At 39.9% G+C, this 72,089-nt stretch overlaps 1 protein-coding gene across 10 annotated transcripts; it reads left to right on the top strand.

Moving 5' to 3' along the window:
- The first annotated feature begins 17,100 nt into the window (after window positions 1-17,100).
- On the top strand, window positions 17,101-70,401 carry LOC143280936 (MAP/microtubule affinity-regulating kinase 3-like). Of its 10 annotated transcripts, none has more exons than XM_076585735.1 (22): window positions 17,101-17,583; window positions 17,703-17,873; window positions 22,778-22,831; window positions 23,683-23,731; window positions 24,701-24,766; window positions 25,237-25,307; window positions 26,139-26,195; window positions 27,141-27,276; window positions 27,710-27,810; window positions 28,424-28,543; window positions 31,941-32,040; window positions 37,145-37,257; window positions 39,713-39,848; window positions 42,615-42,769; window positions 44,535-44,645; window positions 48,882-49,001; window positions 53,888-54,126; window positions 54,734-54,883; window positions 56,613-56,849; window positions 58,115-58,126; window positions 63,185-63,253; window positions 65,772-70,401. In XM_076585735.1, exons 1-22 carry the CDS (start codon window positions 17,521-17,523, stop codon window positions 66,103-66,105), a joined length of 2,664 nt encoding a protein of 887 aa, XP_076441850.1. In that variant the 5' UTR covers window positions 17,101-17,520; the 3' UTR covers window positions 66,106-70,401. The 10 variants fall into 10 exon arrangements, with proteins under 10 accessions (XP_076441850.1, XP_076441848.1, XP_076441845.1 ...); XM_076585733.1 differs by having other exon boundaries at window positions 39,713-39,902; XM_076585730.1 differs by having other exon boundaries at window positions 39,713-39,914.
- The last annotated feature ends 1,688 nt before the right edge of the window (window positions 70,402-72,089 follow it).

Genomic DNA, 72,089 nt, shown 5'->3' with positions numbered 1-72,089 from the left:
GTATTGTACTGTATTGTATTGCATTGCATTGCACCTCACTGCACTGTTCTGTACTGTACTGTATTCCATTGCACTGCACTGTTCTGTACTGCACTGTACTGCACTGCACTGCACTGCACTGCTCTGTACTGTACTGTACTGTACTGTACTGTACTGTACTGTACTGCATTGCACTGCACTGTACTGCACTGCACTGTACTGCACTGTACTGTACTGTACTGTACTGTACTGCATTGCACTTCACTGCACTGCACTGCTCTATACTGCACTGTACTGCACTGCACTGCTCTGTACTGCTCTGTACTGTACTGCATTGCACTTCACTGCGCTGCACTGCACTGTTTTGTACTGTAGTATTGCAATGTACTGCACTGCGCTGTGCTGTGCTGTGCTATGCTGTGCTGTGCTGTGCTGTGCTATGCTGTGCTGTGCTGTGCTGTGCTGTGTGCTGTGCTGTGCTGTGCTGTGCTGTGCTGTGCTGTGCTGTGCTGTGCTGTGCTGTGCTGTGCTGTGTTGTGCTGTGCTGTGCTGTACTGTACTGGGCTGGGTTAGACTGGATTGCGCAGAATTATACTGTACTGTATTGTACAGATCTGGTATGCACAGGTTGTGCTGCATTGTACGGGACTGTACTGCACCGTATCATATATTACTTGAATGCACTGTACTGAATTGTTCAGAACTGGACTGTACTGTCTTGTACAGAACTGGGATGCATTTGTACTGCATCGTACAGAAGTGTAATTAATGTATTGTTTAGAATTGGAAGGCATTGCATTACGGTATTGTACAGAAATGTGTACAGTGTAAATGGAATGCACTGTGCTTATTGCCCAGAACTGGAATACACTGCATTACGGTATTGTACAGAAATGTGTACAGTGTAAATGGAATGCACTGTGCTTATTGCCCAGAACTGGAATGCACTGCATTACGGTATTGTACAGAAATGTGTATACTGTAAATGGAATGCACTGTGCTTATTGCCCAGAACTGGAATGCACTGCATTACGGTATTGTACAGAAATGTGTACAGTGTAAATGGAATGCACTGTGCTTATTGCCCAGAACTGGAATACACTGCATTACGGTATTGTACAGAAATGTGTACAGTGTAAATGGAATGCACTGTGCTTATTGCCCAGAACTGGAATGCATTGCACGGTGTTGTGCAGGACTGTACTCACTGTATTGTACAGATCTGTACTGTATTTTCTTATACAGATTTGGACTGCACTGTGCTTTACTTATTGTGCTGTACAGAACAGAGCTGCACTGTACAGTACTGGAAGTGTCTGCACTGGACTGTATTGAATGATAACATGCCACATTGAAATAGCGCCTATCCTCGGTCAGAGACTGCATAATAGTTTCAGTTTCAGTTTCAGTAGCTCAAGGAGGCGTCACTGCGTTCGGACAAATCCATATACGCTACACCACATCTGCCAAGCAGATGCCTGACCAGCAGCGTAACCCAACGCGCTTAGTCAGGCTTTGAGAAAAAAAAAAGGTGAATAAATAATAGATAAGCGTACATAAATAAGCAAATAAATAAATACAATATAAAAAGGTAGTAGTAGTAGTAGTAGTAGTAATAATAATAATAATAATAATAATAATAATAATAATAATAATAATAATAATAATAATAATAATAATAATAATAATAAATAAATAAATAAATAAATAAGACAACAATGATAATAAATAAGCAAATAAATGTAAAACATGAAGACACACATTCACACATACACCCACACATGCATAACAGATATGCACCAAGCATGCAGTTTCACAGATATGAAAGCACAGTCAAATACACATAAACGTACATGAGCCCCAACACACACGCATAATAGTACTCTATTGTACTGTGTTATGTCATGGTGTAGAGTTCACCACAGTCAGGGATCGACAGTGAGGGGACATTGAAAGTGAAGTCACGGTTGTGAGCAGGGCGTGAAAGGTTGTTGTTATTGTAGTTGTTTTTTTCTTTTTTAAGATAAGTCTCTTTGTTTTATATAAACGATGGACCAGGATGGTGATGTTGCCGATGTTGAGCTATGGTGGAGATCGTTCATGAGACACCATTACAAAGTACCGCTTACATATAGATAGATAGATAGACACACACACACACACACACACACACACACACACACACATATATATATATATATATATAGAGAGAGAGAGAGAGAGAGAGAGATGCTTCCTTTCACTACTGATAATGTTGCTCAGTTTGGGCATAGTCATCCGGCCTCGAGAGATACAGTCATCTACCGTGCTGGTCATGAATTGATGATAAATCACACTGGAAGGCACACACAGGGAGATCCGATCGATTGTGAGCTGCTCAACCTACCCCTCTCCACGTCATTCTAGCCAACACTGTACCCACCACTTAGATATACATGGTCTCTGACTGTGCTCAAAATGGGAGAGGACTACTCTCCAAACAGACCGAGAACTCTCTGCAGTGCAAATTGTCTGTTTCAATGGGGATCGAACCGATTACCTTCAAGTCGTCAGTCAGTCAGTCTGTGACATTTTAACCACTGCGCCAGAGTGGCTCATGTACCTTTTCTTCTTCTTCCTGTTTCTTTTTCTTTCTTTGAATTTCACCCCTTTTTTTTTATCACAACTGCAGTCAGTGCATTTCGAGTTGTTTACTTCAGTGATTACGGGGTAAGTGCTTGCTGCATTATGTAGCCTTCTCCTCCCACCTCTCTCTCTCTCTCTCTCTCTCTCTCTCTCTCTCTCTCTCTCTCTCTCTCTCTCTCACTCTCTGTCTGTCTGTCTGTCTCTCTCTCTCTCTGTCTGTCAGTCTGTCTGTCTCACTCTCTCTCTCACTCTCTGTCTGTCTGTCTGTCTGTCTCTCTCTCTCTCTCTCTCTCTCTCTCTCTCTCTATCTATCTATCTATCTATCTATCTCTCGTCCCTCCCCCCTCTCTCTCTCTCTCTCTCTCTCTCTCTCTGTCTCTCTCTCTCTCTCTCTCTCTGTCTGTCTGTCTGTCTGTCTGTCTGTCTCTCTCTCTCTCTCTCTCTCTCTCTCTATCTATCTATCTATCTATCTATCTATCTCTCGTCCCTCCCCCCTCTCTCTCTTTCACTCTCTCTCTCTCTCTGTCTCACTCTCTCTCTCCCTCTCTGTCTGACTGTCTGACTGTCTGTCTGTCTGTCTGTCTCTCTCTCTCTCTCTCTCTCTCTCTCTCTCTCTCTCTATCTATCTATCTATCTCTCGTCCCTCCCCCCTCTCTCTTTCACTCTCTCTCTCTCTGTCTCCCTCTCTCTCTCCCTCTCTGTCTGACTGTCTGACTGTCTGTCTGTCTGTCTCTCTCTCTCTCTCTCTCTCTCTCTCTCTCTCTCTCTCTCTATCTATCTATCTATCTATCTCTCGTCCCTCCCCCCCTCTCTCTCTCACACTCTCTCTCGCTTCTGTCTCTCAGTCTCTCCCTCCCTCTCTCACCAACCTCTCTCTCTCTTCTCTCTCTCTCTCTCACTCTCATCCTCTCTTTTCCCTCTCCACCCCCTCTCTCTCTCCCAACCTCCCTCTCTCTCTCCCTCTCCCTCTCCATCTCTCTCCCTCTCTCTCTCCCTCCTTCTCCATCTCTCTCTCTCTCACTCTCATCCTCTCTCTCTCCCTCCCTCCCTCTCTCTCTTCCTCTCCATCTCTCTCTCTCTCTCTCTCTCTCTCTCTCTCTCTCTCTCTCGCTCCCTTAATCACAACGCAATCAGTGCATTTAGGGCTGCTTGTTTATCTCGGGTGGAGCGTTTGTTGGAGGAAAGCATCGCCCCATGGTTTTCCGATACCTCACCCTCAAACATCCGCCCCACCACCACCACCACCACCAGCCACCACCAGCCCACCCTCACAAAGTTTTTTTTTTTTATCTTCTTATTCTTGTGTGTGTGTGTGTGTGTGTGTGTGTGTGTGTGTGTGTGTGTGTGTGTGTGTGACGGTTTCTGTGTGTGTCTGTGTCTGTGTGTGGGTTGGTGGGTGCGTGCGTGCGTGAGTGCGTGGATGCCTGCGTACGTGTGCGCACGTGTTCGTGTGTGTGTGTGTGTGTGTGTGTGTGTGTGTGGTGTCTGTGTGTGTCTGTGTGTGTGTCTGTGTTTAGGTGGGTGGGTGCGTGCGTGAGTGCGTGCATGCCTGCGTACGTGTGCGCACGTGCTCGTGTGTGTGTGTGTGTGTGTGTGTGTGTGTGTGTGTGTGTGTGTGTGTGTGCGTGCGTGTCCGTCTGTGTTTGTGTATGTGTCTCTGTGGTTTGTGTGTTTGTTAACATGCGAATGATCGTGCGTTCGTGCAAGTGTGTTCGTGTGTGTTCGTGTGTGTATTCATGTGTGTGTATTCGTGTGTGAGCAGGAGGGGGCGGCGTATGTGCGTGCGTGCGTGCGAGCATGTGTGTGTGTGCATGTGCTCGAGTGTGTGTGTGTGTGGGTGTGGGTGTGGGTGTGGGTGTGCAGGAGGGCGGCTTGCGTGCATGTATGTGTGGGTATGTGTGTAAGCGAGACAGACAAAAACAGACACACACACACAGAGATGGCTGTATGACTGAGCAAACCTGACATACATCAAGCTGACAAATTAATCTATCTCGTAAGGTCTACAATACAAAGGCAGACACAAATCATTGCAACGGACATCCGTTGAAGATGTAGGCAGCGAGGGTGTGGGGAGGGGGATGGAGGTGGGGTTGGGTCAGTAATGGATGGGATGTATGTAGGGTGGGATGTGGGTCACCAGGTCACACTGTCCCTTGTCCGTCAAGGTAAGACCACACGCGAAATCGCCGATCTCATTGTCGCTCGGACGCGAAGACACTGTGTGTGTGTGTGTGTGTGTGTGTGTGTGTGTGTGTGTGTGTGTGTGTGTGTGTGTGTGTTTATTGATAATTTTGGTCATCTGCTGGTTCAGCACCGCCGTCAGCAATTTTTCCCTCGAGTCTTAGGAACGTTTCTGGGACAAATTAGCACGCACGCACGCACACGCACACACACACACACACACACACACACACACACACACACACACACACACACACACACACAGAGGAAGAGAGAGACAGAGAGAAAAGGAGATAGAGAGGGAGAGAGAGAGAGGGAGAGAGGCTGTCCAAGTGTTTCTCAGTCTATGTTAATATCACAAGTAGGTCTATGAATGTTAGTTTTGTGTGTCAGAAGCCTACAAAATCACCACACATAGAATAGAGCTAACATTGAGACTCCAATGATGGTCAGTCCACAGCCACTGGTTTGACAACAGTAAAGCCCCAGTATCGATCCAGGCTATTTTCAGTAACACACCCACTCCGTTCTGTTGATGAATGCTCTCGCAGATAAGGTCACTGGCTACGTTACGGACATACCCAATCCCCTGGTCGACCTCTGAGATCAGTGATACCAGATTTCTGGACACGGGCAAACGAGCAAACCTGTGAGAAATCAAGCTGAGGTCATGAAACAGAACAAAATAATGAAAGATAACGAAACCCATAATTAGCCTATCGAACCAGTACGAACTGGTAATATTCTCAAAGTACAGAATAAAAAGTACATAACACAAATACAACACTAGTAGTAGTACTAGTCGCAGCAGCAGCAGCAGCAGCATTAGTAACAGTAGTAGTAGTGGTAGTAGTAGTATAGGATATAAATACACAACTACAACACTACTACTAGCAGTAATAGCAGCAACAGCAGCATTAATAATAGTAGTTGTATTTTATTGTATTTCTCTTTTTTGTCAACAACAGCTTTCTCTGTGTGAAATTCGGTCTGCTCTCCCCAGAGAGAGAGCGTCGCTACACTGAGAGCGCCACCCTTTTTTTCTTCTTTTTTTTTCTTTTCTTTTCTTTTTTTTTTCTTCTTTATTTTCTTTTCTTTTTTTTTTTCCAGCGAGCAGTTTTTGTTTTTCCTATCGAAGTGGATTTTTCGATTGAATTTTGCCAGGGACAACCCTTTTGTTGCCGTGGGTTCTTTTACGTGCGCTACTGAAGTGCATGCTGCACACGGGACCTCGGTTTATCGTGTCATCCGAATGACTAGCGTCCAGACCACCACTGAAGGTCTAGTGGAGGGGGGGGGGTATTGGCGACTGTACCGTGATTCGACTGAGTACAGGGTAACAACTACAACACTACTGCTTGTAGCTGCAGCAAAAGCAACAGCATTAGTAGTATTAATAGTAGTAGGTAGTTGTTGTTGTTGTTGTCTTAGTAGTAGTTGTAGCAGTAGTAGTAGTGTTCTTGTTCTTGTTGTTCTTGCTGTTGTTGAGCTTTGAACTGCGTTTGCAAAACAACTGAATCAGAGCGCTCAACAAACTGATACTGACACAACACGTACACAAGTTCACCGAGAACACACAGACGAAATAAGGTAGGCTTACATGCACGTCAGATAAAAAGAACAAGAGAACATATACTTTTGAGTAAAACTGAACAAAGATAGGGTCCATGCTTATAGGTAAAAAAAACAAACAAATATATATATATATATATATATATATATATATATATATATATATAGGGGCTATGCTTATGAGTAAAAAAAAAATATAGGGCCTATTGAAATCTTGTTTTTAGATATAAAAGGGTAAATACGATTCACAGCCATGTTAATGTACGGGACAGAGGCAGAAGATAATGATCTGCAAGCTGCTCTCTTTTAAAACTATAAACTCTTTCGATATTCGCGCATAGTGTTTTCGGCAGTATCAGTATCAGTATCAGTAGCTCAAGGAGGCGTCACTGCGTTCGGACAAATCCATATACGCTACACCACATCTGCCAAGCAGATGCCTGACCAGCAGCGTAACCCAACGCGCTTAAATTTTGCGCAAAGAAAGGTAAAGAAAATCTGTTGTTAGCCTTGGTTTTGACACAAATCAATATACTAGCTCTCAACATATCCGGCATATTTCTCGAGCTATTCATAAACACTGATTAATTGGACCAGTCTTATCTGTCTGTATCCAGTGTGGGATTAGTAACTGCAACCGCAACACCGACATTAAAATATCACCACTATCACTACCACCACCACCACCACCATCATCATCATCATCATCATCACCACCACCACCACCATCGTCAGAATCAATAATTTTCGTTGTTAAAATCAAAATCCTAAGATCATAATGATGGCGATGATGATATGAATGTTAAAGCACCACTGCGTGATAAGAGCATGTTCAACATCATCGTCACTACCACCACCACCACCACCACCATCATCATCATCATCATCGGCGTCAGGGTCATGATTATTATCACTTCTGTCTCCAGGACGTCTGCTTGTACGTGTGCCTTTCATGTCCCATGCTTCTGGCCTTTGGAAAGAGAGTAATGGACGTCGTTGTTGCTTCTTCTTGCAGAACGAAAAGGTATATCCACAATTACCATCTTGCTTTTCTGTTGAGTGTATATCCACACACACACACACACACACACACACACACACACACACACACACACACACACACACACACACACACATGCGTACGCGTCCGCTGCTTGACGCTCAAGTCATGTCCATTACCGATGTGGGCACTGATCCATTAACTGCGCTTAACCCTGCAAATTTTCATCTGTCTGTCCGTGCATCTGTCTGTCTCTGTCTCTCTTCTGCCTCTATCCCCAGATGAAAGGGAAAGAAAGAACATGAAGAAACAAACAAAGGGGGTGATAGATAGATAGATAGATAGATAGATAGATGAAATGAAATGGTTTATTGCCGCAAATGAAGGGGTGCTTTTGACCAAATGAACAGTTCAACTACAAATGATACTGGTCAACGTATCAATGTGACTTAATAATGTACTTAACACTATTAAAGAAAGACAGAGAGAGAGAGAGAGAGAGAGAGAGAGAGAGAATATAGGGAAGGGGAGAAGGAAGGGGAAGTCGATAATATAATAGACAGACAGAGGCACTGACAGATACAGGTAGTAGGACTGAGGCCGGGGAGGTGGAGGAGGTGCAGAAAGCAGAGAAGTGTGCCGGCCGGGTAGTGAGTGAGAAGAGGAGAGGAAGAAAGGAGAGTGGGCCGGAGAGGGAGGAGGAGAGGAAGAAAGGAGAGGGGGCCGGAGTGGGAGGAGGAGAGGAAGAAAGGAGAGTGGGCCGGAGTGGGAGGAGGAGAGGAAGAAAGGAGAGTGGGCCGGAGTGGGAGGAGGAGAGGAAGAAAGGAGAGTGGGAGGAGTGGGAGGAGGAGAGGAGGAGGAGAGGAAGAAAGGAGAGGAAGAAAGGAGAGTGGGCCGGAGTGGGAGGAGGAGAGGAGGAGGAGAGGAAGAAAGGAGAGGAAGAAAGGAGAGTGGGCCGGAGTGGGAGGAGGAGAAGAAGAAAGGAGAGTGGGCCGGAGTGGGAGGAGGAGAGGAAGAAAGGAGAGGAAGAAAGGAGAGTGGGCCGGAGTGGGAGGAGGAGAGGAAGAAAGGAGAGTGGGCCGGAGTGGGAAGAGGAGAGGAAGAAAGGAGAGTGGGCCGGAGTCAGTGGGAGGAGGAGAGGAAGAAAGGAGAGTGGGCCGGAGTGGGAAGAGGAGAGGAAGAAAGGAGAGTGGGCCGGAGTCAGTGGGAGGAGGAGAGGAAGAAAGGAGAGTGGGCCGGAGTGGGAAGAGGAGAGGAAGAAAGGAGAGTGGGCCGGAGTCAGTGGGAAGAGGAGAGGAAGAAAGGAGAGTGGGCCGGAGTGGGAAGAGGAGAGGAAGAAAGGAGAGTGGGCCGGAGTCAGTGGGAGGAGGAGAGGAAGAAAGGAGAGTGTGCCGGAGTCAGTGGGAGGAGGAGAGGAAGAAAGGAGAGTGGGCCGGAGTGGGAGGAGGAGAGGAAGAAAGGAGAGTGGGCCGGAGTGGGAAGAGGAGAGGAAGAAAGGAGAGTGGGCCGGAGTGGGAAGAGGAGAGGAAGAAAGGAGAGTGGGCCGGAGTGGGAGGAGGAGAGGAAGAAAGGAGAGTGGGCCGGAGTCAGTGGGAGGAGGAGAGGAAGAAAGGAGAGTGGGAGGAGTGGGATCCGGAGGAGGAGAGGAAGAAAGGAGAGTGGGAGGAGGAGAGGAAGAAAGGAGAGTGGGAGGAGTGGGAGGAGGAGAGGAAGAAAGGAGAATGGGCCGGAGTGGGAGGAGGAGAGGAAGAAAGGAGAGTGGGAGGAGGAGAGGAAGAAAGGAGAGGAAGAAAGGAGAGTGGGCCGGAGTGGGAGGAGGAGAGGAATGGGTGGGGCGACAAATTTGATAAGTCTCCAGGAGGGCTTTCTCGGTTTCCGGCGCCGCCTCAATTCAATTAGTCGGTCATGAGCCAGAATCTGCGCGGGCAGAAATGTGCTCTGTGGTCAGGAACGATAATCTGTGTCGCAGCTGTTATTTTGGGAACAAAACGTTGTGGCTCACTCTGCGTTCATAACATGAGTCGCCGTGTGGTGTCTCTGTTTGCTGGACTTGGAGAATAATCAGTAGGCTATATTATGCGGCCTACTGTTTTGGTGTTTGTGACAATTTATGCATTGCAACTCAAGAAAGAAAGAAGGAAGGAAGGAAAGCAAAGGGAAAGAGAGAGACAGAAGCGAAGAGCGAGAGAGAGTAGAGACACACACACACACACACACACACACACACACACACACACACACACACACACACAGAGACAGAGACACAGAGACAGAGAGAGACAGAGACAGGGCAGACAGACAGAGATAGACAATGAGACGGACAGAGAGAGACTGGAGAGACAGAGACAGAGAGAGAGACAGAGAGAGACAGAGAGACAGAGAGAGACAGACAATGAGACGGACACAGAGAGAGAATTCGAGACAAGACAAATTTCTACATTTTCGAGGATAATAGATAAGCACTGGTGTGCTTCTTCGTCAAGTTTTTTTTTGTGTGTTTGTTTGTTTGTTTTCCTCCAGTCCTCCCCCTTATTAGGGTCTACACCACACAATTCTAAATGATACAACTGAGGCATGATTAGGATATTTATAGCATGGTATATTGTTGAGATAAGAGGGACGCACATTAAAAAGTAAGAAATTTGTTGCACTGAGAGTAACGATGCACAAGTTTACTGATAGTGACTGATACTCATAGCAATAATGGAAGAACATTACTGTACATCAATGGAAGCGTATGGGTTAGAGAGAGAGAGAGAGAGAGAGAGTTGGGGGGGGGGAGCAGACAGAGACAGAGGTGGGGCGGGGGTGGGGGAATCGAAATAGTGAACGAAGATTTTTTTCCTTGGGGTTGGAAGGGGGGCGGAGACTACGCACATAGTATAAATGCACATACTTACAAAAACGTCTATAAATATGTATTCTGCTATTAAAAACAATAAATAAATAACTGAAAAAAAGTTTCATATAATAATAATAATAATGATGATGATGATGATCTTAGCGCACGTAAAAGTGTTCCTGGCAAAATTCTGTAGAAAAATCCACTTCGATAGGAAAAACAATAAAACTGCACGCAGTAGTGTAGCGACGCGCTCTCCCTGGGGAGAGCAGCCCGAGAAATTTGTTGTGACAAAAAGAGAAATACAATACAGTATATACAATACAATACAATAATAATAATACAAGTAGTAATAGTAGTGAAATCTGTTGTGACAAAAAGAGAAATACAATATATACAATACAATAATAATAATACAAGTAGTAATAGTAGTAGCAGTATCATTATTGAAATTTTAAAAAGGACCTCACAATACAAGAACAAAGCAAATAACAGGTAAAGATATAAAGAACGGATGGTTCACAGGCAACCTGAAAATGCAAACAGTATCAATAACAACAGATGAGCAAGGTATCCAACATTGTGGCATTAGGTAGGAAACGTTTGTTCCTGTTTTGTTTTAATATAACTGGGCAGTGGTTTTGTTTGATCATCTCTGGAAGCGTGTTCCACTGACAGGAAGGCGCCTGAGTAAACCAAACTAGAATCGATCCTTGGGACTGGGATATCGACATTTTAGGAGCTTCTTGTTGGATTGATAAGGAATTTCTTTTGTAATGTTGGAGGTGCATTTCCTATCATAATCTTGTGCATTGTGATTCCTTTCTTATACTCTAATCTACGGATCAATGGGAGGGTATTTGCTTGTTTAAAGTCTGAGTCCAGAAAGGATGTCTTTTTAAGAAGTACCAGCTTGAGCCCCCGTTTATGAAGGTTCAGTAATGGATTCATTGTGTTCACACTGGGAGAGAGAGAGAGAGAGAGAGAGAGAGAGAGAGAGACAGAGAGAGAGACAGAGAGAGAGAGAGCGAGAGATTGACACTGACACTGACACTGTTTTATTGCCATTGACAATACTATCCCATTCAGTGGCAAGTGGAACAGTATAATTATGAACAGGCAAACAGTAACGACAGAAAAGAAAAATGAACACACTGCGAGAAGTAGAAATACGAACAGAAATAGCAAACCTTACCCAGAAAGTAAGAGAAGGAATCGATACTTACGAAAAGCCACCGTTAATATCTTTCTGAATCTGAATCGGACTCTGGATTGATACACCGAGCCATTAACTCTGATAATGATACAGTGCCGCAAGCGCGCTTGTGAGGAAACAAAATAAATTAAATTAAATTCAAACTGGTCAGTAGAAACACAGGAAAAAAGAAAGAGATCGCCTTTTTTCACGTCTCCAGTTGAGCCAATACAGCTATTGCAGCAGTGCCTGGGACAAACCTCAACCGGCACGGCCACAACTCTCATAGACCCTACTTGTGAGGAGAGGACAGTTGATCGAAAAAAAAAATAGAAAAAAAGATAGCTTGTGGAGCTCCTGCTTGAGGATGCCAAACAAGAAGCCTCGGCAAATGTGTCTGGAAGGGAGTTTCATAGAGGAACTGTCCTGGAAAGAAGTTTTGTTTAAATCATTAGAAGAAAGAGAAACACCCGTAGGTGCTGGGGAGGACCCAGAAGAAGGGCACCCGCCCTTGGAACAATCCTGCACCACCCCTGGAGGCCTGCACTGTGTTCACGATGGGTGCAGGCACGCACAGGACATTCCATTAAGAATTCAAGGGACATAACTGCTCCCGAACAAAGACAAAAGAGACCACAGGATGCAACTCGCGACAGCCTTAAAAGAAGCCCGCGGTATCTCCATGGGTGTACCAGCCAGTATTTCATGACTGCAGAGCCCACCGGCAAAAGACGCCACCCTCCAGCTGCTGAGCACACCCCACAGACCAAACCGCCCCTGCCCGCAGACAGATGAAGACAGTGCCACTCCAGACACAGCCATACGGTCTTACGTGCCCTGAAGAGAGAATCCCAAGTTGTAGTCTTTCCCACTGTCAACAGGACTTTCCCTGTAGTCAGTGGGTCCTTCCTCACCGTCACTGAATGGACAGGATCAGCCTAGTCCAGGCAAAGAAGAAAGAGAAACACCCGTAGGTGCTGGGGAGGACCCAGAGAAGCACTGTCTTCATCCGCCCTTGGAACAATCCTGCACCACCCTTGGAGGCCTGCGCTGTGTTCACGATGTGTGCAGACACGCACAGGACACTCCATTAAGAATTCAAGGGACATAACTCTCATAGACCCTAATTTTGAGGAGAGGACAGTTAATCGAAAAAAATAAGATAGCTTGGAGCTCCTGTTTGAGGATGCCAAACAAGAAGCCTCGGCAAATGTGTCTAGTAGGGAGTTTCATAGTGGAACTGTCCTGGAAAGAAGCTTTGTTTAAAACATGACTTAACGAGGATAATGTCTGAATTTCTACCGAGGGCTGGCCCTAATTCTTGTGCTTCCCTTATAGAGCATTGTTAGTTGAAGCTTCTGTCGTCTGGTCTCTAGAGTGTCTCACTCTGAATCTTCAAGCATAGATGTGACACTGCTTGAATTCTGGTATATGTTGGTCACATGCCTGGCAGCTATTCTCTGTGCCATTTCGATCTTCTTTGTCTGTTCCTCCTGGAATGGATTCCACACAGAGGAGCGGTATTCGAGGTGGGGACGTACCGAGGTCTTGTAGGCATTTGCCTTTGTGATGCTGGAAGACGTTTTCAGGTTCCTTCTTAGGAGTCAGAGACACTGTTCGCTTTCTTTGTTGTTCTGTACGTATGTTCTTTCCACAACAGGTCTGAGGTGATCGTAGCTCCCAGACATTTTGCTGACGTTGTTGATTCAAGGACGTGCCCTTTCATCTTGTACTCAGTGGTACTTCCTGGGCTGAAGGGTTCTGTTGACACCGGGGATGTTACATTTCTGTGGATGGAATTTCATTCTGCAGGTCGTCTCCCAGTCTTCTAATTGACAGACGTCATCTTGGAGTTGTATACAGTCAGCCTGGGATGTGATCTCTCGATACACAGTGCAGACATCTGCAGAAAGCCTGGCTCTGCATCTCAAGCGATTTGCCGCAGGTCGTTGATAAACAGCAGGAAGAGAATGGGTCCTAGCACGGTGCCCTGAGGGACTCCGCTGATGACCGGGCATGCATCCGATGAGTCTCCATCGACGACCTTTTTTTTTTGCATTCTGCCGGTCAAAAAGTCCTTGATTCAAGCCAGTGTACTTCCTCTTATTCCGTAGTGGTCTCATCAACAGAGGAGACGCCGTTGCGGAACTCTGAATAAAGCCTTGGAGAAATCCAATATTGCCGGGACTACTTGTTTCCCTTTGTCCAGGCTGTTGATTAATTAAAGGACATAGGTGAGGAGTTGAGTCTCACAGCTTCTTCGGGTTTTAAATCTATGCTTGTATGATTTCTTGAGCCTTCAGGTGTTTCACGATATTGCTCACAAGGGTGTGCTCTTGGAGCTGACTGCAGAGGCTTGTCAGAGAGACTGGTCTACAGTTAACTTGTGTTTCTGTCTCCTTTCTTTATAGACAGCCATGATGTTTACTTGCTTCCATTCCTCTGGTATTCCGAGGCTCCCCGCTGGAGAGTCTTGTTGAAGAGCTTTAATGTCAGCACTGGAGGTAGAACCTCCGGTCTGCACATTCTATCATGAATCTTGCTGGTATGCCGTCAGGACCAGCGCCTTTGTGTGGGTTGATGTTCTTTGGAAGTTTCAGTACCCCTGGTTCACTCATCATTTCATTTCATTCCCTTGACCGCTGGGGTCGTTGGGGGGACATGAGGAAGATGTCATAGCTCGCCACGCCGTTCTGTTGGCAGCTGTCGTGAGGAGATCTGACATCGTCATTTTGGTCCATTCCTTGACGTTGTCGGACCAGCTCTTTTTCTGCCGCCCCCGTCTGCGCCCTCCCTCTACAGTCCCTTGCAGGATGGTTTTGGAGAGGGTGTTATGTCGTATGACGTGACCAAACCATGCCATCTTCCGTCGTTTGACAGTCGCCAGCAGTGGTTCTTGGGGCCCAACAAGGTTGCTGACCAGGTTCCGCACATAGTCATTGGTCTTGTGCTCCTTGTAGGAGATGTGCAGTAGTCTCCTCAAGCACTTGGTTTCGAATGCTTGGATTCTTCTTTCTGTTTCTGCCACCAGTGTCCATGTCTCACATCCATATAAGAGGATGGAGACCACTAGTGACTTGTAGAGCAGGAATTTTGTGTGGAATCTGATGTTGCTCTTCCATACCCTTTTCAGTCTGGCCATCGCTGCTGTTGCAGAATTAATCCTATTTCGGATTTCTGCTGTGCAGGTGCCGTCTTTGGACAGGGTTGCTCCCAGGTACTTGAAGCTGGTCACTTCTTCCAAGGGCTCACCATTTATGGTTATGTTGGCACTGATGTTAGTTGTGCTGTTGACCATGACCTTTGACTTCTCTGTGCTGACCTCCATGCCGTAAGCACTTGTTCTTGTAGTAAGTCTGTTTGTTAGATCCTGGAGCTCGGTGTTAGTGCCCCCCATGAGGTCGATGTCGTCTGCGAATCGAAGATTGCAGACTGGCCTGCCGCCAATGGTGATGGAAGTGTGGTGGTCTTCGAGGGCCTCTTGCATGATTCTCTCCAGAAAGATGTTGAAAAGTACTGGGGATAATAGGCATCCTTGCCTGACTCCGACTGTGGTCCGAAAGAACTGTCCTTGTTGATTGTTGAGGAGCACTGCGCTGCTGGAATGTTTGTAGAGGGCCTGGATGACTTGAATGAGCCCTTCATCAATGTTGAAGCCTCTCAATACTTGCCAGAGGCCACTGTGCCACACCCGATCGAATGCCTTCTTGAAGTTGATGAAGTTGTGAAAGATGTCCTTTTGGTGTTGTAGATGTTTTTCAATGAGGACTCGACAGTTGAATATTTGTTCGACAGTGCTCCGCCCTTTTCTAAAGCCTGCTTGTTCTTCTGATAGCAGCTCCTCAGCCTTGGATTTCAATTGGTTGAGGATGATGCGGAGCATGACTTTGCTTGGGTGGCTAATCAGACTTACAGTCCTGTAGTTTTAACATTGCTTGAGGTTGCTCTTCTTGGGTAGAGGAATCACCAGCGATTGGGTCCATTCTGTTGGCCACTTCTTTTCTGTCCAGATCTTCTGACATAGCATTGTTAGTGCTTCTGTGGTCTCTTTCCCTCCGTACTTCAAAATCTCAGATGGGACGTTGTCCACTCCTGGGGATTTCTCTGGCTTCAGACTCTGTATTGCAGCCTCAACCTCCTCAACCTTCACTATCAACAGTTATCTCAGGCATTGGTGGAAAAGGGTCTTGGCTCCTTCCGATAATGGAATGTGTGGCTCACGTCTTCCTGTGTGAATACTGATTGGTACTGCCGGTTCAGTATGTTTGCCCGGGATTTTGGGTCTGGGTGTAAATGACCGCCTTCTTTCAATTGAGCCACTCCGTTGCTCTATATCCCGAGGGACTTGATGTTCCCCCAGAATCTCTTTTGTGACGAGGGCTGACAAGGGCTATCCTTCTCATCTGGTGGATCAATGGAGTTGGCGTACAGTAGTAGGTCTGTCAGTTTGGACACGCTGGGCTTTGCCTTCACTGCCTTAAGTTTCTATTGAACGGACGCTGAAGACTGATGTTGTTCTTGCCTATGCTTGGAGTGATGGCCTAGAGGTAACGCGTCCGCATAGGAAGCGAGAGAATCTGAGCGCGCTGGTTCGACTGAATCATGGCTCAGCCGCCGATATTTTCTCCCCCTCCACTAGACATTGAGTGGTGGTCTGGACGCTAGTCATTCGGATGAGACGATTTGAAACCGTGGTCCCGTGTGCAGCATGCACTTAGCGGCGCACGTAAAAGAACCCACGGCAACAAACTTACGGGGTTGTTCCTGACAAAATTATGTAGAAAAATCCACTTCGATAGGACGTCAAACAAATAAAACTGCACGCAGGAAAAAAAATACCGGCAAAAAAACACAAAAACAAAAACTGAAAAAACCGGGTGGCGCTGTAGTGTAGCGACGCGCTCTCCCTGGGGAGAGCAGCCTGAATTTCACACAGAGAAATCTGTTGTGACAAAAGAGAAATACAATAGTCTTAAGTTACGTTCTCTTTTTTCTTTTTTCTTTTTTTTTCTTTTTCTTTTTTTTTTTTTTTTTTTTTTTTTTTTTTTCCTTTCTTCTTCTTTTCTTTTTTTTTTTCTTTTTTTCGTTTTTTTTCTTCTTTTTTCTTCCTAAAATGAAAATCAGTGAAAATGAAAGAACTGATTTTTGCTGGAACTGAAATACTGAAAAACCAGTTTTTTTCTTTCTGGTCTATGCATTTCAAGTTGTGTTACAATAGTATTTTGTCGTATTTTCTTCGCCGTGAGTTTCCCTTTTCTCTTCAGGCACATATGCCCAAATTGTCTATTGCTCCTTTGTTCTATTCATAGTAACCCATTTGCCCCTCTGAGCACCTGCGGCCTGAAATGGTCGAAAACTGGAAAGTGGGCGTTTCCCTGTAGTATGGATTGAGTCTGTCGAGAAGAGAGCACCTGTTTGAATAACTTGATTTTAAATTGGTATCGTGTCAGCACAGTGAGGCAACGATATGCATTGGAGTACTTTCGTTTCTGACTGCACCACCCGTTTTTCTTTCTTTATTCAATTTTTATTTTATTTTATTTTATTTGTACACAATAAAAAGCAAACTGACCCACGAAATGTTGACGGCAAAAGCATGGTTGCCACTTTCTTACAGCTGTTTTCACCGGGATGATGTCATGCTTTCTCAAGGGAGCCAATCGCGGGCCTTCGTTCGCTTGACCTCCATGCGCAAGTCCGACACTTCTCAGCGTGGAAGGAAAAGTCAGCCATTTTGATGGGTGATTTTTCGGAAGCGGTCGAGACGTAAACATGTAATTTCTTCAAAAGTTTCACGATTGACTGGATCATGACGATGACCTACATGCAGACCGCTCTGTAAAAGATGGAGTAGTGTGTATTGTGTTGGATTATCGTGTGAGCTGTGCTTTACATTGCCAAACTGCAGCTTCCTGAAGTGGAACTTGCATCAAGTTTTAGCCCTAGCGACCCTGTTTCTGCGGTGTCGTCTGATGGATTACAGGCTTCTGCTGCATTGATGCAGCGCGGATGTGCTGTGTGGGACAACGCAGAATCTTTGTGCGTGTGTATCTGAGTTTAACTGACAGAATTGATCGTGATACATAAAACTTGCAGCCATCGCCGATCAATTATAAATTCAAAATGTCGGCCTCTACCAGAGTTCCTCTTCAGACAGTCCACGAATCTGTGCCAGTGGATAGACATGTAAGTGTGTTAACCACCTGATTTGATGCCTTGTGATTGCTATACGTTTTCCGATTCTCTTCTGGAAACTGTTTTTTTCTGATTTCCACATATTTAAGTTGATAATTTTGGTTTTGCAGCGTGCAGTGCAGGGCACCGACGACAACGTCAACGCAAACATTTTGCACCCTTCTGTGCCAAGAAATCGCTCAGACGAACCGCACATTGGAAAATACCGACTAATCAAGACCATCGGCAAAGGCAATTTTGCTAAAGTCAAACTTGCCAAACATGTGCCAACAGGAAAAGAGGTAAATTAGTTGCCTTGTTTGTTTTGTTGCAGTTGTATCAGTGTGCAGTGTTTTGTAGCAGTTCTATCAGTGTGCAGTGTCAGTGTTGTATACGTAATTAAATAATGTGTCATAGCACAATTAGCTAGAGGGTTAAAACGTGATTCAACGCAAAAGATAAATTTACGATACATATTTTTTCATTCAGTTTGTATTAAACTTGTCTGTCAAGTCCGACACTGACCGGTGGATTATCATTAGTGGCAGAATCTGGGTCATTGAGACTGGGAGTCAGAACTGTGATACTGGCACTGTTATAGTGGCAAGGATGATGGTGTGACATTCTAATTCATTTAGAAATGTCTGATAGAAATAACAGTATACTTTGTCGTGTCTAGTGTCAGTATTGATGACACGGCAGTATACAGTAGATCTACATTTCTTCCCCTCCACTCACTGTGTGACTCAGGGAGTGAACGTCCACACATTGTTGTGAACACTACTCATTCTGTCTTGAGGGGGGAAATTGTGGATATTGCCGATGACACACTACTCTAGCAATAGAGTACTGTTTCTAGTGACCTTACATTGACACTTAGTAACAGTCTTTGGTTAAAATAACAGTGTTCATTTTACTGCTCCATTTATTGACATAGAATGTTTGATTGAGAATGAGAAGATGGGGGTCAGCAGGCACATTGATTTTTCTGATGTGGGTCAGTCTGCTTTCATTTCATACAGATAAAATATATTGTCTGCTTTACCACTTTGGAGAAACTTTAAATATTAAGTAATGATTTGTTCCAGCACATACAGTTTGAGATTGGAACTGGTCCCAAACAAAGCATAGTCATTAGTAAATGATTATTGTTGTTACAGCAGACAGGATGCATTGACTTTTTCCTTTTTCCTGCACCATTTCAGAAATACAATTCAAGCAACTTTTTATCAAAACTAAGTTTTACCTGAAAAATAAAGCAGTGTTTCACTTTGTTTTGCATGTCATGATGAGATAGTCAAAACTTATATTCGAACAGTTTTCAACTTAACATCCAGTGACAAGTGACATCATGGGTATATGTGTGGCAGAACTTATGTGTGTGTGTCTGCAAATGGTGCGAATCTAGAATGACAAGGAGTATTAGCTTGGCCCATTTGTTTTGAAACCACTTTTACTCAAGGTATATTCAGTCAAAGTTAGGGGGTTTCTTTTATACACAGTATCAACTTGGGTGTGTGCATGTATCATATGTGCAGAAATCAGTAGTTAGTGGTGAATCGCAATGCATTGGATTAGCAGGAAAAACCGATGAAATTTGGAAATGGCCCTCAGAAATTTAGATAGATACCAGGATAGGTCTCAGCTTTTGTTCCAGGATAGATGCCGTAATGAATTGATCAGACATATTAAATTGTAATGGTGTATTGTTTTCCAAAATCCTCGGCAAGAGAATACATCTTGCTCTATTTGTGGTTTTTGAAATTGAAGTGGTTGTAGTGGTTGTAGCTACAGTCTAAGCAATAGTCTTGATAATTGATTTTGTAACTTAAACAAACATGAACATCATGCAGGAATTAAATCCCCAGTTACTCAGTGGGGAAATAATTGACAGCTGCCAAAAGTGTCCAAAATTATCAATGCTGAAAAATGAAACTATAATTGACCTTTGACTGTACTTCTGCAAATTCTTATCTTAAGATTATTAATATCATGTTATGTCAGTATGTGTATGTGAAAAGAGATGCCTTTTTTAAGTTGAGAAAACTGACAGTGACCATAGAGTTTGATCGCACTTTCAATATCATGTTTCATAATATTGATTATCAATATCATATGTTGTGTGAAGAGATATAAGGAAACCAATATTGCTACTGGTACTGCTGCTATTGGACACCACTGCTACTTTGCTTGGTCCTTGTTCATTCATAGGTGATATATTTTTACTGTTTTGTATGTGAATATTTCATTCTTCATTTTATTGTAAAAAGCTGTCTGCTTTGATACAGTGACTGAACAGCATTGAATGTGGGCTGTCTGTTTCATCACTTTCTTATCACCTTGGAGTTCTAATGAAGCATCAGACAAGAGAGATACATTTCCATTGTTATACTTATCTAGAATCATTTGAAAAGCCTACAAAATCATGCAAGTCTGCTAACTGGGACCACTATCTCTGCTGTCAAAGGTTCCAGCAGCACATTTACAAATAAGGCAAACCTCCTTCCATGTGCATATGTGTGTTCCAGTTAGCAAATCATTGTCAAAAGGAAAGGGATCTTCAAGTTACATCAGACTAACCATTCAGAGTCTGTTCATGATCATTGGAATTCTAGGCTTCCATTAGTTCACATATGTGCTTTTCTGACAGGAGGGGGTGGAAGGGGGTGGGGGGGGGGAGTGGTGTGTGTCTGTGTGTGCATGTCTGTCTCTCTCTCTTTCGTGGTGTTTGTGTGTGTGTGTGTGTGTCTCTCTCTCTCTCTCTCTCTCTCTCTCTCTCTCTCTCTCTGAGTGAGAGATTGTTTGTGAGTGAATGTTTGTCTAGATCTCTTTCACTCATTCAGTGTGTGTTTGTGTGTGCATGTGAACTGATTATAAGGCAATGTGTGATGTGTTTGGATGAAAGAATGGTTTATTGACCTGCGACTAGACTCGCTAGAACCACATGATGACTCCCTAAGTAAAATGCATGAGTGGGAGTCCTGTGGACTTTTAAGCAAACCAATTGTGGGAAGCCCTGGAACTTAACTCCAAAAAAGGAAAAATCAAAATAGATGTCATTGGATGTCTTTGGCAACACCTTGTGTAGGACATCAGCTGACATCTTACACAAGTTTACATCCACTGAACGGGTTAAGGGAGTTGTAGAATGAAACAGAAAAATGGGTGAGTTTGGGGGCTTCAACAGCATGGCCCCTCAAACTCTTGCACTTGTTATTAATTACTAAGTAAGATGTTGCCTGTTGCATGGGGGGCGGCTGTTTGAGGGACGTGGTGGCGGTCTTCACTCTGGGGGAGACGCTCACTCAGTCTGGCTCTGCGACAAAGCCATTATTGTCGTTAGTAGGGGGCTTAGTAGGTGGTGTCCTAAGTACGTTAAAACAGAACAGGCACCACTGAACACCACCGAAGTGACTCAGCAGCAGTGCAGGGTCTCCTCTGGTGTGTGGCCTCCAGGCGACCTAACATCGATGGTTCCCTGTGGACTGCTGACGCTGAAACTGTGACGGATGAACCCGGGTGTGGCCGTGTATTGGGGAATCTAAATGAGCGGCGTGGGAGTAATGCCACTGAAACGGCGCAGATGATGGGGCAGCAAAAAAAAAAAAAAAAAAAAAAAGATGTTGCCTGTGAACCTAACAATCACAGTTAATGGCCTTAAGTACTGGCTGTATCATAAATCAAGATGATGAGGACAGCCTTAAAACATAGATCTACTGTACATCTTTACTGATAACATGTCACATAAATAAGCACATTCAAACCATTTACACCTCTTCTTCCTTTTCCCTTTGACTCCCCCACCTTTCCTTCCCTCTCTTCCTGGCATACACAGTTGATGAACAACAGTGTACACAGATTGACAGAAGATCCGAAGTTGTTAGCAGTTTCAGAATACTTAGTTTCATTTAGCCAGTTGTCAGATGAAGAAAAAAGAAAGAAAGAAAAAAAGATTGAATATTACACAACATGAACTGAAAAAATAAATAAGGTGAAATCATGCAACAGGAATAATGTCTATAATTAGTTTTTGACAGATGTGTCAGACAAAACAAAGAGAGTCATGTAATCTTGTTTTGGTTGTGTGTGTGTTAGAGAAAGAGAATGTGTGTGTGTGATAAAATTTACTTGGATTTTCTTCGCTCCAAATGAAATTTTATTTAGTATTACATTTACAGTTATATACTTACAATATTAGTTTAATAGCAATTGACAAGGGTGCTGTTTGAAATGTGTTTTCAGAATTTGCCAGTCACAAATGTTGAACAAGGATGACACAATGCAAAAAGAGTGTTTGGGTGTGGGGTTGTTGTGTTTTTTATGTGTATGGTTATTTCTTTTGGTCTTTATAAAAAGAAAACTACTGTCTGGACATGGTTGTGGGTGTTGTGTCTGTCACTATTGACCATGAAGAATATTGACCTTTCAGATTTCAGTTAATAAAAGCAGCTGATATGGCAACAACCTGTGCTACCAGTAACTGCTGGTTGGTGACTGCATTAATAATGAGATGATGACTTGTACAGTTGAATTTGCTAACAAAGGTGGAGTGTTCTGTTCTAATGTTAGCAGTAGCGTTAGATTTTGAAGGGGTAGAGTTGAGAGTAGAATTCTCACTTCACAGTTCACTGATCTCCAGCACACTGCACATGTATACATTATAATTTATATAATATCAGTTTGTTTTATTACCTGATCGGCTGATGGTATGTAAGTTTAGTTAATTAACTTTCTTTTTCAAAATTAGTCATTTTATGCATGCACACACACACACGCATGCACGCATGCATGCACACTTTCATGATTGATGCAAGGTTTATACTGTATACAGTATACAATTTGTGCCAGTCACTGATGCCAGATAGTTCATGGAGATACAGGGAGAGGGAGCAAGCAGGTCATCTGTCCATCAGGTATCTCCATGGTAGTCATCTATGAACAAATTTTGGGAAAGACAAAAAACCTTAAGTGGTTTTTCTTTTACTTTAGAAGTATTTGAAAATTTGCAGAATGAATGATAAAATAGGAGTGAAGACTTCTTTGTTTAATGATATTGATTGACTAGTTTTCAAGCATCTTGATCGTTTGAACTTTTGTTTTCTTTTTTGGGCAAGCTGGTAGTGGTATTGATGTTTCTTTCGTTTACTTCATCATAGTTCATGATTGAAACAGTAAAAAAATATGTGTGAACATTCTTTGGTTACAGGTTGCAATCAAGATCATTGACAAAACTCAGCTCAACCCCTCAAGTCTTCAGAAGGTAATACATGGACAAGATTTGAATTTGTAACTTTTTTTTATATTATGCCAGAATGCATGTGTGCTGTAGACCTGGAATATGTTGTTGTTTTTGTTGTTGTTTATGTTGTTTTGTTTTGTTTTTTAATAAAAAAAAAAAAAATTTTAAAGAAGAAGAAAAGGAAATGACATACTTTCAAGTGATGTACAAATCAAGTGCTTTGTCAGTGTCAGTTGGGTAGAAAAGATTCAAATTAATCAGCTGCACAAATAATAAACTAAACAGTGAAGCTTTCTAAATAACTTTTGACAAAAATGTTTGACTGTTTCCAGTTCAGAGGGGCATGAATGTTATTCACTATTGGTGAGTGTGTATGTATGCTGATGCATGTCACGATGTGTGTATTCACCTATAAGTATAAAATAACTATCTGAATATAGATTGTCAGAAATGTGATTAATACATAAAATTTACATCATAATTTTTTTTCATCAGGCAAATGAAATGGGAGGTCATTCAACAAAGTTTGGGGCTTGCTTCTTGCATTCATATGCTGGAGTGTTTCTCTGCAGTTGGCATGTGGGAATCATTTAAATTAATTTATGTATTGCTGTATGCAATTTAGTTACACACACTGGTATCATGCTTAGTTATATATATACTTTATAATACTAGTTTTTACTACTTTATATTACTCTTATTAGGAGTTTTTGAAAGACTAAGAAAATTGGGTCTTTGGAGTGCTTTACATTTTTTCTTTATTGAGTTTGACTAGTTTGAGCTATCAGAATCATTGAATTGCAATTAAGATGCTTTGTATCGCTCTTATGTCAGATTGACAAGAACTTATGTCTTTGTATTCTTTATTTCAGCTGTTCCGTGAAGTCAGAATCATGAAAATGTTGGATCATCCAAACATAGGTATGTTTGAAGATCTTTTTGTTTTGTTTTTCAGATGATGATATTTGTAATGCATTGAATTTATTTGACAGGGAGTGCTATTTGTGTGAATGTGTGTGTGTGAGAGAGAGAGAGAGAGAGAGATTGTGAATGAGCACACTTACACCATGTGTACACTGCAAGATCAGGAATGCTTTCATAGTGCATGTGTGTGCGTATTCTTGATTGTTAATGTTGGTGAGTACTGGGTAGACAAGTTTGGATGGTGAATGCAGAAATTTGAATTTGAAATATTTATTGAAAAAGACCTGCTATTTTGGTTTCATTGCTGTTTGACAAAATGAAAGTCACAAGTTAATATTGTTTAGATGGACAGTTGTTCTAATAATCTATAACCCAACTGAAAAGTATTAATCTGGTTTCAACTAGCATTTTTGCTCAAAATATTGAAGGAATTGGATAAGCAATGCTGAAGGCTGAATCACTGAATGGATTTTTTTCTTTTATTTTATTTTAATGTTTTTAAGTGTTTTTCCTGTTTGATAGTTATATCCGCAGGCCTTCTTCAAAATATTTTTTCAATGTGTTAATTATCATGACCTTAAATGCTAACATTGTATTATGTTGGATGCTTTATTTGGATAATAAGGTTATGTTTTAGTTTGTTTGGCTGGGGTTTTTTTTTAATGTGAAACAGAATTATGCCAGTAGATTTATTTTTTACAATTTTGTTACTGACAGGAAATGTCAATTATATTCATGATCACATCATCTTGGGAGTGTGTACATTTTCTGATAAACCTCTTACACTAAGTGTAACTCAATCAATGAGACTAACATTTATTTTTTCCAATTAAAATTCTTCTTTGTTTACTTTGAAACTTGACATACTCTGTTTGATCATTTGATGTCTAATGTCACTCATATACTTGCACAGTATTTTTCTGGAATCATATACATCTCATGATGAAGTCGTCTTGTATGTTTCAGTGAAAATTTTTGAGGTGATAGAGACAGAAAAGACACTGTACCTGGTCATGGAGTATGCCAGTGGAGGTATGTTTGCGTATATGCGCATATTTTTTTGCTCATTAGATTTATATGATTATTACCCCTCCTCTGAAATGATTAACTTTCACTTCAAAATGTGAAAATTTTATTTGATATGCCTTGGACTATGGAGGAGACTGTTTATAAAACAATTGATAATGATGGGTTCTACTTCTGGGGTATCCTGTCGCCACTGGTCCCAGGGCACTTGCACTAGATTTATATAATGAATGGACGCACGCAAGCATGAACACTTGCATGCATACCTGCACACACACACACACACACACACACACACACACACACACACACAACACACACACACACATTCACACTTAGACACATGCATGCAAGTGATCTTGAGGCATGTATGCTTGTATGCATGTCTGCACCCACATACACACGTGCACGCAAGTGATCTTGAGGCATTAAAATACTGAGTGTCCTAACCTTATTGAATGACAATGTTCATTTAGGTGAAGTATTTGACTACCTGGTTGCCCATGGCAGAATGAAGGAGAAAGAGGCTCGAGCAAAGTTCAGACAGGTGAGAACTGATTTTGTCTGTCCTAAAAAAACATGGTAAGATTGAAAATGAAGAACATGTTTTTATAGTGAAAGTAAGTCTAATTTAAATGTAATGTAAGAACAGATTTATCCTCTTTCAAAAAAACACAAAGCAAAAATTTCCGTGATTAATTGCTATCTAAAACATTCCTGCATGTTTTGAATGTGTATGCCATATAATTTCAAGGTTTGGTAAAGGTAATGATTATGACGATGTGGTCAGCATGTTGAGAGGTCAAAGGTCAGGATCATTACCTGGCAAAAAATTTAAAAAACTCGATACCATCATGTCTTACATCCGGTTTTCATCAGAGTTGGTTTTAAGTCACTGGTCATTGATCTCTGTTGAAATTCGAGGGTCAAGGTCATGGCATGACGTTAAAATAACTTGAATGAGAATCAAAACCATACATAGTCAAAAGTCAGTAATTCGTTAAAGCATGGAAGTAAGATACTGAGCTTTTGTTGCTGCTTGTTTTGCTTTTCTCTCTCCCCAACCTCCCCCCTGCCCCCACTTTTTTTTTTTTTTTTTTACACTTTAACAGTCAGAATTTGTACTTTGATTGGATATGGCCTGAACATGAAGTGGTGAACTCTTTGGTGTTGAAGGTCAGGGACACGAACACATGACTTGAAAACTGCTGCTGCTGCTGCTGCCTCTGTTTTTTTCCTGTGTATAATTGCTAATGTAGGAACAAGGTGACATGGGGATCTTTAAGGCCTTACCTCTCTTGTTTGACTTTATTATTGTGACCTTCATACCTTTAATTTTAACCATTTTTGTTAATTACATTTTTGTTTATGTTTACAGATTGTGTCGGCAGTTCAATACTGTCATCAGAAGCACATTGTACATAGAGATTTAAAGGTGAGCTTCTTTTAGATGATTGTCAGATGAGTAAGAGTGTGTCTGTGTGTGGGGGTATAATGTTTCTTTTGGTTGAATGGCGGTTTTCACTAGGTTTTTTTTTTTAAGTACAAAAGGAGGTTCATGTTGTTTTTTTCACCTGTTCTTGAGCTTGTTTGATGCTTTATTGGTAGCACCAGTTTGTATGCTTCATTTGTAGTTTGATTAAAAAAGACAATGATATGTTTTGGCATGTTTTTTCTCTAGATTGACAAGAAATAGAAAAAATAGTAGGGGAATCCTGTCATTCGTGGGTGTGTGTGTGTGTGAGAGAGAGAGAGAAAGAGAGAGAGAGCAGGAGTTTCTTGCAAATCAGTGAACAATTGTCTTTGTGGAATGGACCAAGAATACAACATTTTACATTTCTTTTTATGTCTATTGACTATTTTCTGTCAGTTTGACTTTGATGTTGGTTGGAAGTAATTAGGAACTGTTTGTTGTTGTTGATTTTTGTGTCATTTGTGTGTGTGGTTGTTTGTTCGTTTGTTTTGGGGTTTTTTTTGTTTTGTTGGGGTTTTTTTGTTTTTTGTGTTGTTGTTTTGTTGGGGGGGGAGGGGGGGGGGGTTGTTTGTTTTTTTTCCAGATCTTGAGATTCATTAGATTGACACTGATGAAGCTTGTTGCTTTAAAAGTTCTAAAACCTCAGACTTCTGAGTAATTTTTTTACTTGAGTTCAGTGTCACAGCAGGCATATTTCTTCTTCCCAGTGTGAGTAATGCCTTCTTATTCTGCTTCAGGTTAGAATGAAAATTTAATAACTTTTAAAAAGTATTGAAAGTTTTTTTTATTCAGTTCTGTTTTGTTCTGTTTGCATTCTTTTGTGTTCCAGTTAATTAACACAATTTATATTTGTCAAACTTTTTGGGAATTACAACCTGGTTAACAGGTACATTGCTTTTATTTCAGGCTGAAAACTTGCTTCTAGATGGGGACATGAACATCAAAATAGCAGACTATGGTTTTAGCAACGAGTTTGTACCTGGCAACAAACTGGACACATTCTGTGGTAGCCCACCCTATGCTGCGCCAGAGCTCTTTCAGGGTAAGGACACAAACTGCTGCACTTGTTGGTTATGTGAAGTTTTGACCTGGTCAGGAGGAAAAAGGATCCATTCAAATGAAATTATAAATGCACATGCATGCACTCTCTCTCTCTCTTTCACACACACACACTCAACGCGCACGCACACACACACACAGAGTTGTCAGAGATAAATCATCCAGAATAAGAAAAGTTGTCAATTGTTTGTCACATCTGAAATCAGAACTGCTTTTCAACAGAACTATGTGGGCCTGAATAAACTAATACCATTTGTAGACACGTTTTTGATATGATTTGTATCTTGTAGAAATGGATGAATATTGTGAGAAATGGAGTGATACTAAGCAACTGCAAATTGAAGATTATCACATATAATGATATATGATTGATATTGATGTACTGTGATGAGTGATTCGATGCATGTTTAATTCAGGGAAGAAATATGATGGTCCAGAAGTGGATGTGTGGAGTCTGGGTGTGATTCTGTACACGCTCGTCAGTGGTTCTCTCCCGTTTGATGGACAGAATCTGAAGGTTAGTGGACAAATTCATTCATCAGTGCATCACCTTGTGTTTGGTTGAAACCTGTCTTATAATCAGTGAAATGTAAAAGGCACAAGAAAAAGAGGTCAGTAAATTAGTTTCAGTGTCTCTCGTGATTCAAACTCATTAACAAGTTTTCAGTTAATAGTTTTGACGTGCAGAAGAGATAACTGTAAAGAGCAGTAATATTAGTAATATCACTGCTAACATGTCATCTTTTCAGATGTTTCTTACCTGAAATTTGGATTCAAGCCTCATTTCAGCAGCAAGGTTGTTTTTTTGTTTTTTGTTTTTTGTGTGTGATGTGTTCTGCTTGATAAAATCCAGCAAACAAAAAACGGAAAATTTGTTTTCTTTAAGTACAGTATATTGCTTATCAGACAGTTGGTGGAGCCAAACAGGCTTTCAAAACTGTTGTCTGAATGACTTACAGAGGTGATAATATATTGGGGGCAAAACCTGTGGGATGTGGTTGTAATCTTTCTGTTATGGGATGGTAACTGCATTTTTGGTAATGTTATGTTTGACATGTTTCCTTTGATCAAAAGTGAAATGTTGAAATTGTTCACATTTCTGCAACTGGAGTCTGCATATTTTCTCACAGGAACTACGAGAGCGAGTTTTGCGGGGGAAGTACAGAATACCTTTCTACATGTCCACAGACTGTGAAAATCTTCTCAAAAAGTTCCTCGTTTTGAATCCTCAGAAGCGTTTAAGCTTGGAGGTACGTATTTTTCTTCTTACATGTAGATTAACTGTTGGCCTTTCTTTGGTGTTAGTTGTTAGTCTTACGAAGGTCACTGTAACAAAGTTTAAGTCATAGGTTTGGGTTCATAATAATTATAAGGGTTTAATTTTTTTTTAATTCATTTTAATTGTGAGGCTTTTATTTATGGAGGATGGGTAGTATTGAAAAAAATTATATTTATGCTTTTGTTTTATGCAGCTGTGTATTAAAAGATTCACAGCCAGTTTGGGAAAAGGCTACATCTTCCTTACAGCATAAAAGATTGCTGTGGTTATGTAGGCTTGTGTGAAGGACATGCTCTGACATGAAGTGGTACACAGCCAATATTTTAAACATACTCATTTTAATCTTGATCATCACATATCATTTTATTTTATTTCTTTTCTTGGACATGCTCTGACATGAAGTGGTACACAGCCAATATTTTAAACATACTCATTTTAATCTTGATCATCACATATGTTATTTTATGTCTTTTCTTTTTTTCTTTTTTTTCCTCTCTTTTTTTTTCTCTCCTTTTACAGTCAAATTATTTAGATTACTGCCTGAAAGATCCAAGCGAAAATAAAGAAGTTTGATGATTGGATTTTAGATTCTAAAAGAAATGTCAGACCAAGCCATGATGCAGCCAGCTGTGAATACTATACCATAATTGCAAAACAAGTTTGGAGAAAAAACAGAATATTGAAATTTTGGACTGTTGAAGATTCGGTGATACTTAGAAGAGTGCTCAATATTAATTAATTTATAGTTTATTCTCTCTGTCTCATTCTGTGAGGAAAAAATAGAACTTTACATGATAATTATCTTTCTTTGGAAAAGATAGGGTGTATGAGCGTGCTTTTGAATTTCTTTGAATATGTATAAATGCTATTTGAAAAGGAGATTAGGATCAGAAATTTGAACTGTAACACATGGTATTTTGAACTGTATGACATGTCAAATGCTTCTAAACATTTCCATGTCCTCTTGAGATATACTTTCTGAGTGATTGATGGGAGGTGAGAGATTAAGTATTCATGGGTGACACTTTTCCTACAAAGGAATATCCTCAAGAAAATCAAAGATTTATTTGTAAAAAAAAAACAAAAAACACAAGTCTTGATCTGGAGCTTGTGTTTTATTGTTGTAGAAAAACAAGTATTTTCAAAGAGCATGCACACACTTGTGATTACTCTGTGTTTTACTTTTACTCTGTTCTACTCTGTTGCAAGATTATGGTGGTCATCAATAAAATTTGTCCGGCTTGGATTAGGGTCAGTGTCGGGATCGCCTGAGAGGCAGTGGTTTATATTTCAAATTTTACCGATTCCCCCCTGCCCCCCACCCCACTACCTTCCTGTCTCCAGGATGACATTTCCTCCACATCAGCTTTAGTAGCCACCAAAATTTGGCTTGATTCCCCTACCCGCCCCCCTCCCCTACCCCGTTTTAGCTTTGAAAAGTGTCACTCATGAACTATGGTAAAGATTGCAAAGTCTTTCTGTGTGCAGTATTGTGTTTCACTTTCAAATGTGAAAAGTTTTGAATCATTATTTGACAACATATTGTTGTTATTAGTTTTTCAATTAAGTATTTCTGGTAGTTTCTTTTTTTTTTTTTTTTTTTTTTTTTTTTTTTTTTTCTTTTTTTTTAATGTTTTAGAATTTGAAGATCTTGTTCAATTTCTTCATGATGCAGTCTTTCTAAATATGACCCTTTATCTTGGCATGGTATTTCATTTCCTCAACGTCAGAGTAATAGTACCATTGCCTTTGAAAGTTTTAAGTGAATTAGAATGGTAAAATTCTGCAAGCATCACATTTACGGGTAAAAAGAAATCAAGCTGACAATTTCATTTGATTATGATTTTAATGTTTTTCAAAATTTCAGATGAATGTCATGTTGTGATTTTGTATTGTAATGTCCATGAAAGACTGATTCCTGATGGATGTTTTTTTATGTTTTTCTCTCAAACAGACAATAATGAAGGACAAGTGGATGAATATAGGTTATGAAGATGATGAACTTAAACCTTTTGTAGAACCTCCCCCCGACATTAATGATCCAGTAAGAATAGGTAATATTCCATATTTGCTACTTTTGTGATGTTTTGGCTTGAACAGCAATTGTGACATTTTCCCCCAAAATGTACATATACATGTATGTCAATTTTGCATGTGGAGAGAGAGGACTCCGCATGTTGCATGCCCTAAGCCAAGCACGTTTGGTAAAAACTGGCACCACATCGTCTTGAGAACAATTCCAGAACATCTGGTTGCCTTGTATTTCTGTCTCTGCAATCCCATTTTCCCACTTTGTGTTAAGTCAACATTGGAAAATCAGTTGTAATTTGCTGTTTTCTTTTTCTTTTGTTTCTTCCCCCCTCCTTCTTCTTCTTCCAGCATTATTTCCTTTTTTCACCCAGGTTCGACTGCATTTGGTATTCTCTGTAGTAGGGATGCAAATGCATGTGCATCAGTGTGTGTGTGTCTACTGTGTTCCTGTTAGTTTAAACTTTCACAAAAACTTGAAGTGTCCAAAGAGAAGAAAACATTGTTTGAAGTGATAGGATAGTGGTGGAGGTGGGTGATAGGAAATTAGATAACATCAGCCGCTACCCTCCCAGCTATTTCATTCCATGTCTATCTATTTGTGTCTCTCTCTTGTTTCATGTTGTTCCATGATGGAGGACCACCATCCAGAGTTCTGCATTAGTTTTATTTGTTTCTTATTCTCTCTTTTTTCAGTCAGTTTTTTTTAACAACAACCCTCACCCCCCCAAAAAAAACAACAAAAACAAAACGTTGGATGTTGCCAGATATGATTTGTATTTTCTCTTCTTTTTCTTCCTTTAAAGTATGATTTTGATCCTGAACATTAGCAAGACATGAAAATGTTATCAATTTTGGGTATAACTTATTCCACAATCTGCCCTTCCCTGTTGCCTGCTCTCCCTCTATCCAGCACCATTCTGAAGGCTTGTGAATGCACTCGAGGAACCTGGAATTGTCTGAAGAATGCTGTGGTGCCACTTCAGTCTTTCAGTCTTGCCCCATAACCTTTTAGAATCTTGGTTCTCAAATGCTTGCTAGCACTTTGAAAAAAAAAAAACTTTTTTTTTCTTCAGTAGGGTTTTATTTTATCTCTTCTTTTTTTTTTTTCTTTTTTTTTTTAATAAATGTTTTTACTTATGTATGCTATTGATTTCAGAGGTAGTTTGTGTGTCCCCCCTAGCCCCCTCACCCCCCTTCCCTCCACCCCCCCTTGGTATTCATTTGTTCCTGTGATTACCACAAGCAAGTCCTCTCTCTCACTTTGTGTTCATCAGGGCCTGTACGCTGCTGAATGTTGTCTGATGTGTTTTCTACAAGAATGTTTGTCTTCTGATCAGAACATTATGAAAGACCGCTGGATCAATATGGGCTATGAAGATTCAGACTTAAAGCCGTACAAAGAGCCGTCAAAAGACGTTCTTGATCAAGGGCGGATAGGTAAATGTTTCCATGCCCAGCCTACTATCTCCCCCTTCCTTTTTTTCTGTTTGTCAGCAGTTTTGCTGATGGTCTTTTGGTTTTTGCGAGTGACTCAAGCTTTTATAAATCTGTGTCTAAAAACTGTATTTACTTTTTTCACCCATTACAGCTTAATCATATGCACTGTAACCTAAAGTTCAAGCAGATGTCATATGTTTGAATTTGAGCATTTTCTGTTTTGAATTTAAATTGTTACTGTGGTTTTTTGTTGTTGTTTTTTTTGGGGGGGATTGTTTTGTTTGTTTTGTTTTTTTAATTTATTTGTTTTTTTAATGCATTGATGAGTGAGAGAATATTAAAAAAAAATTATAAAAAATAAAAAATCGATCGTTGCATACAGCTGGTTGACAGGATTTTATAAAAGTCTTGAGCCACATGCAGTGTTTGAGAGTGGGATGGAGCTTTCATTTCAAAGGTCTTGTATGATATGCTTGGACCCAGGTTCTTTACTGTTTGATGATTGGCACTGAATGACACTTTTGATGTATTGTTGAGTCCATTCACCAACTCATACTGCCTCAGAGTAACATCACTTGTTTGTATTGTGTAAATTGTGTGGGGAGGTGAAAGCTCTGCTCACTTGCTTTGTTCTGTGTGTTATGTACCTTTTTCTGCTCAGTAACCAGCATTGATAAATCAAGTACATTACCACCTGTAAACGCATTACTTGCTTGTATTTCTTATTTTTATGCCGTAGTTCCACCAGTTTTTCTCTTTTTCATCCAATTGCCAATATATGGTGTTGATTAGTCAGACCTTTCTAATTTGTTTTGAAGTCTAATTTAATTGCAAAATTACAAGTTAAAATTTGAAACAGTTTGTGTTGAAAAATCAAAGCATTACTTTTTTTTTTTTTTTTTTTTTAATAACAAGTGACTGATGTTTCTATTGAATAATGGTTTGTAAATTGCTTTATAAGTAAGTGATATGCTCTCTGCATCAACCATTTCCTCACCCCATACCCATATTTAGCACCCTGTCTTTCACACTGATCACAAACCTTTTTGTAGCAGAGGTAAACTTTGTGTAAGAGAACTACAGTTAAAATGAGATGGCTGTTGGATAGGAGGAAATATTAGATACTGCTTCATGTTTAAAGAATTTGAAAAATAGAAATCCCATGAATTATATACTACATATTTTGATCATTGAAAAGATGGAAGTCGTATGAAATTTTAGTCTGTCAGTTTGGAAAAGTATCCAGCATAAGTAAATATTTAGCATGAGCTAACTGGAACCTTTGTCAGTATGATTCAGGCTGACAAATGAGGAAGCAAAAAACAAAAATTGTGGGAACTGAAGAAAGACGGATGTTTTTTGTTTGAAAATCTTTCAGATCTGAGATATTTAATCTTGCGCTTTGTCAGCACAGTACCCAATGCACTTTTTGATATCCCTTTATTGGAGTGGAATGAAAGAAAGATTAAATGTTCCTGTTTCCAGTAGACTTTATAGACTTTCCACAAAGAATTTGGATTTGTCTTATCTCAGATTAATTTTTCTCAAATGTCTCTTTTTTGTTGTTAACAAACAAAAACATGGGTGTTGAGATGGGAGAGTGAGGATGGCAAACCTATACTTAGATATGTTAAGGTCACTTGATCCAGAATCAATTCAGTCATTGTTAATCAGCAGTTTTAATTAAGCTTGAACATGAAATCAAAAAGAAGTCAAAGTGGAAGATCAAGGTGCAATATAGTGATATTCAAAATATCTGTGTTTGCTTTGGGATGCCTGCTTTGCGGTACAGCTGCTTGTTTTTGTATTTGTATGTGTGTGTTTCTCATATTATAAGAGGATGATTATCTTAACATAAACATGAATGGATATCATTTTCATTTTGTAAGATTTAAGCTTTACTTTTTTTGCTTGTTCTTTATGGGATTAATTTTGCATTTTTCAAGGGGAGAGGTATAAACACAGGAATTTGGATGATGGCCTCTATAGCAAAATCTTTGTAGATTATTTCAGCATTGATTGTTAATTAAATTTGATGTTGAGATTGTCATAGGTTCCCTTGAAGTAATTTGTAATGTCACTGTTTGCGTGAGAAAGAGATTGAGGGTTGAAATGGGAGGAAGGGAGATTGTGTGCAAGAGGCTTGACGTCTATCAAGGATGGTGCTATTTTCAAAGGCATGTTTACTTCATTTCTGATTTTAAAAGACATTTTGATCAATGATTTTAAAGTTTAAAATTACTGAGGATTATTTGGTGGAAGACAAAAGAACAATGTAGAAATGCAGTAACTTTTGTACTCATGAAAGATATAATCCAGTTTATTTTTATGCTGTACTTTTTTTTCTGTCCATGTTTGTACCACTCATCTGTGTTTCCCATTTTTCCTCAGTGCTAAGCTATTTTCAGGAAGGTAGTCAGTCTGGTAGTTGTTTGCCAGACCCAGTGGTGGCAAATCGAGTCAAGAACTTGTTTGGTACGAAAACTACTATTCCTAGTTGTTGGTGTGGTATGCTGTCCTATGCCTCCATCCCTCTGACATCTTTGCATGCGTCTGTACGCTCTTCCGTTTGTAATTTAGTGGATGTTAACTTATGAAGAGGTTTAGTGCATGGCTGTTTTGATCTGGTGTTATCAGATTTGCCTTTTTTGGAAATATTTGATGGTGTTAAATGTAGGATGAAAAAAGGAGAGGGGAAATCTGATAGCATCCCCTCTGTTTCTATGTTTTTCTATTCTTTTAGATATATATATATATATATATATATATATATACATATATATATATATATATATATATATATATACATATATATATATACATATATATATATATATATATATATATATATATATATATATATATATATATATATATACATATATATATATATATATATATACATATATATATATATATATATATATATATATATATATATATATATATATATAATTGTTTTTATTTAATATAACCATCTGAAACTGGAGCTTGTTTTAGTATACTTGGAGATCTACACTTAGTCTGCTTGAGTTGTAATATTTCTTCTTATGTCAAGAGCAGATTTTATAATTTTGTAATATTGCTAGATAGGGTCTAAGTAGGAAGTAGAAGTAATGAAATTGTTGTTGTTGTCTTATTTTTGGTTTCTTTTTATTTTATTTTTTATTATTTTACTGTTTCTTCTTTTTCTTCTTCTTCTTTCTCTTTCAGATTTGTTTTTAGTTTTGTCATGATGTTGTAATCAGCATCTCTTGAGATGTATGTCTCTGTATTTGATGTATTGTGTTGTCTAGGTTGTTTTTGTTTTGTTTTTTATAAAAATTGAAAATGTTATGTCATGAATGTGGAAAGTGAATGAAAGAAAGGAGGAGGGTTATGTGGAGGGTATTGACTAGAGTTTTACTAAACAACTATTACATTGTAAGAAAATAGTTTCTCCCCTGTTGCATCCCTTCCCTCCTTAAAGCCTTCCTTCACACATTTTATGTCTTTGTATGTGTGGGGGGTTTTTTTCCACATGCATAAATTTGGTATTCATTTGTATATTCTCTTCTCACCTTCCCCTTTCTTTATTTTTTTTATTTTTATTTTTTCTAAAGAATGAGAAAGGTGTGTACATTACACTGTACTTGTTCTAGAACTTCAACAGAAACTATGAATTACAGTGTTATATATATATATATATAAATGTGCATCATGAGTGCTTTTACAAAAAGACAGATAACTAAGACCAGACCAGAATCTCCAAACAAGCAGCTGTGATCAGCTCTTCTATTTATCCATTTTAAACATCTTGCTATCCATTACTTTAACTTGTTGAAGGAACACGTTCTGATTGGTTTCTGCCAACAAAAAACGAAAGAGAGAAGAGCCTGTACACTTGAATTAAATTGATCTGAATGAGGTAAAGTGCCAGTTGCCCCCAAACCCCCTTCTCTTGGGAAAAAAAAATATAAACAACACTACTTAAATCTAAATTGCAGTGTGTGGTTGGACTGAAGAGGAGACAAATGATTTAAGGAATGCCATGCATGATATGTTTTTCTCTTGGCAACTTCACTTTAGTTCACACTTTTATTAGTTTTAAGAAATAATTATTAGTTTGCTTCTCTTTGCCTCTGTCTGTCTGCTCTCTGTATGAAAGAACCAAATGTACTCAACCAGAATGCTACAGCACAAAGAGAAGAATGAAACTATATACTATAGTATATGTCAATATTTTTAGTTGGAACATTTCTTTAATGTTTTGTGTTCATGTGAGAGTGTGTTTGTGCATATATATATATGTACCAGTAAGTAATTTGTGTGTGTGTGTGTGTGTGTGCTTGAAGATCTGCGTATGTATAGATAAAAGTACTTGACCATAAATGTTTGTCATTGACATGGGTGGTTTGTTATATTAATTTTACCTTAAACTTTTGGGCAGTCTTCATTTTTAATACTTTGGCTTCTTGACAAAAAATATTAATCTTTGCTAGCTTTAAGTCCGGTGTCAGCCCAGGACTTATTTTTCTCTGAATAGATGATGATGTGAGGTTCTGAATGATGTACAGTAAATGAATGTCATGATTGTAAAGCTTATAGATGTGACACTGTGTGAAAGTGGTGTGGTGTCTTTTTGTATTGCACATTTTTTTTGTGGGTTTTATGGGGGGGGGGGGGGGGGGGGGGGGGGGTTGTTTTTTTTTCAACAGTAGAATGAAATTGGAGGGGTGAACATGCAACTCAGATACTGGGTTGTGCAACACACACACACACACACACACACACACACACACACACAGATCATAAACTGATTTCTTTCTACTCTCATGCATAGTAAGAAGCATTACTAAAAGAAATAACTTTGCATTGGTAATGAGTATTATTGGAAACAAAAGAATTTTTAACCTGCAGAATATGCTATGGTTGTTGTTGTTTACACCAGTGATTTTCTCTCTTCCTTGTGAATGGTGCAGACAATATGTATCCATGCTTCATTATTTATTTCAGATGTTTCATTTGATATTGTTAGTCAGACTTGGGTTCTGCAAAAAAATTAAAAATCAAAAATTCTATGACCCATGTAAGAGTGACAAACTGGTGGTTTTTATCATGGCAGACATGATGGTGAACATGGGCTATAATCGAAAAGACATTGAGGATTCTCTACGTCTTCAAAAATATGACGACATCCATGCCACCTACCTGTTACTGGGGAGGAGAACAACTGAAGTGAGTTGTTTGATGATGATAATGTCCCTTCTTTTTCCAGTGTAATTCCAGTTTGTTTATTTGTGTGTGTGTGTGTGTGTCTGCATGTGGGTGCGTGTGTTCAGAGGATTTTAATAAAATGCAGTTTAATTTTGTTTGGACAGATCTTTTGGACATGGACATGGATTGTAGTTTTTAGTTCTAATTGGTGTACCTGATTTTTGTTAATCTGTATTTTTAGGTGTTTGTTTTTTTCCTTGTATTTCTCTTTTTCTTTGTTTACTTTTTAGCATGTGTTCATTTCAAGATTTGCTTGGATGTGTGTGTATGTGCCTGTATGTGTGTATGGGTCTTCCTGTCCGAACTGAAGGAAAATCTCCAGCACACTATCTCTCTTTTTCCGTTTTTGTCTCTGTGTATCTTTCTATTTCTCTCCCTCTCTCTCTCTCTGAAAAAATACCCTAGTCTCGTGCAAGAGGAGCAGTATCATTTATGGTATGTGTATCCTTTCTCCAACTGTTTTTTTTTGTTGTTGTTGTTTTTTAGTATAACTTTAAGAAAAAGCCACCACAGCAGTGAAACGGTCCTCCTTCCCCCCCCACCCCTCTCCTCCCAGCTTCTTCCTCCAACTCTTTCGTTCATGGTCACCCACACAGAGCTGGTAGAAGGTAAGGAAGATGGAGGTTCAGTGTCCACAGCCCACAGCGGGGACAGGCAGAGTGGGGAAGAGGCAGTGAGTGTTTTCAGGCAGTGTGTAACTCCAGCAGTAATGCCATGCTTTAACACAGCACCTCTCTCCCTCCCCTTTCTGCCTTAATCCTTAGGAATTTCTCTCTTCTTTTTTTTTGCCATTTTCTCGAACCCCCTCTCTCTCTCTCTCTCTCTCTCTCTCTCTCTCTCTCTCTCTCTCTCTGCTGTCAGTCTCAACCAACCCACTGCAGTTACAATCTCTACCTCCGTCTCTTTCTCTGAGACTCTTAACCCCTTCCTCTCTCCCTTCCTTCCTCCTCTCTATCTCTCTTCCTTTGACGCCTCCCCCCCCCTTCCCTGTCTAAAAGTTCTATCCTCTTTTCTTTTCATCGTACTCGTGCTTGGCTGCTACAAGGCCTGGGTAGAACCCTTCATCCTCTCCCTTCTGAACTCTGCAACGTACCTCTTACTGGGCGCTGCCCACCAAAGCGTTTGGCTGTGAACACACACTCTCTGGTCAGGGCAGTCTCCATAGTCACCTGCACACCCCCCCCAAACCCTCCCTCAGGGACCCTTTTCCTTGGGGTCCCCTTACATGGGGTCCAGGGTCTCTGGCACCTCCCTCTAGGGACTGACTGCTTCTCGGTCACCCAAACCAGGTCAGTGAAGCTTTTGGCTTCTTTTTACCACTCGCTTCAGCGTTGGGGAGATTGATGGGTGAGTCCAGGCATATCAGTCATGGTAGCCAAGTGGTTAGACTTTGGCAGTTCGGAAGTTGTGGGTTTGAACGTCATTTAAGATTGTCATACTGGGATTTTACAGATCCTGCCCCGAGGAGTTTGTGTACTGTGGGTTCAAATGAAAGGACTCAGACCCCATGGTTGAACATCATCCATCCACTACATAGATGCTTTTTTTTGCTTTTTTTTTTTAATGTTAAGATTCCCTGGCCAACACTGCATGTGTCTACCCCAAGGACTTGCCACCTGGGTATAATGTGAAATGCAGTACAGAGTACAGCCTTGTTACACAGTTCTGAATCTGAATGAAACTTTATAGCAGTTGCTTTTTCATACTCATCCATGCCCACCATCGCAAGGGAATGCATCTTTTCAATTTGATGTCCTGTTCTCACTTGACCTCATTCTTGAGTACCCTGCCCACTCCAGGGAGACACTCAGGCATTGCATTTGAGCACTTGCTGTCAATAGAGGGCTTAATAGTTAATGTTCTGCATGTTTTGAAACAGACACTATTACATATTAGAAAAATGGCTCAGCAACAGTGCAGGGTCATCTTTGGTACAGTATCCTTGTGGCAGGCAGTCTAACAGTGATAACTCGCTGTGGACTGCTGTTGCAGCGAGTGACAGAACGAGCTTGTAATTTGTATGTGATTGTGTATTGGGGATAAGCAACGTTGGGTATTTCCACTTAACAGCGCTATTGGTGACCACGTAAGTCAATCCTTGAACATCAGTTATATCCTGTCAGAAGTTGTAAAACTATAAACACATGTACCTTAATCTGTTTTGATGTCATTTCATTTTGAGAAGTTACATGAACTTTGACTGCTGATTCTAGTTATTTAATAATGATAATAATACCAAAAATAATAATAAAACATGAATTTTTACAGAGTTGAATCTTGTGTGGTGACAAAGCAGAGCGCTTTCACACCAGACATTCACATATGCAGTGCTCTGGATCAAAGGAATGAAAGACAGAAACTTAAGTTCAGCATCATCCTGCTAACCCTCTTATTTGTTTATTACTCTTTTCTACAGTTGGAAGGCAGTGACCGGACGGGTAGCAACTTGTCATTACAGCAGATTCGCATGCCCTCCAGCCAACGGCCCCACAGCGAGAACAACGCAGCGGGGCAGTCGCCCAACAAAGTCACCCGCTCCCAGTCTGCCACAGGTAGCTCAGGCTCACAGAAACACCGCCGCTACAGTCATGGGGGAGAAAACAACGGTAGTAATAAACGTTGGTGTTTGAGTGATGGGAATCACTGTTCTTGCTTGCTATATTTTTGTCTTGCCAGTTTGTATAGCTGGATTGGGTGTCAGAGTCAGCATGCCGCTTGCGTTTGACGCAGTAACTCGTCGAGAAGTAACCCGTGATTTCTGCAAGCTGAATGGATTGAAAGAATCTAAAGAGAGAGAAAGACCCAAACTTTTTTTTCCTTTTATTCAAGGTTTGGCAACTGGAAACAGTTTTGTTTTAGTTTTGTTTTCTATTTTCTTTTCGTATGTGGTTTTATTTTTCTCTCTCAGTATTCTTTCCTTTTTTCCTCTTTGTTTTATTTCCTTCTTTTCTCTTTTTCTTCAAATATTTTTTAAGATTAATATTTTTATTCAGATAAAATGGGTATTGACTGATCCCCCTATCAAAAAAAAAAAAAGAAAAAAAAAAGGATGGTTTCTGAGACTATCCAAGATGAATTTCACTGAGCAAGAACTTCTTTTAGCCAACACACAGAATGGCTATGATGTATAAATTTCAAGCAACCAATGTTGCCAAAGACCATCACTGCAAAGCACATTAACCTTTGGATATTTTGGGAACAGACATAGTTTCAAAGTTAATGTATGTTGTTGCCTACTCAAGTCTATCAGAATGTTCTGTTTTATGCCACTATATCCTGTGATTATTTTCACCAGTGTAGTTTGTATTAAAATCTTGTCACATGAATACTGATATAATATGATCTTGTTATGATCTTGTAATTTCTCATGACAAAGAAAGATACAGATTGAGAAAGGGTTGGAAATGAATTTACTGCTGACCAAGTATCCTTTTTCCTTTCCTTTGCTATTCATTTCGTTATATTTTTTTCTGTGAATGAATCATTTCAGCTAAGAAATGCTTATTCTTTCACCATGCTCTGTACCATTCATCATACCTTTCCATATTTCTTCTCATGTACCTCTTCTTTCAGTCTTCTAGCATCATTTACAAATGTTTATTGGACTCTGTAGAGCAGTAATTTTGAAGATTAACAAATCAGTGAAATGCTGAGGAAAGAGACGCTGGTCATGGCATGATTAAGGAATGAGTTTTTATGTTAAAGGCGCTATTGATATTGCTAACCCTTTCACCATAGGCGTTCCCTGTCCAGTCAGAAACACAGTCTGCTGCTTATCCAGTCAATAGAGTTGGCCTCAGTTGGCAACTAAGTTATTTGATCTTGTGAAGCATTATGAATATAAATAAGAAGAAAATGAGCTTTTGTCTTGCCACATTCCCCGATCAAACGCTATTTTTCTTTTTGCCTACAGTTGCCTTTTATACAGGCTAGACAGACAGTGTAAACACAGACTTTGTGTCTTGTGAAAAAATCAGTGGTCTTTTAAAGAAAAATTCAACAACTTCTAAGATCAATTATAATATTTCTTTTTGAGCCTGCATTTTATGTATTCTGTGTCCATGACAAGTATTGATAATTGTGTAACAAATTCTGATGGTATTGTTGATGGAAAATTGAATTTTCACATGTAAACAAAGGGTGAATTTGCCTCATGATAATATTTGTTTCCATTAGAAATGAAGAACTGTATGATGAATTACTCAGGTTGTCTCTGACAGCTTTGATTTTTATTTGTTAATTTGTCAGGTCACTTCCAGTGATACATACACAAGGACAACTATGGTTGCCTATCCAGTGGTGAAGGGGTTAAAGACATTGTCATTGCATGCTTCATGTATTCATTTATCGTCTGTTAATCCTCACCCATACACTCAAATTACTTTGTTAGTTGGTGCATGCTTCATATATGTGTATGGGTGAGAGAGAGAGTGTGTGTGTGTGTTTGTTGAAAGATAGAAATTAAGTTTGGCATCATGTAGTGTACCATGTCAGAGGATAACTAGTGAGCCAGTGTGTGATAATACAGAGTCCCCTTGTTTGGATTTAAGTGGGCTATGATTCATGAATGAACTTAATAGAGACTTCTGTTTTGTCCAGTAATGCATGTTAGAGCTCAAGTCAATGAAAATTAGGTGCAATCGTTGAGGAGATTGGAGGATACTGTTCATGTGATCAGAGTGTGTGTGTGCGTGTGTAAAAGAGAGAAAAAGAGCAGGGTTGATGGAGGAGAGAAGATATATTAATATGAGAACCCACACAAGTTATAATCCAATTATTCTTCATGATGTGACTGTGAGAATTACTTTATTTGCATGTGTATGAGAGAGGAGAAAGAGTTGTGGTTACTAAAATTCTTGTGTATACTTAAGTTCATGTAAAGTTTTAAGAGTGTACCGGTGTTTCATTGAAGGCTTATATATACTTAGTCCATTTAAGTTTGAGAGAGTACCTGTGTTTCGTCTATGCACTTATGCTGTCAAATATAAGTGCACATTCATTGTTTGACGAGAGAATGGGGTGGTGGAGAGATAATTATTGTAGACATGTGAGTAAATGTGGAGGAAGGGATTTGGGTTACGTATGCAGTGTATGGGCAATTGTAAATTACACTTGTTTTAAAAAACAAGGGGAAAAAAGAATGACTAATTACTCGCATGTGGCAGGCATGCTTCTTGTGGCTTGTGCTTGTGTGTAAAACTCTCATTCACTCATGATGCACTTAAGCAACAGTAGTGATTCTGACAAATTGTCTGCCTTTTTCTTTCACTGTTTTTCTTTTCTTTTTCTTTTTTTTCCTCCATACTGTTTGGCTGTAGGTTCGGGTAGCGGCACAGGAGCACCACCGACCTCAGTTCAGGGTTCCACACGGAGACAGAACACCATCGACACCACCACCACCAAGGAGAGTGCACTGACGGCCAGGATGGCCAAAACCTCTTCTGGTGGTTCCGTGTCCGTTGAGTCTCCCAAGGTAGGAAATTTCTTCTTTTGGCTTACACATCCCCCCATCTCGCTCTCACTTCATTTTGTCGTGGTGCTGTATTGATGGGGTACCCACGTTCTTTGCGGGCAGATGTGTGTTTTGGGTTTGACCTCTGTATGACAGAATTGTGGTAGGTGTTTTGGCTAGATCAAATTTCATTATTTGGAGAGCGTAGCATTTTAAAAGTGGCGAATGTATATTTTGGGTTTGCACAGAATTGTGTAGATGTTTGGACTTGGTCAGACTTTACTGCTTGGATAGCATACCCATTTGATTTCAGTCACGAAGAGAATTAAAAGTAGCAGATGTATGTTTTGTATGCACAGTATTGTAAAGGTGTTTGGACTTCATCAAAGGACAGTGTTCGGAGAACATACACTCCTGATTTAAGTGATGGAGAGGGTGAAGACGTGTGACATGTATACAGTCCATGCTGCTTGTTTGGATAATGGTATATTTGGAATACATTCTGTTCAAGCTCCTGATAGGCTGACATGTTGACCATGGTTTGAAGCGGGTGTGTGCGTATGTATTCTGTCAAGTTTAGGTTCTAGCACAGGGGGAGGGAGTGAATAGATTTAACCTCAGAACACCCATTTCTTCCCTCGTTTTTTCTTTACATATATGAAGGTAAAGATTAAACGGAAAGATATTTCTTAGGAGTTCAAATTTAACTGCTGTTGCTTGAAATTTTATTCAGTTATTTTTATATTCAATGTCATCATCTTCATTACTGAATTTTCTTTATAGTCATTTTGTATGTACATCTTGGTATTTTCATGCTTTTATTCTTAGCATTGGTAATAGCTCTTTCTGCTTTACATTGGAATAGATTTGCTATTTAATCCAGTAGACTAAAGCAGTAGTATTCTTTGTAAGATGCTTGATAGATTGCACTTAGTGGTGTTTATTTTCAAGTTTTGATGACATTACTTCAAATAAGGTATTTTTTTGCAGACTGTTAGTGAGCATAGTTGTAGAAAAGTTTAGTTGGGACTGATTTTGTGATGTGAAAAGGTCAGTGATTCAGTACAAAGAGGCATGAGATGAGAGAGATTATGATGGCTTGGAATGTCGTCAGTTTTTGTGAGATATATTTTGTAATATTGATGGATAGATAGGAATGAGTTACTTTCATAGTGCTGTGTAAATAGATAGAAATAAATTGTCTGGCATGCATTTTGAATGGCTTTACACACACACACACACACACACACACACACACACACACACACACACACACACTTTAATGCAAACATATATGTGCATATATGAAAGGTATGGCATGCACATTGAATTGCTTTGATCATAAATGCTCACACTTTTCATGCAAACTTGTAAATGAAAACATGCACATGATAATTTCATTAATACAAAGTTATGCTTATGAGCATGCATGTGCACACACATTCACACTCTGACGTGCATGCATGTCCATGTGCCAACACTGGCTGTCTGCCAACTTGAATGAAAACTTCCCAAGATAAAAACCATACCCATAACAGTTTGACACCAGCATAATTACTTACTTCAAATGAACAGTAAAACAGCTACCCACTTACAGCATGACTGTGAAGTAGTATGACTCACATAGAACTATCAGTGTAAAAGCAGTCACCCAGTCTGAAGAAGCCAGCGTTTCTCTCATGCCTGCTTTGTGATGCTTTTGGACCTGATTAGATTGCCTAGTAGAAGTGGCGTTGTTCTTCCTGCATGTGACCTGGCTGCAACAGCATGTGTCTCTCTTAATTAGACCCAGTCAGGGCGGACAAGCATGAACCACTCCACCTCCAGCAGTAAAGACTCAATGTCCTCCAGTAGCCGGCCCAAGACCCCTTCCAAAGGATCCATAGACTCACCAAAGGTAGGAAGGCTGGGCCTCACTGTTGAGGGCTGATGCTGGTCGCAGCAGCATTCTTGGGAGTTGGGGGGAGGGGCTGCGGGGTTGACTTAGCATGTTTGGTTGCACTTGTTTTCTTCAGTTTTAGTGGTAATTTTGTTGTTGGGTTTCTTTTCTTTTTTTTTCCCCCCCTCTTGATAATTCCTACAAATCTTTGTTGTATCAAAGCTTACCACCCTCACATCAACTGTAGACATAGATATTCAAGCCAGTGTCTGGTTTTATCTTTGTACTGAATGATCATCATTTGTCTCACATTGTTTTTGGTCAATCTTAACCCTCATATTTAGTGATTCAGAATGCTGTAAATATAGTTTTTTAAGATAATGTACATTTTGTGTTATTGTTTTACTTTCATGACAATAGTTCGATTTGGTTTCTTTTGGGTTTTTTTGTACCTGTTTTTAAGTTAATTGGATTGTCTTCTTTTCACTGGATTTAAAATGATATGTTTATCGAAAAGGTAGTATTCACCATGTGAGGATTCCTCCTGACAACTGGTGTTATTGTTGTCGGTTGGAGACAATGTTGGTTTCCCATAGCGTTTCTGAAAATCATATTTTAATTACACATACTTAACCGTGACCCAACTAGTGCAGACTCCGGCAGGGGTCTGACATTCCTGCCGGAAAAAGAGTCTGCACTAGTTGGGTCACGGTAAGTATATTATTTAAACGTAATTTTAGATAGAAAATTTCCTAATTCGTTTATGGAAATGCTGATAATGAAAAAAAAATTGTTAAAAGTAAACATTGTCCTCATTCTGAAACACATACCCATCTTTTCTTTTCCCTGTGTGTGCACTCTCAAGTTTCTGTGCTCCACAACCTTCCATTCGCTGAGCGCACTTTTGACTTTAACCCAACTTCAGTTGTTTTTTTTAGGGGTGTGGGGGGGGGGGGGGATTCATTACTAACAATGAGTCACATGTAATTAATGTTTTGAAAATTCGCAATAGAGCTTGGTAGAATTGAGACAGGTCTTGGATCCATCAATATTTAAATCACCGATTTTATAGTTCCTATAGGTTAAATTTTCATTCTTAATGGCTTTTTTCAATCATCACAGTACACCACCAATTTTTGTTGTTTTTTTTTCATCACCATTACCGTTTGGAAAGCAAATTATTTCAGACAGGGATGTTACTGATATATTGTTCTCAATCATTTCAGCAAATATTGCTATTGGTGTCATTGTAACAGTGGACATGCAGGCATGAGATTTTTCCGACTAAAGTCGGATTTCCAACCGAAAATTGGCTCCAGAGGGCATTTTTGAGATTTGCGTAAATCTGTTGAGAAAATCGGCGGGGTGGAGGGTGGGTGAGGTTTTTTTCCGACCCACAAAGGTTGCACGAACGTTGTCTAACCGATCAACAAGACAGACCCACAGCATTTGCTAAAATACCCTATGTTTGGATAAGCAAACCAATTGAGAATAAGTGTTCCGTTGCTCCTTTGTCATCATTCAGCTTATCTATATTCGGTCGGGATTACAAAATTCGCTTGCGGGCTTCACGACCTGCAAAGATAACTGATTTCGTCGATTGTCTTCAGTCACTGACAAAACGAGAAAACTCACAAAGGATCAGAGGATTTTTGCAGCAGAGATCGATAAAGGACTGAATAATATGTGGAACTGGGTCTGGCAAGATGAGATTGTGAAAACAGAAGTGAAGAATAAAAAAATAACTTTCCGGGTAGGCGATGCCATTCACAAAATTGACACCGCGGGCAAGGCCAAGTGCGATTGGTGTCAGATTGTATGGGTGCAACTCTTCACTCTAGGCACGGTAATCTGTTTTCACATTTGCATTAAATACAGAGTGTCCGTTTTCTAGAAGAAAAAAGAAAGAAAGAAAAAGCCGATGGGCCGTTCTATATCATTTACAGATGATCTGTCAAAACAAAAAGGAATGCTCTTTCGAAAGCGTCGTTTGTTGACCCGTTGAGAGGGGATCCAGTGACTTGTCATGATTCGCTGAGGTACCCCCCCACCCCCCTCTCTCTCTTGAGTTTCCTGCCAGTGCTGAGGGAAGGGGGGGACGAGGGGGGACTGGGGGGGATTAAACCACTGTCAATGACTGTGGCAATTTTGGCACTGAGCCAAGGCACTGACCACTAGCTCCAGCTGAGAATCCTTGACTGCTTGAAAGTGATATAACCAGTCACAGACCCACCCCCTCCTCCCTCCATTCCCCTTCCCCCTTTCTTTCCTCAACCAGCACACATGCATATCAGTGGAATGGAACAGAGACTACAGTTGAAGAGACCAGGTGGTCAGTTATATTGATGATATAGTGCAAACTTGTGTGCTAATAACATTTTCCTTGAAAACACACACACACACACACACACACACACACACACACACGCTCACACAAAGAGTTTAACACACAGAGAATTGTATTTAAAGCAGTGCACATACATGAACTTTAACTCTTTCCTCCCATGTCCAGCCCGACCCCTGTTCTCAATCTCTTTGTCTGTCTGTCTGTCTCTCTTTCTCACATATACACAGAGAGTTGCATTGAAACCACACACACACACACACACACACACACGAGACACGATTTTTAAAATCATGCCCCCAAGGCTGACTTTACAGGTTTGGAGGCAAAAACACTTCAGTTTAACCCTCAAAGTGCTGGATATAATAAAACATACATACAGAAATCATGCTTGAAACAAAGGGATAGTTTGCCTCCGCTACCTGTGCTCTGATTTGGGGCATTTGTATGCTTATCAGTAAGAATAAATAGGTAAACCTATACATTTTTGGAAAGTAGAGTGAATGAAGAATCAGATAAAAGTAAGAAAAAGGCTGCACCTTATAAGTAGTTGGAGATATTCCAGAGGATATAAACAACAAATTTTGCACACTTGTTTTCCAAAAATGTCAACCACAATGTTTATAGGTATTTTCACATCTTTTACAGAGTCAAAATCTCAAAATTGGCATTAAACTGTGCAGAAAATGTTCTGGCTGCAGAATCATGGTATGAATATAACTGAAACAATGAAATTATAAGCATTGTATTATTTGTTTGAGACACACCCACCGACGCCACGCACGCGCACATCTACAATACTTTATGCAATCACAGGCAAACAAAAAAATAAATGTTTTCTTTTAGCTCATGTTGCTTTCAAAAGCAGCAAGAATGCTTTAAATCAAAATAATTTCCAGTTTTCTAGCTTGATTTGGTCAAGAAATCGCAATAGACCCATGCCTAACCCACTTTACCACCCCTCCCCACCCCCATCACCCACCCCCCAGTTTTTGTGGCTGGAGACACAAAACTGAATGAACAACAAGCAAGCCAGCATGCCCAAGTGTCAAAATAACAAAGCCGTTTTCATCAGAATCCTGTCAGCAAACGAATCATCACTAGTGACAAGGTCACTCATTTCCTGAGCTTTGTCATTTTCAGTGTCACTCATTGTTTACAAAAAATACGAAGATCTGGACTTATAAACTCGGTCAAAGTTTGTGCAAACACAAGCAGGGCGGCAGTAACACCAGAACGAGGCTATTTTATGAAGGCTGCCGAGTACAGTCGTACGATGTCGGACCTTATGTAAACAGAGCCACAATCGTGGCCCATCGCACTTTACCGGGAAAGCCACGATCGTGGCTCATCGCGCTCTCCGGGTTAAGAAGAATTGGACTGATTTTTTGTCTTCTGTGGGTTGGAATATCTCAGCAGCATTGGTGGCCCGCAAGTGCAGATTTCATGGTTTGAATTGAGAAGAACCTTCAGCTTCAGGGGGCTTCAGCCCCAGACCCACACCTTTCAGACTCTATCACAATTTCCCAATCTCATGCCTGACATGTAAACTTGATATTAGTAACAAAAATTATGTCATAGGTCACCTGTCGACTGGCATCATAAACTATTTCTCATGAAATTATTGAGTATTCATCATTGGACAAGAGTGGGGTGTACTTTAACCTTAATGCCTCCGAGTAACACAGTTTGAAAATATGGAGAGAAAAAAAACATCAGCATTGTGTATTTTGGATATTTGTAATTACACAGAGAAACGGCATATTAACCACATGTCTGTTGGATATTTGTCATGATGATTTTTTGAAAATTAGTTATAAAAAGTTAGTTGTGTGAAACATTATCAGATAAATTTTCATGTTTGACACTCCGAAGTTAAGAGCAATAATTTTGACAACTTTCTGCATTAGATATCTACTCGAAAGCCTTTGAATCATTCGCCATCTGCATCATCTAAAGAAAATTCTGGTACAACCACTTCAACGGGGCGACCCAAGACTGCCACTCCTAAGAGTTCTGTTGAAGCAAAGGTAAAGAAACAAAGGAATGTTAACTGGTAAGGAGAGCAGATTGTTCACAGCATAATTCAGGTTCTAATATTATATGTATGTAAGATTGTATTCAGAATTTGTAGCTTGGGGTATGCTGTTTGGGGAATTGTCACTACACCTTTTAACATCTTGGCTTTCATACTTTCCACTGGGATTTTTTGTTCGTTGACTTGGATATGAATTTTGTTTTTATTATTCACATGACAGTTTGTTATTGTGTTAAGTTTCCAGTGTTCTGTTTTGATCTGCCAGGTTTTGGCGGTGTCATTTTGTTGTAACATTCACTTACAGTTACTGAAGGACTAAATTTGAGTATGTTGCTTGCTCCCTTTCTCTCCATCTGAAAGAGATATGCAGTGGGGAGAGAGATAGATGTGCCAGTATTTCAAAGCACATGTTTCAATACCTGGCCAGTTTGCTGATGTAGTAGTCCTTGGGGCGCATCCTCGGCCCATCACTTACCCCTACATTTGTTCAGATCCAACCCTGAAAGTTACACAGAGACATGGAGAGTTTGCTCTGCTGTTGTCTTGAAGAATGCCAGAGAAGGCGCCTTTGCTACTGAGGCCAGTATAGATTTCCAAATGGGAATGTAGCAGTGAAAACAAATTTAGCAGCGAAAGAATTGTATATGAAAAAGTGATTCTGACAGGATTAGTCTCTTTGTAAATGTCAATAATGATAAAATAAAGTTTACACAGATAAATACTCGAAGTTTTTGTTTGTGTGTGGGGTGGTATCATGTATCTTGTGATTCCTAGACAAAGTCATTAATGTTCAAATGAGTTACGAAAAGGGATGCTGTGATCTTGTCATTGAAGAGCCAGACTGAAAGTGAGGATCAAGTGGAATGTCCAGAAAGTGGTTAATAGTTTTGAAAAGCCTGGTTTGCTAGTATGACAGTCTTTCCACTTGAAAACTGAAGGTGATCTGCTTCTGACTGGTGACATATTTGCTGACAGTTTTTGATAGATTTATAAATGCATGTTATTTGGAATTTTACAAACATTAGAAATGTTTTAGCCTTTTGGTCCTTCAACCGATCAGAAATGAATGAGACCTGCACAATTTTGCTTGCTGTTTTGCACAGTCGCATGCGTGCACAGTTGTGTGTAAACTGCACAGGTATTGCATGGGATTTTGATTTGTGACACTTTCTTTTTTTTAAACAGCATGTTTTGTTTCAGGCTTGATAAGATTTATTATTAGACCTAAGGTAATAGAAATCCACCACATTCCTTTCCATAACTCCCTGACCCCCATTTCTTTGGAAAAAAAAATAATTTGTTTATTTCTATATGTCTCTGTTTTAATTATTTATTTTTGAGTGTGTTTAGCAGGAGATGAGATTTTTCCGTAAATTTACGGAAATCATTAAACCTGAGAACTCGTAAGGGTCGATCTTCAGATGTGTAAATCCATTGAGAAAACCAAGGGGTATATGTATGTGTGATAGGTTCGTTTTCTGTTGGTCAGATACGTGAGTCGATCGTATTTCGTATGCTTGAGAGAGCCCATTTGAAAACACCACTTAATGCCATACTATTCTTTACATTGCAATCATGGATCTGAATCTTAAGTACACTCTCCAGTCCATATCCTCCGTTTATAGACCCTGTAGTAAAGAGGCTTTGAGTAGAGCTAGAGGGTGACTTGTTGGAGAGCCTAATTTAGACACATCTCCTAACTATGGCAGTTGATGGAAGTAAGTCAACAGTTGTCAAAATGCCCATCATAACAGATGATCCGTCCATGGCACATGTTGAGACCTCTGTGAAAAACAAACAGCAGGCGCGCACGGCGCACACACACACACACACACACACACACACACATGCACGCAACAAAAATGTTTGAAGCATTAGACGTCTATGCAGATAGTATAAATTGTTTAGATGTGGGATCTATTTCTGGCTCACCAAAGATTAATCAACGTGCATGAAGTGTTAGATTTTGTTCAAACAAGTGTGCCGTTTGTCTCTGATTTGGAAGTCCATATATGTGTTTTTATCGCCATTCTTTTCGTTTCGCATGGCTGCTTCACTCCTAATCTGGCATTCCACCTTTCCTGTAACAGTGTGTGTGTGCATGTGTGCATATGTTTGCATATTCATGAGTTGAAAGAATGGGACTGTATGCATAGTCATGAGTTATAAGAAAGAAAGGGACATGCACGCACACCCACACACACACATACACACCCGCACACACACAACCACACACCCAACACCCACACACACACCCCACACCCACTCATCCACACACACACACCACACCACACCACACGCACACACACCACACCACACCACACCACACCACACCACACCACACACACACACACACACACACACACACACACAACACCACACCACACCACACCACACCACACCACACCACACAGAATAAAGTATAAGATCAGCACTCTATGTTATAAATGTATTCATGAATCTGCCCCTTCCTATCTTTGTGGCTGCCTTCACCTCTACACTCCATCTCGCTCGTTAGGATCAGCTTCGGATCCACGCTGTTTATGCATACCCAGATTCAAACACTCCACTATTGGACACCGTTCTTTCTCTGTCTCTGGACCTTGTATTTGGAATGAACTTCCTTTTTCACTTCATCAGGTCTCTGCACTCAGCCCTTTCAAGTCTGGCCTTAAAATCCACCTCTTCACAAGATAGCCTCCCTCCCCTACCTTTTTTGTCTTCAGTTTCTTCAATTTTAGAGTTATGTATGCGTGTGAATGACTGGTGTGAAAGCGCTTTGATTTGTCTCTGCACAAGATTCAGCGTTATATAAATACTATCATTATTATTATTATTATTACACACACACACACACCACACCACACCACACCACACCACACCACACCACACCCACACACACACACCACACCACACGCATGCACACGCACACGCAAGCACACAGTTGCATGGAAAACAAAACACACACTCTTTCTCTCTTTTAGTTTAGATGAATTATTATATACCATTACAGATCCTCTCTCCACACCCCATACCCCAACCACTATCAGTGTTTTCAGTATATTTCAAAATTTTGAACTCATCTCTCTTTGCCCTTTCTTGCACGCACAAGCGGACACACACAAACCAAACAATTTTATTGTTGTTGATTGTTTGGTATGGTTACATTCAGAGACATCCTCCACCTGAAGTGCTGGACTGTCAATCCTGTCATATTCAACTAAACCTGGGAACAGAGTTTGAACTGATTTTGTCTTTTCCTGCACAAGTGTTTTAGATTAATTGTGATACTTAACAGCTTTAGCAGTCATCAAGGTTATTATTATTATTATCATTTACGCCTAATCTTGAAAATAAGCCCTAAGCGTTTACAAATAGAACACATATGTAAAATATCAAAAAGGAAGAACTGAACCCAAGATACCAAACATTTTTTTTTTTTTTAAATTCATCACCACACACACACACACACGCACCCCACAGTACATACAAGCACAGGTGCATGCATACTCACAAGTCATAGCACATAATATTAAGTAGTGCACAATCAAAAATACAACCAACAAATTCTGAAACTATCAAAACTCACACACTCACAAATAGTCATTTTAGTTCATACTGGAATGGGATGAGCTGTTGGGAATTAGACAGGAGGGGAAAATTTGGGTTTTCAGACTGGATTTGAAAGACTGCAGGGAATTTGAGTGACAGAGTGGCTGAGGAAGTTGATTCCAAAGAAAGGGGGCATGGCATGAAAAACTGCGTTGGCCATACTTTTTGGTTCCAGCAGGGGGGATCCTAAGCATGCAGGTGTCAGAAGAATAGCAGAGTTGGCAAGAGGATATGTAAGGATGAATGAGATCAGAAAGATACTGTGGACCAGAAGCCTCAATGGACTTGAAACGAAGAGAAACAACTTTGTAAATGATTCTTTTTTGTACTGGGATCCAGGTTTAAGTATGAAGGAGAGGAGAGACATGATCAGATTTAGAGGAATGAAAGACTAGATGCGCAGCATGGTTCTGGGCTTTCTGAAGCCTAGCAAAGAGGTAGCTGGGTGGACCAGCAAGTAGGGAATCAAGATAATCCAGGCGGGACAGCACAGAGACACAGAGGGAAAGTTTTGGTTGCATCTTCAGTCAACGAATGACGAATGGATGCAATTCTGTGAATTTCAAAGTAACACAGTTTGCACATATTTGCAACATGCTGCTAATAGGAAAGAGACTGGTCAAGTTCGACACCAAGATTGTGGACGGAAGAGGAAAGAGGACTGTCAGTGCCAAAGAGGGAGACTTAGGAAGGAAAAGAGACTGAGTGGCAAAGTCTTTGTGGGGTGATAATTATGATTTCACTTTTATCCTCATTTAATTTTAGCTTGTTGAAAGTGGTGGTGGGAGCGGCATTGGTTGGGTTTTTTTGTGTTTTTTTGTTTTTTTTTTGTTGTTGTTGTTTTTCTCAGGAAGTCTGTGGAGAAAGTGTCTTAAAAAGAATGGCAAGTAAATAAGCTGCAACGGTGATGTGGAAAGTGTCACAAAGCTGTTTCTGTTTTGTTGAAGGCTAAAGCAGAAACTCATAGCAATGCAAGTCTTTAAGCTTGTAAAAATGTTTTTTTTCCAAGGAGAGACAACAGCCTGTGGAAACTATGAAATACCAGTATGCTTTTGCAGCACTTTTGGTGTTGGCTTTCTGCCCCTTTTATTTTTATTAGTATTGTAATTATTGTTGTTCTTTTTTCTTTTTTTTTCTTCTTTTTTTTCTTTTTTTTTTTTTTCTTTTTTTTTTCTTTTTTTGCTGTCCCCTTTCTCCCCTTCTTGTGTCCCAGAATCCAAACTGTAGTTCTAAACTAGTGAGACAGTCTTGCTGCCTTTCTCACAGATCACTCACTCCGGAACCAGAGCCACCATGCCCTTGAGGAAAACTCCTCATCCTCCAGGCTCTGCTCCGGCTGCTGCGCCCACCACCTCCGCTTCCTCCACATCCTCCACTGCCAAGAATTCTGTGGTTGCTCACAGCACCGGCATCCCTCGGCGGAGTACCTTCAGCCCTGGTGACAATCGCTCCCAAACTCCTGCTGAAACCAAGTCCAGGCCCACCAACGGCCAAGACATTCGAAGGTGATTTGAGCTGTTTGGAGAGGTTTATCACGTGGAATCTTCACAGTGTGGTGCTACTCAGAACAGAATTAGGGTGTATTATTTTGCAGATTCTTCAGATGTAGTACCACTCAGAACAGAATCAGAGGGTATTTATTATACAGTCTAAAGATGTTGTGCCTCTTAGAACAGAATTAGGGAGTATTTTTATGCTGTCTACAGATGTGGTGCCACTCAGAACAGAATTAGGGGGTATTTTTTTTACAGTCAACAGTGTGGTGCGTGCAACTCAGAATAGTCCAGTCCTGGAATGGCCTCTTTGTATTTGCAGTTGTTAGTGATAGTGTGTTGGACTCCTACATTTGTATTCGGAATAGTGCAGCCCTGAAATGACCGCCTTTTACAAATTTGTAGTTGTTAGTATGTTAGAATCTGATATGTATTTATTGATACATTTGGGTTTTTTTGCCATTCCTTGTTGGAAGATCTGAACTGTTTCACTGTGTTATTTGTGAACATGTGACAACCATGTAAGTAAAATAAGTGATGTTGTTTCCTTTATGTGCGCTTGTTTGTGTGTGTGTGTGTGTGTTTGGACAGGCAGTCATTCAGAACTTGTCTTTTCCAGTCACATACCCAATTCCTCCAGCGGTGCCCCAGAACCAGCATCAGCCTCAGCAGCACGCCCCAAAGGTCACGCTAAGTCAGCCAGCATGTCGCAGTCCCCTCGTGACACAGACCTACCTCCTCTCTCTACTGATGCAGAATTTCGGCCGCCGTAAGACATGCACACCTTTATTACTTCTGAGTTTTCCTTCTTAGAAAGATAATTGTTTCCAAAAGCCAGTGGCAGCCACTTTCAGACGACAGTTTACAAAACAGTTTGTTCTTAAATTTTTTTGTTTTAGGTAAAGGATGCTTTTTTCCTGAAATAAGTCAAGAACAGCATTGTGGATCTTTTTTCTTTTTAAATTTTTTCTTCTTCTTTGTCCCTTAACCAGTAGAGTGCCTATAAGGCGTCAGCTGACGTCCTACAAAAAGTGTTGCCATAGTGCCTATAAGGCGTCCTGCATATGTTCCGATTTTTCCTTCATTGGAATTTGGTTCAATTCACATAAGCAGACTCTGAACAGTTAGTTTAATGTGTCTGGATTATTAAAATGCTATTTAAATGAACATACATCAGGTAGAAGACCCCTTTCTACACGATAATAATTTGCTAACTGGCCACATGATACACGCGTGGAAAAGGGGGTTGCATCATGTGCAAAAAAATGCATTGAAAACTCTGTCCAGTAAAGCAGTTGGTCACAGTAAGCAGATTTACACAATTCTGAATGCTCTGCTTGTGATAATGGACGGCTTTTGCGATGGAAAGGGATCTCTCTTGTCTGATGATTGGTTTGAAAACGAAGGTGAGTGACAACGACAGCGATGAAACTGACAGCCCATTTGATGGTAATTCAGTCCGTCTGTCCAATCAAAAGCGTTTTTGAACAAGTGGCTATGACTGACAGAATATGTGCAGCTAGCGTTGGAAGAAAGGGAGGAGAGGGAGAGGAGTGATGTAAGACGATAGGTCGAATGCCAGCCAGAGTTCATTTAGGGGGTGTGGCTATTGGGGACGAGTGTACTCTTATTTCAGTGCAGACTGTAGGAAATCAACAACCACCAATGCTCCACGAATTTCACGAAATGCAGTGTGGAACCTGCACTGGATGTGAAGCACATGCTTTTTGTTCTTAATGCTTTTTGGGTTTGTTTGTTTTTTGGGTTGTTTTTTTTTGTTTGTTTGTTGTTGTTTTTCTGAATCAGATGGTTGACTTGTTTGAAGTGGTGACAATCCGGATGCACAGCAGACACTAACCAGCCCTTGTGCAACTTGAAAGGAGTGAATGTCATCAAAGAACTTTCACCCTCTCACTTGCGAACGCTCTTAGCTGTCAACCAGCTCAGTTTCTGAGACCGTGATTGACCTTTTACATTGACTTTACTCACCGTTGTCATTGTTGGGACAGTGATTTACTTACTTGTCTGCATGAGCTGTGATTTGTTTTTATAAACTGTCTGTTCTAATTTCGTCTACAGGTATAATCTGATAATAGGCATGCTATTTCTGGCTGTATTTTCTTTCTTTTCTTTATGGATGTCATTATGTAGAGGTGGAAATAGACTTTTTTGTTGCACAAAAATTATTATCTTGACTTTGCATGCTTGAACAGTTGTCTACAATCAACCTAAGTGAGAAAAAAGCCCGGAAGCAGAATCTACACTCATTTTCCTTCACAAAAAACGTTTACTTTCTTATGTATCGCCCATAGCTTTTGTGCTATAATTTTTTGTGATTTATTACCCCCAAATCCTCAAAATTCCCTTGCAAGAGGAGAGCATTTTTAACAATATTCTCTGGCACTGAACTGGTTAAAATATCTGTGTTAATTTTCAACACACAAAATTCCTTGATCAAGGCTTTCATGACCTTTGTTACTGTACGCCTTGGTTTTCAGGACCGCACCTGGAAAGTCCCTGGCTGTGTCTCCACCAAGCAGTAAAGGTCAGAACTTGCAGCGAGGAACCGTGGCCCGCAACACATTCCATGGGACCAAGGAGGCCCGGCGGCAGGTTCAGAGTCCTTACAACGGACCTGGGGGCGCCCCATCCCACACCATGGACACATCCACTGTGGGGTCTGGTGGGGGACGACCCTCGTTTTTCAACAGAATCACTCAGAAATTCAGTCGAAGGTGAGTCCAGTTGTAAAGTTGGTTCGTTGGTTGTTTTTTTGTTGTTGTTGTTTTCTGTGTTTGGGTTTGTTTGACTGGGTATGGGTGTGTTGACATTTTCCTTTTTTTCATGCGTGTGTTCTTGTCTTTGAAGCATGTTTGGAAGAATGAGGTCACTGATGATGAGTTCTTGTTTGGAAAATTAACATTTGGATGGTGTTAAGTGTGCCCAGATCGATTTTGCAAAATCTGTAACCTTGGATCAGCTTGTATTATGTCTATACTTGACAAGTTTTGGTTGTTTTCCATTTTGTAGTTTCTGTCTAGTCACTGAAATTCAGATGAGAGGCCAGACATCCCGTGTTAGTTTTTGAAAGATCTTTTTTGAAAGATAACGACTGAAATCCTGTCTCAGTTCTAGATTGATAACATCCAAAGTGGTTTGCATAATACAAGATATAGAGTGGTCCAAGAGAGTGAAAGTGTTAAAAGTAAACCGGTTTAATTCTGTTTTTTCCAGCTTTTATCATTTTGAAGAAAAACACTGTATTTCTTACAAGCCATCTGTTGATTCGTCAGCCACTGACTTTTAAAATGTTTTACGTTTTTAAATACCCTCATCTACACCCTCTTTCTGTCTGTCAGTTTACCTTTCTCTCTTTGTTCATTCTGAAGTCTCTTGTTGACCTCGCTGCTCTTTCTCATTCTGGCCTGCACTTCAGTTTCTCTCTTATCTTGCTTCCTAGCTAGTTTCTTTGTGTGTGTGTGTGTGTGTAATAATGTGCAGATTCGTAATGTGCAAGATCTCTCTCTCTTTTTCTCTTCAACTGTCTTCTGTCGCTGTCTTTCTCACAAGCATACACACACACACACACACACACACACACACACACACACAGAGAAAGCAAGAACAAGAGAGAATGACTTTGGGTCAGCGTCATAAATAACTTTGTTAAAAAAAATTGTACTTGCGAAAGACATGTTTGGTTCTCAGCAGAGGTTACGTTTTTATATAGAAACAAGTTTGAAATTGATTTAAACTGATTATATTGCACTCAGACAGATGTAAGCATATATTGGTAAACAAACAATCATTGTTGCCAAACAGATTTGAGAGCAAAAGTTGTTTTGGTTCACACATTGAAAGAAATGTACTGTCTCTCTGAATTAGTAGGGAAACTTTTCTTTTTGAAGATTTTTATGATGTTTGTTGAGGAGGTTGACTGTGACTTGTGCTGCATCTGATATAAATACATACTTGGACATGTTTTTCTATTCTCTCTCAGTCCTGGAATGAGGTATTAAGTTTTGAATTTTTTGTGTGTACGTTTTGTGCATTGTTGTATGCCCTGTTCTTGATCCTTGCTTATCTTGCTGTGCTGCTGTATTAGATGACTAATGCAGTGTCATTCAGCGAACCCTGTGTCTTTGGTGGTGTTGTGGATGTTGTCAGTTGTACTGTAGCATATTTGCATTGTGTCGCTGCTCGTGTCTTCACAGAGGTCTGACCCAACTTCAGGAACGGTACCTAATGCAGGGAGAACTGGAATCAGAGTGTTTAGGCCTGTCCTTTCTTTGAAACTAGTGATGGATATTCTGCACATGGAAAGGGTTTTCTTCTTTTTTTAAAAAAAAAGGTTAACAGTTGTAAGAGAAAAAAAGTTCAAGTTTTTTCCCCCCCACACCCCATCGTTTTTGTTTCTGTCAGGTTCTTATGTTATATGATAATAAGGGTGTCCAGATCACCTTCACGCCTGCTTTGAACACCTTATGTTTTGCTCCTTTTTAGAAGTGTTATTCACACCACTAGTGTGAGTTTGTGAGGCATGGATCTGCACAGCATGACTTGTAGAAAAGTACTTCACGAAGTCTCTGCATTGCAGAGGGGGCATAGACTGGAGTGGTGTAACGTCATAAGTCTGTTCTTTGTCCAAGAGCTGTGTCACATGTCCTATGTGAAGTAAAGAGGGGTGGGTGGTGGGTGGGGGAATGGTTGAGAGTGAAAAGTTTAAAGAGACATCAACACACAAGCAGTCATGTACATGCACTAACGTTAGCACACACACAGCTTATTGACAAGATTTTCAGTAATTAGTTGGTATTCTTTTTCAGTCAGCTTGTAAAATGGCAGCTGAAACACTCATTATTGCCTAGCAAACCTTATTTGAAGCACATAGGGATATTGCTCCACCATAGTTCACGTTGTTTAGATTTTGGTACTGGTATATCTTGTTTAGGTCATAATCATCTGTCAAACATATCTCATTATGCAGATCTTATAATGCTTAATTTTTTGCGTTGATTTTTAAAATCCCATACAGTATCATGTTAATGTATGTGTACACTGACAGGTAAAGGGGATATTGAGAAAAATAGCATCATGGTATGACTGCACATTTATCCTGTAAGCTAAACTTTCTGCGAATGTGATGAGATCATCTAAAACTGCTTACCCCTCCCATGGGTTGGCTTCTAATCTCCCTCCCAGTCCCTCCTTAACACAGATGAGCTTCCATGTCATTCCATATTATCATACTCATAGAAGCATTGGGAAGTGGGCACAGGTGGATCAGATTGTAGCACACAGGGATATCCTGTGTCAGTCAAGATGTTCCTAAAGCTTCTGAACTGTATTGCTATGGCTGACTAGAAAAGGGGTTTGGGGTTGTACTTTGTGAGATACTGTTTGCTAAAAATTGTCTTTGGTTGTTTGGGGTGGTGGGCAGAAAAGAAGGAATGGTTGTTATTGGATTTGAGAGCATTTCATGTATTGGTAGGCAGAAAACAAAATGATAGAATCATAGTTGTTGGATTTGAGAACATTTTGTGTACTTGATGATGTCAGAAGCCAGAATGAGGACTTGTTGCCAGTTCCTTGGTATGATTGATCAGAAGAATAGTCTACTGTGTGGTTGTTTGAAATGCCCAGCTCATATTCCCAGATATGTTCATGGTTTTCATCCCTCTCAATCCCATGTGCATTCCTCTCCATTCCAGCACAAGCGTACATATGTTTTCATGCATACTGAGTGTGTGTGTTCCTGATGACTGCTTATCCAGCTCTGGTTTTCTCTTTTACTTTCTCATTTAAAAAAAAAAGCATAGATTTTAAGTAAACAGTTTCCCTGGTGCTTTTTCTGTCCTCCCCACATTGTTTTTGACATGTTTTCCATGCTGTGTTTTTTTTGTTGCAAGCTTTACATCTCTGTTCAGAAGTAATCTGCAACTGGAGGAGAGGTATTTTGGCATGCTCTTGTTTTGCCTGTAAAAGGTGATCTTTTTCCTGTTGCAGCCAGCTTTGTGACCAACTTTGAACATAGTTATATGTGGTGCAGGCAAGATGAATAAGAGCAACAACAGTAGTGGTGGGGTGATCAGACTGTCATATTTTGAATGGTAGATTCTGAAATAATTTGAGAATCTCACAGCACTGAATTATATGTAACATTTGTTACACCTGTATCATTCAGTATGAGAGACTGTGCAGTGTGTGCGCACATGCCTGTGTGCGGAGGATGATCTCATCCATGTCCATTGGCATATTGTGACAGCAATTGTGGATTCTTTAGCTAAACAGTGGAAAGATGCAAGTGAGCAGAATCTCTGGATAACAGTGCAGTGTTTTTTGCTCCAACGTGCTATTGCTATATTTTTCTTTGAAGGCATATTTTTAAGTTGTACACACACATGAAAGAAAACACATTTGTCTCAAGTTGAGAGGTAGTCAGCTCTGTCATGCTTGTGCATTTTCAAATAATTTAGCATGCTTTGGACTCATTTGCTTTTCAGTTTATCAGTGAGGTGGATAGTTTCTTTTTCTTGTTTCCACTTTCCTTTTTTTTTTTTCTTTTTCTTTGTAAGCACAATTGTGTTACCTTTCAAGTGTCAGTTGACTACAGATTTATGACGAAATAACAGTTAGTGTACTGCATTTTGTTTTTGCCTCTGAAAATATACAGTAATCATATATTTTTATTTCAGGGGTATGTTTGTTACTGCCTGAAATAAAATGGCATCTCCTGGATAAAATTCTGCACTGCTAGTTTTCTATTTTCTGTTGTTGTTTTTCTGACATCTTGTTGGAATCTTTCATGTCTTTATCAGTCGTCACTGATGTTCTGCTTTTCATTCAGTCATCTGTATGTTCCTGTCAGTTCTGTTACTTTTGTATTGTAGACTGGACTCTATATTGGACTGGACTTTTTGTCATTTATGGTTTCTTGAATAATTTTAAAAAGTAGATAGAATCTGCGCAGTATTGTTTCTTCCTTCTGGTTATTGATTCTGCTTTCTCATTATTGATTCTGCTTTCTGATTCTGCTTTCTCATTATTGATTCTGCTTTCTCAAATGAAGGAATTGTGTGGGAATGGCAGAGCGTCTGGTTTCATCTAGAGCGCCTGGACATTTTTACCTCTTGGACATTTTTACCTCTCTTTTTTTTCCCCAAGTTCCTAGTGATGTCAATGTGGAAGTTTTTAAAATTAAGTTGCTTGAAGTCATATTCCATCAGCCCTGGTAGGACTTCCAGTTTATTTTGGTCTTTTATCAACATGCTCACAAATTTGGGGTCGATGATATATGCAAACATACTTTGAGATTTTCGGCCTTCATTCCACACCAACATGCACTCTGAAATTGGACCAGTTAGCTCTTGGCAAAGCTTCTATCAGTGTCTGCAAAAATGCAGGCGTGTTTGTTGACTGATGCACATGTTCATGTAGGTATTTTAGTTTGTATGTGGGTCATAGAGAGCTGTAAAGATACTGTTGTTGTTTAAAGTTCACACGTTTTGATTACTAACAATTTTATGATTGATGTGAAATTGCAGTGTCTTCATCATGTGATTCATAGTGTACAAGTTCAAATTCCAGATATGTAGTTATAGCTTTTAAGAAAATCTTTTAAGTTGAAAACAAAATCAGTTTATGTATCAAGTTTTTTAATTGAAATCTGTTTGTTTGCTGTTGTATCTATTCATCAAGCTGTTTGTATCTCAAAACAGTCAGGGGATCAGTTGATTTCATTATCACTCCTGCAAATTAAAATGTATACACTTTGATTTGGATTGAATGATTTGCTAATCTACTGACATCAGGATAAACAAAAGCTAAGATTAGAATGAGTGAAGAGAAATTTCACTTATGAAAAAAAAAACATGCCCCTTTACGGTTTACCTGATTTATTTTGTCACAGTATAACTATGTTACCCTGGTTGTTAACTGTCACCATTTGACTGGCTGCAGTCTGTACAATGATTTCTAAAAGCTGAATGTTGTTTATTGCAAGTGCTAACCTATACATAGATGATGTGTGTGATCCTATTGTTTTCAGCTCAAACCACTTTCAGTGTGTATGTGTGAGGTGTGTGTGTGTTGATTGGTCTGTAAATGTGACACAGAGAGAGTGTATGTGTGTATAGGGCTTGGAAGAATGTACACAAATTAGTTTCCACCTTTCCTGTTCTTTCTTATCACATTCATTCTTCATAATGGATAGTTTGTTCTTGATTGATGGTTATTTGAATTTTAAGCAGTTTGATAGTTGGCGAGTTGCATATGTTTTGGGTATATGCATCTGCTTTTAAATACCAAAGCAGAAAAGGTTGATTTTGAGGATTAGTACCATTTTGTAGAGCTTGAATTGTTGATTTGAGGATAAGTACAATCTTGTAGGGCTTGAATTGTTCACAATTGTTCTGGCTTCACTTGGGCTCTGCGTGATCATGTTTATCTCTTCCCTGGTTCTGATGAAATCTAAAAGTAAGATACACAAGGTCAGAGGAGTGTGTGCATGTGCATTGCCAAACACACACTCTCTCAGACATTCACAAATACATACACATGCACACACATTTTGTTGGTTTCCTGTAAAATAAAAGGAGTCACTTGAAAAATGTCAGGAGTAAGTTCCATGAAATTGAAGGCTCTGTAAGATATCAAAACACATATTATCAAAAACTAACCAACTTCACATTTAGTGCATACTTGTATCATCCATGGAATCTTTTGATTCTAACATGTCTGTACACAATTTTTTTTCATGTGCATGACTAACGTTTGGTTGGATTTTACTTTTTTTTCTAATTTTTCATTTTTATGCATATATATTAACAGTAATTCCATCAGCCCCTCCTCCCCAAGACTTAGTACCATTGACATACATGTAACTATTTTATTGATTATATTGTGTTTGTTTCTCTACCACACCCCACTGCATGCGATTTTTTTTTTTTTTTTTTTTTTTTTTTTTTTTTTTTTAACTCCACCTCCCCCACAACCCCTCTCCTCCCAATGTGTTTGCCTGCACCAGCAGTGAGACTAACACTCTTTGACATGTGAGAACCCCCATTTTCAGAACTGACTCAGGATTACAGTATTCTCCCCACCTGTCTGTCTCGGGGCCTGGGCGACCGAGGCTTCAGCAGTGAGTACTCCAATCCCCACTCCCCTCTCCTTGACCATGTCTCCGCCCCATAGTTCTGCTGAGGTCCTGCTCTTGTTGGGACTCCCCCCTCCACCCCCGTCATCCCATTAAAAACAAAAACAAAAAAAAAACAAAAAAAAACTCTGCCCTCTCCCCACTATCCCTCAGTGTCCCTTCTCCAAACCTACCCCTCCATTGCTTTCCCATATAAGGTGTTTGCCCTTCAATTTTCTCATTCTCTTCTGGTTCTTATTATGTTGGTCTCATTTTCTTTTCTTTTTCTTTTTTTTCTTTTTTACTTTTTTTTTTTTTTTCCCCCCTCGTTAACTGGTTTCAGATGGGTTGTCTTCTGTCTGTATTTATTAAATATACAGGAATGGGGTTTGTGTTACGAACCTTGTCAATCCTGCTACTTCTCCATTTTCATGTCCCACACCCTTAAACCCTCTCGTTCCCAGTGTACCTCCTTCCAGTCCCCCATTCCTTTTTTTCTAATTGAAAAAATAGCATTGATTTAAAGGTAAGAAACAAGATAGGTTTAATCAGATCTGTTCAGCAGACATGTCCCTGTCACTGTCTTTACCATTGTGATATGGACGGCGTGATTAGGATTTTTTTTTTTTTTTTTTTTTTTTTAGGGGATGGAGCTGGTTGGGGGTAGGTGGTTTGTTGAGATGGGTCTTTATAGCTAGCCGTAAGCCCCTTCATCTCATGTTAGTTGGGGTTGTTTTTTTTTTTTTGTTTTTTTTATATATAACTACAGGTTCAGTTTTTTGTGTTTTGTTTTAGGTGGTCATCATCAAACTATGCCTTTTGAAGCATGTATTCTTCTGAAAATCATTGGATGGCAGCAGAAACATTTAATGTTCAAGTTCTTTTTCATCTCTGTTGAAATTATTTCTTCTTGTGACATTTGCCAGGGAAGTCCAAAACAGTTGATTCAAAAGACTATTTTTAACAGAAACATTCGACAGGGGTAAGTGTTGATTGTCTGGGCCGGAGGTAAAGAAGATCTAATATCAGGAATAAATGGGTGTACATGCGCACATTAATACATTGAAATTTGGCAGCAACTTATCACAGTTTTGCTCATTTGGTGTTGTGAGTTGTGGCAGAGAAAAGTCCGGCGTCAGTTCTGTGTAGCATGCATGCTGTGCCTTGAGAGCATGCCGTTGATCATTGGTTCACAAGCTGGATCTGCCAGTTCCCTCGTGGCCCCCCTACCCCTTGCTTTCCTCAGTGGCATGATCGTTTCGTTGAGTGAGTGTAGTACCAGTATACTTGTGACCTGTAGCCAGCACCTGTCTGCAGTATCTATGCACTATGTGTCAAGTGTATCACACTGGCACTGTCAGAACTTTGGATTCTTTGAGCTGTAGCAGATGTAATGAGGTTGTTCTGGAGTAGCTGGTGGTGTTTTTTGGATGGAGCAGAGCAGGAGTCAGGAGCCATTTCATTTGTGTTGTATCGGTTTCACATGTTTGTTCACCCCCGTACACATATTTGAACATGTTACACATTCTCATAGTGCTTGTTCCAGTCAGTCTACTTTATATGTGTGTATGCATGCACTTTGTGTATGTTATGGTGTTGACTTCTTGAACTATTTTTTCTTCCGGCTGTTTGACTTTTCCAGAACTGTGTGTAAGGAATGAGAAGATTTGGCCTGTTTACAGAAAAATATCCTCAATTTTTATAACATATAAGAGAGGAAATTTTCAGTGTTCAACTTTTGTGTCACGAGTAAGATTTAACCTATTGACTTTTTTTTTTTTCCTTTTAAATGAAGTAAATGGTAGAAAAAAATATTTGTAGTTGATTTACCAATATTTGCTTTCTATCTGATAAAAAGAAACTGAAATTTCTTTCTTTGTAGGCATGTTCCTTTGTTTTAAGAAAAGAATAAGAATTGACATATCTGCTGTCAGCAACAATATTTTGTACATTACCACACTAGTACCAATAATGTATTATACTAATTCAGTAAACTGTGTATTTGTAAATAACATTTTGAAAATCATAATTATAACTCATCCTGACACATGTAAATTGATCCGAATATTGTCATTCTAATTTTGTGTTGCTTTTCCTCCTCTTTAAAACAGTTACCTTTTAAGACTCCTCAAAATTATGAAAACACAAACCAGTACTCGGTGTGGACAAGTATATGCCCATAGAATGTTTAAGATGATATTGATGAGATGGATGGTTGGAAGATGGATGTTTGGGAAGCATTAACAAGCAACAGATTCTTTTATTGGGTGACATGTTTTGCGATATCTTAAAGCATCTTTGCCGACATTATTAAGAGACAGCAGGAATATGTTTTGGGTCTCAAGACACCAAGGCTTGACTGCAGATAGGTCTCACTCTCAGACTATTCAGCTTCAGAACTTTCATTTCTCAGCCTGCATTGTTAAGCATTCACCTGAATATGTAGATGACAGTAGTGGGTAATCTGTTCACTGCTTTTATCCTTCATATTTTCTGCACTAACTCTTCCTTTTGTGTTGTTCAGGTCAATGAATGAGCGAGACCCTGATGGGATCAAACCCCGTTCCCTTCGCTTTACGTGGAGCATGAAGACAACCAGTTCCATGGACCCCAGTGACATGATGAAAGAGATTCGCAAAGTGCTAGACTCCAACAACTGTGATTACGAGCAGCGAGAAAGGTTCCTGCTGCTGTGTGTGCATGGGGACCCGAACACAGACAGCCTGGTGCAGTGGGAGATGGAGGTGTGCAAGCTGCCCCGCCTCTCCCTCAATGGTGTGCGCTTCAAGCGTATTTCTGGCACCTCTATAGGCTTCAAGAACATCGCTTCCAAAATCGCTAACGAGCTGAAGCTATGAGAGTGTTCGACTGTTGATATTGGATGCCTTTTTTTTAATCAGCATCGTTAAGGACATACCTCTTCTTTTTCTGTTCCAATTTTGGAAGACATTTGGTGAACCACCACATTGCACCAGCAGGTGAGATATCACTGGACAGGTGGTGAAAGTGGATGGGTGAAAGCGGCAGTTCCTGCTTCTGTGGTGAGCGCACAACAGAATGGGAAAGAAATGCACATCTCTTTTCACTGCATTCTCAGATATTGTGCTGCTGACTTCAGCTGAGAGAGGTTGGAATGTTGCTCAGTTGTAACGAAGGCAGATAATTTAAGGGGAAGTGGAGGTATATTACCAGTTTGCAAAAAAGGATTTACAAAGCTGCTCAGCTGTTTTGGATTGTACTGTGGTGATAAAGAAAAGAGGTTGGGAAGCAGTTCATTGCTGCTGTGAAACGCCCCACCACAAGTAATATCTAAGGAAAATAAGCAGGGCTGTTGTTTCGCTGCCAGTTCTTCTCTGTGGGATAGTACCATTTTGGTGAAATATAAAGATATATAACAAAAGGAGGCTTTTGGTGGGACCAGAAGGAGTGCTTTAGCTCCATGAAGCATGTCACTTGCTAAGATCTGTTTGGCATGGCCTGCTGTTGCTTTTTTTCTCTATCAGATTATCCAGACTATTTTAAAAGCAATAGAAAAGTGTATGATGCTCATCTCTTTCTTGCACAAGTCTCCGCTTTCCTTTCATCATGTGGCCATCAAGGGAAAAGTGATGGGGGGTCTCCAACTTCTCTCTTGATTTTCATCATTGAAAGGTCTTCATGGAGATTACAGCTTTGTGACTATTTCCTCTTTATTTCTTATCAAGGCAAAAAATCTTTGCAATAAACGCTTGATGGTTTCAGCGATCTTGAGACATATGCTTCTGGGGCTTGTGGCACATTTTTCACATGAGAGCAACTTGAGTTATTTATTTTTCTGAAAACTGCTCAGTCACTGTATTGATTGGGAAGTGTAAAATGTTCTAAAAACATTTGAGTACAAGGAAAATACAAAAGTTCTTGGATGGAACAGGAATTTTAATCAGTAATTATTATTCTTTTCTACCTTTCTAATGCAGTGCAACTCTCATCTTTGCATGCAGTCTGCATTCAGAACGTTCAGCACTACTGTTAGTCAGAGCACAGATGTTTTCTGCTGGAGAACTTGGGCTGCTTGATATGCACATGATTGTCAGATATTAAGGATGAAAAAAAAGACTACAAGCTCATCTTGGTGAAAGTGTGTGTGCATGTGTGTGCGTGAGCTTTGTTTGGGTTTGTTCATATGCCACCTCTTTAGCGGGCATCCCATGAATTGGCGTGGCTCTAGAAGTATGTACTGTAAGATTTTAGAATTGACCATATATATATATATATTGAATGACTGGATGCCTCATGTTGGCTCAGTTTCCAAGAATGAGTCATGGTTGGTGTCCACATTTGCAGGTGTAACGTCTTGCTTAAGGAGGTTGGTCACCTCACCTTGAAAAGGTCACCTGTTGAACACTCTGATACATTTCCATGGTCTTGGATTGCTGGTTATTTTGATAATCATTGTAGCATGGCCCCAGCACCATTTTGCTGCACCCCACATTGATGTATTTATATAAAACCTTTGTACATGGACAGGGAGGGGGGAAAGCTGCCAGATTTCTTCCCTTGGTGCCGGAAACTGAGGTCCTGTGATTTTTGTTTTGTCTTGCCAGAGAACATTATGCACATAGGGGCAGGATTGACGAGAATGACTGAATGCAATCCCTTGATTGAATGCAATCCCATGGTAATAGTTTGCAATGACACTGCATTAATATATGTGTAAACAAATGACTTTCGTGGTCAGGAGCTGGTTTTAATCTTTTATTTCTAGTTCTGGTGTGTTTGCCGTTTGGCTTGCGGTCATTTGTGTAAGTATTGTACAGTGTAATTGGTCTGTGACTGTGATGCTAAGTATGCATGTTTATAATAATGTCCTTTGTGATGGGATAGGTCATGCCATGATTGGATCAAACAGGCATTCAAAAAACATGAGGGATTCTTCTGTTCATATGATCCTGGTAAAACCCAATCAACAGAACATAGGATGTGCTGTGGGTAGGCATAGTATGAAAGCGGTAGCTGTTTTGCGTGTCAGTTGATTGACTGAAACTTGCATAAAAATGGTGTGTGTGTGTGTGTTAGGACAAGAGGATGGGATATGACAAGGGGTATGAAAAGAATAGATGACCAGTTTTGTTGGACAATGTTTTTAGTGGAATGTTTAAAGAAGCTTGTAAAAAAAAAAATTTAAAAATCATTGACTGCCAGTGAAAACAAAACGATGGTATGTCTGGTACTGACTAAAGATGTACATATATGGTGAAAATGCATGATCAGACAGTTGTTGCAATATTTCGATTGTACATACATTCATTGGCCCTTTCATCCCATTTTAAAACTTCAAAACCATATAAATTCTGATGAGTTTCCTGTTTCCTCTGCCAGTCTAAGAAGCCCCAAAGTCAAGTTTTCATGATTTTTGTATAATCCCCTTCTTTCCTTTTCCCTTGAGTTTCCAGTTTGGTTTTTAGCTTTGTGTGTTTCTTTTAAACCTGCACCCCATCCTCCTAAAGCATTCTTTTTCATGCTCTTATGTTCCAGTAGTTAATTTCTTACCAGCCACCTACCATACCATGATCATTAATACACACAACTGTTCCTTTGAATAATGTAGCATATTTTTGCTGTGGAACTTACAACACACGTCATGCTCAGGTGGAATGACATCAGGAGATGATTTGTGTTGAAGATGTCAAAACACAATGTTGTCCATGAAAATGTCAACGCTGTTGAACACAGTTGACTGCAAATAGATGTCTGCTTGGTGTGGGATGTCATGTTGATGTCTTGCAGCAGCTGTTCAGGTTTGTTTTTTTTTAACCCAAGTCAGCATGTCATTGGCAAGAGAGACCAGGACAATCTGGCATTGAAATAACTGGTTTCACTGTATGTTTGTCAGCAGTTCTAAGACATTGAAAAACAACAAAAGAAATGTCTGTACTTCCAAGTTCTGAAACGCTGTGATTTTTGCTTTGCGTTCCTAACATTCAGACATGACTGAATTAAAGCTGATGTTCATGCTTCCGACTTGCTGCTGTTTGTTTCAAGTCGTGGAAGTTTCCAGAGTTTGAAGATTATGCACCACAAAATCTTCAGGGCAAGATAAATGTGGATGAAAACACCTGTAAAAAAAAATAAAAAGTAATCTGTATTGGATGAAATGCCTTTACAGGATGTGTGTAAAATGGGAATGTGTCAGTGTTCAGAAAATCAAGGCACAGTATTAAGTTTCTGTTGATTTTTTTCTCTCCAGTTCTGTGTAGTCTTGAGACAGAAAAAAATGGTGCGTGCAAGTGTATGAAATGTCAGTCATATTGTAACAATTCTGTGGATAGGTTTCTCTTGTAAATTTGGAATTTATCTGGGTTTGACTGTAATCAAGGCTGCCAGTATGAGTGAGAACTTGCATATGCGTGCATTTTAAGGAAAGAGGCTTTGTTCAGGAAAAAGTGTACCAGCTTGGTTTTTTAACAGTGATACAGTATGTGTAGATTAAGCAGTTGTGGATGTGAGTGTGCAATTTTTTTTTTTTTTTTTTAAAGTTTCAAACCAACGTTTTTTGAATGTCAGATTTGTGGGGTCATGAAACTAGTGGATGTATCCAAATTCAACAAGAATTTCTTACATGTTATTCAATTAATTTATAACTTATTTATTTGGCTCATAATCATTTATAATTTATTTATATGGCCTTCATTTTTGCACCTTTTTGAAAAGTAGCTATTTAGATTGATACACATTGTGCATGAATTTTAAAAAAAGGAACTCCGTTTCAGTCCAAAGTTTGGCCATCAAGCCAGCCTTAAATTGGACGATTAAAGGATTCACAATGACTATGTTTGTGCAGGTCAGACCTCTGTGCAGCGGTAGGAAGGGAGCATTTATCTTTGACCAGCTTGATCTGTCTGTCTGGTGATGATGTCTTTGTCTTTTGGACACTTGGCACATGTGGGGAAAGAGGGGTGGGGAGGGGGAGAGAATGGGAATGAAGGAATGGGCCTTTTTTTTTTTAATAACAAACTTTTTAATTAAAAATATTTTATTCCCCCACTTCCCAAAAGTTACTGGTGCTCCCCATTCTTCTTTCTTGCACCTCAACTCCCCACTACCCTCCTCTTACTCATGTTTCAGCGTTGGTGCAAGGGCTGGTCATATATTTAATAAACTGATAAAAATTCATTCAAAGTACATGTATTTATTTCTCACTGTGTCTATTATTGTGTATCCTTGGTAAAGGTTTTTCCCTACACTTTCCTGTCAATAGTTCCATACAGTTAGACACAGCACTGATGGATACACCAGTACATTTCAAGACTGAACAAGGAAAGGATAGGGGAGACCAGTACAACAGTTATGGACTGTCCTGCTGCTTCCTGGATCATTTCCCTTCTGCTCAGCTTATTTGATGCGAAGGGCCAGGTAAGAAAAAGAAAAATGTAAAGTAATAATGCATCATTACATGATACAGCAAATGAGACCACACAGTATATACATTCTCTCTCTCGCTCCAAAAAGTTTATACGATATCACGCATGCCTTCACACATCCAGTGCTATTACAAGGATACAACACAAAATTATCACTTAGCTCAAGAACATCCACATTGTCACTGAGTTCAAAAACAACCCCATTCAAAACAAATTGCTTGTAACCCAGCTGAATGCTTACCCAATGTCAAGGCTGTCACCATATTAAAAATAAATGTTGAATCAAAAACAGCGCACACACACACACACACGTATCCCACAGACAGCTGAGAGTTTAACAAGAGAGGCAAGGCCTTTAAGACTCGTGTTGGATGCCCACTTAATTCAAACAACACTGTGAAGCAGGCCATGTGGAGAGAAAGACATCTTGACGTGACCATCACCTTGACCTCTTAGTCTACACGCATTTATGTTCTGGCCCATATCCATCACAATTTTCCTGTACACCATGTGACCATTAATTGACCTTTGACCTCTGACTTTATTTACACATAAGGTTTTCCTTGAAATCAATCAGTGCACCAAATTTGATAATCTACAACGCCTCTCTCTTGCACATAAAAAAAATCCAGTCAATATCATATGTTGTTTTATTATCTTGACCTTAAAGCCCTTATTTTGGAATTCTCCAGGGATCATGATGTGCCCATGACCAGTCACAATACCAGGTTCGATTTTTTTGGAAGTGAGATATGGTCTGTCAAGTTGTTTTTTTTTATCTGTTTTACATGTAATGACCTTGTCTTTTGACATCAACACTGCTTGCCAATCATGATAAATGGGATGACTTCGAAGGTCCTATTCATATCTACCAGCCTGTCAAGTTTGGTTCCTAAACCACATATTGCCAAGAAAATGCTTATTTTAAAAATTACCACAGACACACATGCGTGCACGCACACAACGTGTCATTACATAGACTCTCTCTGTTTACACATGTGAATCAATATATTTTTGCTGCAGCACTGGCCAACCGTAAATGTACAAAATCTCTGAGTGCACACAGTACTGTTGTCGGTGCAGGCCAGCTTGTATATCACAGAGTGCATACAGCTTGTTGCTGGCACTTACCTGCAAGGTCTGTCAGTCATATCACTGGAATGTAGACACATCAAGGCACCTCCACAACACAGCAACCTGAAACTCAACTGCAAACGTTAGGAAAGCTATGCAGTTAAGGACACTGGCAGCTCTGGACAGCCTGGTAGGTCAATATAAACAGCTGACCACAATTTTCATTTTTGTCTCTTATGCAAGTGTCGTGCTAGAAATAAATTGGAAAAAAAACACATGAGGAAGAAGTTCAATGATGATGCATACAACACCTATTGGCATATGTGTGTGTGTGTATAAATATTACCACTGTTGCCTGTCCCATTCAC

This window comes from Babylonia areolata, chromosome 4, assembly GCF_041734735.1.
Source record: "Babylonia areolata isolate BAREFJ2019XMU chromosome 4, ASM4173473v1, whole genome shotgun sequence".
Taxonomy (NCBI): Eukaryota; Metazoa; Mollusca; class Gastropoda; order Neogastropoda; family Buccinidae; genus Babylonia; species Babylonia areolata.
This window is presented reverse-complemented; position numbering and strand designations above follow the sequence as displayed.

What these genes read in the sequence shown, in the direction of transcription:
- LOC143280936 (XM_076585730.1), top strand. Translation starts at nt 17,521, where the DNA reads ATGTCGGCCTCTACCAGAGTTCCTCTTCAGACAGTCCACGAATCTGTG. An exon ending in ATGTGCCAACAGGAAAAGAG is followed by an intron (nt 17,874 to 22,777) that starts GTAAATTAGTTG and finishes CTTTGGTTACAG; the next exon opens with GTTGCAATCAAGATCATTGA. An exon ending in TCTTGATCAAGGGCGGATAG is followed by an intron (nt 32,041 to 37,144) that starts GTAAATGTTTCC and finishes TTATCATGGCAG; the next exon opens with ACATGATGGTGAACATGGGC.